The sequence below is a fragment of the Phyllobates terribilis genome, unplaced genomic scaffold (assembly GCF_046119375.1).
Source record: "Phyllobates terribilis strain yellow unplaced genomic scaffold, ASM4611937v1 Scaffold_92__1_contigs__length_6168646, whole genome shotgun sequence".
NCBI lineage: Eukaryota > Metazoa > Chordata > Amphibia > Anura > Dendrobatidae > Phyllobates > Phyllobates terribilis.
This window is the reverse complement of record NW_027362852.1, coordinates 1,444,733-1,516,821: the sequence shown is the minus strand read 5'-3', so window position 1 is coordinate 1,516,821 and position 72,089 is coordinate 1,444,733.

Here is a 72,089-nt window from a genome sequence, read left to right as displayed (position 1 = left end):
ATCTGAAGCACCTGGCCGAGATGTTCGAAGCCCTGGCAGGCTATGGCCTGAAGGTGAAACCATCGAAGTGTCACCTGCTGAAACCAAAGGTCCAGTACCTAGGGCACGTGGTAAGCGCGGAAGGAGTGGCCCCCGACCCTGACAAGGTCACGGCAATCAAGAGCTGGCCAAGCCCCTCGAACATCAAAGAGGTGAGACAGTTTCTCGGGTTGGTAGGCTACTACCGAAGATTCATCCCCGGGTTCACCAAGATGGCAGCTCCTATGCAGGACCTCCTGATCGGACAGTCTAAGTCCAGGAGCCAAAAGCCGCCCTTCAAGTGGGATAAACCGGAAGAGGAGTCCTTCCGCCAGCTAAAGATGGCCCTCACAGGGGATGAGATCCTGGCCTACCCTGATTATGGCCAGCCTTTCATTCTCCACACAGATGCCAGTAATGTGGGACTGGGAGCCGTATTGTCCCAAAACCAACAGGGCAGATAACAGGTGATCGCATACGCCAGCCGGAAGCTGAGGCCCACCGAAAGGAACCCGGAGAATTACAGCTCCTTCAAGCTAGAATTCTTGGCGGTGGTGTGGGCCGTGACGGAACGCTTCAAGCATTACCTGGCCTCCGCAAAGTTCACCGTGTACACGGACAACAACCCGTTGACACACCTGGACAATGCAAGACTGGGTGCCCTGGAACAGCGGTGGATGGCCCGTCTCTCCAACTATGACTTCGTGATCAAGTACCGGGCAGGCAAAACCAACGCCAACGCGGACGCCCTATCAAGGATGCCTCACTTACCTGAAGGTGACGAAGACCCAGAAGAGCTGGAGGAGGTAGAACTCCCCGCGTTTCACCGGTATGGAGCCGCCCAACACTCTCACCGCGTGAAGGAGGAGGATCTAACAACTGTGATGATGAATCCCCTACCTCACCACAGCTGGGCCGAGACCCAAGATAGTGACCCTGCAGTCCGCCTGGTGAAAGATCTGCTGACCCGGGAAGACGCCCGCTTATATCCAGATGCCCCAGAGGAAGCCAAGCAGCTATGGAAGGAGAAGAGCAAGCTGTTCCTCTACGAAGGCAAGTTGTGCAGAAGGATTGTCAACCACCGGACGCACGAGCTGACCTGGCAAGTCGTGGTCCCAAGGAGGGATGCAGCTATGGTCCTGGGGGCTTACCATGACAGAGCGGGACACTTCGGTTGGAAGAAACTGGAGTTCCTACTAAGAGGAAGATTCTTTTGGGTCGGCATGAGAGGAGCTGTAGAAAAATGGTGCAGAGACTGTGGCCCTTGTCACCTAAGGAGGAAGGACCGTGCCAGCCAGAAGACACCCTTGAGGCCCATCGTCACCACGCAGCCTCTTGAGCTGGTAGCTCTGGACCACGTCAAATTGGCTCCCAGCCAGTCAGGATACATCTATGCCCTGACAATCGTGGACCACTATTCCCGTTTTCTAGTGGTGGTCCCGGTAAAGGACTTGACAGCCCAAACAGCGGCCAGAGCCTTCCAGCAATATTTCTGCCGTCCACACGGGTATCCGGAACAGGTCCTGACAGACCAGGGTCCAGCGTTCGAGGCTGAAATCTTCCAGGAGTTCTGCAACCTCTATGGCTGTAAGAAGATTCGTACAACGCCTTACCACCCCCAAACCAACGGGATGTGTGAGAAGATGAACAATATAGTCATTGATCTCCTGAAGACGTTGCCCCTGGAGGAACGCAGCCTGTGGCCAGAAAAACTGCCGGACCTGATAGACCTATACAACAATATCCCGGTGAATGCTACAAACTGCACCCCGGCTTACCTGATGCGAGCTAGACCAGGAAAGCTGCCCGTAGACCTGGAGATGGGAGTCCTAATACCTGAGGACACCTCCCCGGATGCGGACTGGGATACGGAAAGGCAACTGCAGTACAAGAAGGTACAGGAGAGTGTGGAGAAGAGCCTGGCCCAGGTGAGAGAGAAGCAAGAAAGACTCTTCAATCAACACGCCCCTGCTAGTCCCCTAGAACCTGGTGAGCAAGTCCTAAAGCGAAAAAGAAGGCTACATAAGTTGGACGACCAGTGGGAAAGGGAACCCTACACCGTACTGCAGTCTGACCACGACAACCCAAAGGTGTGCGTAATCACCAATGACGGAGGAGAAACCACTAGTGTCGTCTCCAGAGACCATCTCAAAAGGTGCCCTGAGCAACTCCGTAGTGCAGAAGAGGATCAGAGTGACCTTGAACCCGCAGAGGACAAAGAAGAAATGATCAGCACCGTTCTCGGAGAGTTCCCTCAGTCCTGGACTCGCATAAATGATGCCATAGTGGTACCTGTCCTGCATTTCCTGCAACCGGCACAGCAACAACCAACACCAGAGCCGGAAGGTGAAGAGGAGCAAGCAGTTCCAGAGGCAGAAGAGCCTGTACCAGCAGCCCAGGAGAGTCAACCCTCTGCTGACAGTGAGCCTGCCATGCCTGCGGTAAGCCAAAGGACCCGCAGACAGCTGCCTGCCCTACCTGTACACCCAGCTGGTAGCTGCACCCCTAACGCTAGTGGGGAAAGCCAAGTCAGTCCACCACCAGACAGTGGGCTACGTAGGTCAACCAGGAGCACAAAGGGACAGATACCCGCTCGCTGGAGAATATAGAGTGTACTAAAATTGTAAATAACCCTGTTGCCAAATGTTGAATTGTTTGCAAAGTTACATGCATGTTTGGTAATACTCTGTTTCAGTTTCTTGCAGCTACCGTAAGGACTCACAGGTTATGGACTTTTTATAACCGGGACCTTGTATGGACTGCGTTCAGAGCCTAACCCAGGAATGAACTAAGACTGTGAAGGACTTGGGGTAGGACAGACCCCCACCTGGTTAAGGCTCCCCGTTGTGCTGGTGATATGGACACCCGGTCACAGGCCACACTGTGACCTTAAGAACTCAATTTGTGCGTCGTCTGTCTATTAATGTTTTATTGTTATGCATATTGTCTTTGTTTACTGTTTAGTCCCGGAGTACTAAATTTCACTAGGGGGGAATGTGTCACCCTGGCCTGGATGCCACAAGTGTAATTAAAGCTGTGTCTGAGAGCAGGGGGGAGGTTCTCTAGTCAGGGGAACATTAGCATGCAATGCCTCCTGTCTCAGGCCAGTAGGGGGAGCAGGCTGCCCCTATAAAAGCTGGTGCTGAGGTCAGGGTTAGAGAGAACCCAGATGACCTGTCTCAGGACTGAGACGTGTCTCAGCAGAGCAGGGACAGACAGTTGCACTGCACCTAAGAGGAAGTGTGGCAGGAGGAGAGCCACAAGCCAGAGACAAGAGGCGAAGCAAGCCTGTCTTGGTAGATAACAGACTTAATCTACCAGACTTTGGTGTCTGAGGCTGGAAGGATTCCACATCCCCCAGCAGAGAACCAGTCCGCAAGGGACTGTATATTCCTTGGCGTAAGAAGCCTAGAGGCCCTGCCACAACAGAAGGGACCAGTAAAGCCATACAAGGCTGGGAGCAGAAAGGAACCCACGTCGCAGGCCATACAGGCGAGAAAACACGGAAAGCTCGGAAACGTGGGCTGTTACCCTATCAGGAGGAGATAGCCAGAAGGAGTGCAGAAAGCACGGTAGGCCTACACCCTCACCCTGACCAGGGCCAATTTCCCTGTTGCTCTCAGACATCCAGGTCCCCTCCTAGCCGGGACTGTTTGTGGGTCAGTTTACCTGTTTAGTAAAGACCCTGGACTGCAACCTGTTGTCTGTGTGCTCCTTGCTCCTCCAGCACAATCAGCACTGGGACTCCCACTACCATCACTCCCAACATCCATTATACTGCCCTGGGGCCGCACTCTTCCCGTGGAGAGTCACACTACCCTAGCTGCACACCTCATCAGCCCCAGCGGTCTGCATGCAGCGGCGGTTCCTAATAACCGCAATCCACGGGTGGCGTAGTCGGACATTATCAGCAGAACATAGCAGACTACCATTGGCCTGACCACCCTGAGCCACAGAACCGGGTCGCCACTACTACCCCCATCGTCTCCCTATTGCACGGATCCGAGTGCCCCACGGCCCAGGGGGCGAGTCACATGTAATACACTGACTCACCAGTGACGTCTCTAGGTGAAGTCCTTCATCTTCGCTTTTCTTCTTCATCTGGCACAGACGGCCATCACTTCTTCCAGCCAGGAATCATCTCTGCAGAAAATAACACACAGTTATCAATAACTGATCTCTTCTAGGGAATATTCCCACTCCACCCCCCGACTTCTACACTACACCAGTTGAAGAAAAAAAGCGATATAGTGCCGCCCTGCACAGTAACAGGAGCCCGCTTTTGTCCTATCCCATGGAAAACAATTTCCTAAAAAGTAAATTATATTACAGAAGTAATAATGTCTCTAATTGGACTCTAAAATAATAATGTTCCTCACTGGCCACCATAAACTAATAAAGTATGTTCCTCTATCTGGCACCAAACAGTAATTAAGTCCCTTGTTCAGCCTGGCACCCCCATATATCCATCCTGGCCCCCCCTTCCCTGCATATATCCATCCTGACACCCCCCATATATCCCTTCTGGCCCCCATATGTCCAGTGTGACCCCTCCATATATTTATCCTAGCCCACGTGTATCGAGCCTGCCCCCTCCCATATACCCATCCTAGTCCCCCATGTGGCCCTCCTGTTCCCCCCATATATCCATCCTGGCCTCCATGTGTCCAGCCTGCCCCCCCACATATCCATCCTGGCCTCCATGTTTCCAGCCTGCCCCCCATATATCTGTCCTGGCCTCCATGTGTCCAGCCTGCCCCCTCCCATATATCTGTCCTAAAGCCCCATGTGTCAAGCCTGCCCCCCCATATATCCATCCTGGCCTCCATGTGTCCAGCATGCCCCCCCTACATATCCATCCTGGCCTCCATGTGTCCAGCCTGCCCCCCCCAATATATCCATCCTGGCCTCCATGTTTCCAGCCTGCCCCCCATATATCCATGCTGGCCTCCATGTGTCCAGCCTGCCCCCTCATATATCCATCCTGCCCTTCCCCCCTGCATATATCCATCCTGACACCCCCCCATATATCCATACTGGCCCCCATATGTCCAGCGTGGCCCCTCCATATATTTATCCTAGCCCACGTGTATCGAGCCTGCCCTCCCACATACCTATCCTAGCCCCCCATGTGTCCAGCCTGCCCCCCACATATCCATCCTGGCCATCATGTGTCCAGCCTGCCCCGCCCCCCATATATCCGGCCCCCCATATATCCATCCCCCTCACATATCCATCCTGGCCTCCATGTGTCCAGCCTGCCCCACCATATAGCCATCCTGCCCACCCTTTCCCATGTGTCCAGCCAGGCTCCCCCTTATGTGTCCAGCCAGGCTCCCCCCCTTGTGTGTCCAGCCAGGGTTCCCCCTTGTGTGTCCAGCCAGGCTCACACCCTTGTGTGTCCAGCCAGTGTTCCCCCTTGTGTGTCCAGCCAGGGTTCCCCCTTGTGTGTCCAGCCAGGGTTCCCACTTGTGTGTCCAGTCAGGGCTTCCCTTGTGTGTCCAGCCAGGGCTCCCCCTTGTGGGTCCAGCCAGGGTTCCCCCTTGTGTGTCCATCCAGCTCCCCCCTTGTGTGTCCAGCTAGGGCTCCCCCTTGTAGGTCCAGCCAGGGTTCCCCCTTGTGTGTCCATCCAGCTCCCCCCTTGTGGGGGCCCATCCCATTCTGCATCCACTCATATACACACAGACACACACACAGACACCTCTTGCCTTCCTGCTCTCCCGTGCGGTGTCCTCCTTCTCCGGCGGCTGAGTTGCGCGCCTCCTTCACTGCAGGCGCATGACGATGACGTCATACGCCGGCCGGGGAAGGGAGACGCGCAGCTTCAGCTGCTTCACTGGGACGTGTGTCGCGGCGGTTCAGGTAATGAACGCCGCGTGAGCGCGTCCCTGCATACACTGTGCCTGCGCTTTTAAAGGGCCCGTGCCCCTTAAAACCGCAGGTTTTTTTATTTTTTCATTCTCTTCTCCCCCTCTCCTCTGCAGAAGGGTACCCCGCCAGCCCAGTCCCTCCCTGTTGATGACTTATCCTAAAATCGGTCATTAATATATAAGTCCTGGACAGTCCCGTTAAGCTTGTTTTACCTAGTTATAAAAGCCCTTTAAGTCCTCATTATAAGGTAAGGTATGAATGGATCTAATTAAATTCTCCAAAGAGAACTATTTATACATTTTAGTCACTGTGAGCTTTCTACAAGATATTGCGGGCAGTATATAGCGAATATACGGACACAGAGCCATTCGCCGGCTCAGATTGCCAATAAGCACCTTGTAAATATGAGACCTTGACATCATAGGTTACTTGGCTTAATATGAAATTGTCCCTCATGTGTACCGCATTGTGGGCAGGGACTATATGTACATCACTGCAGAATATGTTGGCAATAAAAAGTCAACAGAAATGAATATCATGCAGATCCTCACCAGGACTCCAGCAGTGTCACCATCCTGCCACCATACAGCTATAGAAGGACAATAAACCTGCAGGGTTCTCCCCTCAGTTATTTTTTCCTTTAATTTTATTATCTGTTTCTTACTCACAGTGAAAGAACAGTCATCAGATATTTTATTGTTCACTTTTTATTTTACAGTCTCAGCTCTGAAGAATAGAACGTTGTAACATACCTGGCGGCGTCCTTGCATGGTGGTCCATCTCCCACTGTGCAAGAGCGCGCACTTGATCTCCTGTCCAGAATGTCTCTCTGGCTTCCCTCCATGCTGTCTGTTTGTGTCTGTTTCTGCTGCTTAAGGGCGGCGCCCGATCACTTCCTGCTTTTTGTACCTGCTGTGGGTCACACCTCTTGTGCGTCCTCAGCCTATTGCTGTCTGTCACCTGGTATATAGCTCAGCTGCGGCCATCTATCCCTGCCTGAGCATAGTGTTTCTTTCAGTGTGTGCTTGCACTCTGAAGGTGCCAGGTCCCGTTCTGTGTTCTCTTGTCTGCCTATCCTGGAGGCTGTATTTCCAGGCCTGTCTGAACACGCTCCTAGCCTGTTCCTCCTGCCTTCTAGGGGCCGATTACCTAGACCTGTTCCTGTATCTTGTCTGTCCTGTCTGAACACGCTCCTTGCCTGTTCGTCCTGCCTCTCTGGGGGCCGTATTCCCAGACCCGCTCCTGTATCCCGCTGCAGTGTCGGTCTCCTCCGTACACTCAGTTCCAGTCTGAACTCTCTCCTATCCTTTACCTGTTTTGCCTCTATGTCCGTTCCCTTCCTTTTTCTTCAGAGTCTGAACTCGTACCTAACTCCTGCTTGTTGTCTCTGTACTCCCGTTTGTGAGTTTGTGGTCCACTCGCTACTTCACTGCAAGTACCCTGTGGGTGTCTGGCTCTGCCTTTCCCTTCCTGTCTGTTCCGTGTGAACAGAGCCCTGTCCCCCCTACTCAGCCTAGCCTGCTCTGACTCCTTTGCTCACCGCTCCGGCGGTTCTAGCCTGCTCTGACTCCTTTGCTCACCGCTCCGGCGGTTCTAGTCTGCTCTGACTCCTTTGCTTACCGCTCCGGCGGTTCTAGCCTGCTCTGACTCCTTGCTCACTGCTCCGGCAGTCCTGTCCTGCCCTGCTTCTGCCCGCTGCTCCGGCAGTCCTGTCCTGCCCTGCTTCTGCCCGCTGCTCTGGCAGTCCTGTCCTGCCCTGCTTCTGCCCGCTGCTCCGGCAGTCCTGTCCTGCCCTGCTTCTGCCCGCTGCTCCGGCAGTCCTGTCCTGCCCTGCTTCTGCCCGCTGCTCCGGCAGTCCTGTCCTGCCCTGCTTCTGCCCGCTGCTCCGGCAGTCCTGTTCTGCCCTGCTTCTGCCCGCTGCTCCGGCAGTCCTGTCCTGCCCTGCTTCTGCCCGCTGCTCCGGCAGTCCTGTCCTGCCCTGCTTGTGCTCGCTGCTCCTGCAGCCCCGTCCTGCTCTGTTCTTGCCCACCGCTTCGGGCGTTCCCTCTCTGCTGTGGTTGTCTACCGCATCTGCGGTTCTGTGACCCAGTCTGTACTGGGTCTTAACCTTTCTGTGCTCCAGCCCGTCCTTTCGGCCAGTACCTCCCTGCCTGCATACTCGCCTGTATCCACCCATCTGCATACCTGCCGTGTTTGCTTATATCCACCAGTCTGTGCCAGCCTAACCTGCCTGTTCCTGAGTCCCAGTGTGTACTGGGTCCTATCCCGCCTGTGTTCCTACCTGCTAGTGCCTCCCTGTCTGCACTCTAGCTGCGCTTGCCTTTACCCGCCTGCCTGCATACCAGTCGTGCCTGCCTATACCCTCCAGTCTGTGCGCCAGCCTAACCAGCCTGATCCAGTAATCCCTGTGTGGGTCAACCCCCGTGTCCGGAGTTTGACCTGGAGTAGCACCTGGTCCCTCTGCCCGGTTTCTCCCTGGTGCACTGGCGTCGTATGCCGTCGTGCCATCTTGGTCGGATCGGCCAGATACTTAGTCACGCCCCTCCAGGCACTCTCCGGTTCATGGTCCAGTGGAATCACTACAATCACACGCACACGCCGCTCAGCCCGGGCGTGTGCATAACAGCATGCTCAGGCCATGGTTCCCGTTGAGCCCCACGGCCTTCGCTCTCTGAGAAGTTTTCCAGCGAATACATGCATTAAAATAAATAAATAATTTTTTTTTTTCCTTAGCTGAGTTCCAGGCGAATTACGCACCGTCCAGATGGATCTATCAGCTCTCGTTCCTGCGGATCCGCCACGTTACTATGGGGATCCAAGACAGTGTCGTGCATTTGTGGAGCAATGCATGCTACACTTTAAGGCCTACCCTCTCTATTTTCCTTCCGATTGGGCTAAAGTGGCCTTTATGATTGACTACCTAGCGGGTGATGCCTTGAAATGGGTCACCCCCCTATGGGAAGCATGGGATCCTGTCGTCCTTGACCTGCAGGCCTTCCTGGTGGCCTTTCGTATGGTCTTCGAGGACCCTAACCCTGAAGCCCCTGCTGAAGCTTCACTTCCCAATATCCCGGAGCAGCCCCGACGGGTAATGTGTGTGGGTAGCGCAATAGTCCTCCAGCCCAATGAGACTACTGCCCACCCAGAATCCTCACAGGGTGACTACGCTTTCCGGAATACTTCTCCCAACCTCAAGAGGCAGTCCAGACGTGCTAGACATAGAGGCAAGCCGTCACGCCAGGGTCTGTCCTCCCTGAGACCTCCTGACCCCAACCTTGAAGTCCCTACTGATGCTTCATCTCCCTGTATCCCGGAGAAGCCCCAACGGGTAATGTGCGTGGGTAGTGCACCAGTTCTCCTGCCCGAAGAGACTTCTGCCCATCCAGACTCCACACAGGAGAACTTCCTGCACCCGGCATCAGATGCTTCACCCACTTTAACCGGTGTGCATGTCCAAGGATGCTCCAAAGCTGTGGTTACCTCAGAGTCTGTGCACCTCTACTACCTGGCGGAGGACCCCCTGTTGCCTCCTGAATCCTCCGGGATACCACTCGATGACAAATGGAGAGAGAATTCTCTACACCCGGTACTCGATACTTTGTCCGCTTCGTCCTGTGAGCCTGACAATGGGTACCCCAAAGTGGTAGTTACCCCCGAGTCTCTACACCCCTCCGACCAGGCGGAGGACCTCCAGTTGTCTCCTGAACCCTTCGGGGTGCTACCTGGTAGCGAAAGGACAGAGACTCTCCTATACTCTGTACCTGATACCTCGCTCGCTTCGTCCAGTGAGTCCAACCTAGTGTACTCTGAAGCAGTGGTTACTCCCAAGTCTCTACACTCCTCTGACCAGGCGGAGGACCTCCAGTTGTCTCCAGAACCCTTCGGGGTGCCACCTGGTGGTAAATGGACAGAGACTTTCCTATATCCTGGATCTGATACCTCGCTTGCTTCGTCCAGTGAGTCCGACCTAGTGTACTCTGAAGCAGAGGTTACCCGTGAGTCTCTACACCCCTCTGACCAGGCGGAGGACCGCCAGTTGTCTCCAGAACCCTTCGGGGTGCCACCTGGTGGAGAATGGACAGAGACTTTCCTATACTCGGTACCCGATACCTCGCCTGCTTCGTCCAGTGAGTCCGACCTAGTGTACTCTGAAGCAGATGTTTTCTCTGAGCCTCTGCACTCTTCTGACCCGGCGGAGGACCTCCAGTTGTTTCCTGAATCCTCCGGGGTACCACCAGAAAACAAAGAGACAGTGACTTTTCCTCATTATGTACCTGATAACCCGTCTATTTCTTCCTGTGAGCTTGACAAGATGTACCTCGAAGCAGAGATTACCCCCAAGTCTCTGTCCCCCTCCAACCCGGTGGAGGACTTCCAGTTGTCTCCTGTACCCTCTGGGGTGCCACCTGAAAATATGTGGAGAGAGACTTCCTTGTGTGCTGTTCCTGGTACTCCACCCGTTTCGTCTGTTGCTAAGGGTGGCTGGATGGGAGGTAGCATCCTAGCTACCCAGAGGAGACCAGTTTTTCCGGTGGACAGTGGAAGTGATCTCTTCGAAGTGAAGAATTGGCCCTCGAATTCCCTGCGGAAGATTCTGGCAGGCCTGAAGAAGAGGGGGCGTAAGGGGGGGGGTACTGTAACATACCTGGCGGCGTCCTTGCATAGTGGTCCATCTCCCACTGTGCAAGAGCGCGCACTTGATCTCCTGTCCAGAATGTCTCTCTGGCTTCCCTCCATGCTATCTGTTTGTGTCTGTTTCTGCTGCTTAAGGGCGGCGCCCGATCACTTCCTGCTTTTTGTACCTGCTGTGGGTCACACCTCTTGTGCGTCCTCAGCCTATTGCTGTCTGTCACCTGGTATATAGCTCAGCTGCGGCCATCTATCCCTGCCTGAGCATAGTGTTTCTTTCAGTGTGTGCTTGCACTCTGAAGGTGCCAGGTCCCGTTCTGTGTTCTCTTGTCTGCCTATCCTGGAGGCTGTATTTCCAGGCCTGTCTGAACACGCTCCTAGCCTGTTCCTCCTGCCTTCTAGGGGCCGATTACCTAGACCTGTTCCTGTATCTTGTCTGTCCTGTCTGAACACGCTCCTTGCCTGTTCGTCCTGCCTCTCTGGGGGCCGTATTCCCAGACCCGCTCCTGTATCCCGCTGCAGTGTCGGTCTCCTCCGTACACTCAGTTCCAGTCTGAACTCTCTCCTATCCTTTACCTGTTTTGCCTCTATGTCCGTTCCCTTCCTTTTTCTTCAGAGTCTGAACTCGTACCTAACTCCTGCTTGTTGTCTCTGTACTCCCGTTTGTGAGTTTGTGGTCCACTCGCTACTTCACTACAAGTACCCTGTGGGTGTCTGGCTCTGCCTTTCCCTTCCTGTCTGTTCCGTGTGAACAGAGCCCTGTCCCCCCTACTCAGCCTAGCCTGCTCTGACTCCTTTGCTCACCGCTCCGGCGGTTCTAGCCTGCTCTGACTCCTTTGCTCACCGCTCCGGCGGTTCTAGTCTGCTCTGACTCCTTTGCTTACCGCTCCGGCGGTTCTAGCCTGCTCTGACTCCTTGCTCACTGCTCCGGCAGTCCTGTCCTGCCCTGCTTCTGCCCGCTGCTCCGGCAGTCCTGTCCTGCCCTGCTTCTGCCCGCTGCTCCGGCAGTCCTGTCCTGCCCTGCTTCTGCCCGCTGCTCCGGCAGTCCTGTCCTGCCCTGCTTCTGCCCGCTGCTCCGGCAGTCCTGTCCTGCCCTGCTTCTGCCCGCTGCTCCGGCAGTCCTGTCCTGCCCTGCTTCTGCCCGCTGCTCCGGCAGTCCTGTTCTGCCCTGCTTCTGCCCGCTGCTCCGGCAGTCCTGTCCTGCCCTGCTTCTGCCCGCTGCTCCGGCAGTCCTGTCCTGCCCTGCTTGTGCTCGCTGCTCCTGCAGCCCCGTCCTGCTCTGTTCTTGCCCACCGCTTCGGGCGTTCCCTCTCTGCTGTGGTTGTCTACCGCATCTGCGGTTCTGTGACCCAGTCTGTACTGGGTCTTAACCTTTCTGTGCTCCAGCCCGTCCTTTCGGCCAGTACCTCCCTGCCTGCATACTCGCCTGTATCCACCCATCTGCATACCTGCCGTGTTTGCTTATATCCACCAGTCTGTGCCAGCCTAACCTGCCTGTTCCTGAGTCCCAGTGTGTACTGGGTCCTATCCCGCCTGTGTTCCTACCTGCTAGTGCCTCCCTGTCTGCACTCTAGCTGCGCTTGCCTTTACCCGCCTGCCTGCATACCAGTCGTGCCTGCCTATACCCTCCAGTCTGTGCGCCAGCCTAACCAGCCTGATCCAGTAATCCCTGTGTGGGTCAACCCCCGTGTCCGGAGTTTGACCTGGAGTAGCACCTGGTCCCTCTGCCCGGTTTCTCCCTGGTGCACTGGCGTCGTATGCCGTCGTGCCATCTTGGTCGGATCGGCCAGATACTTAGTCACGCCCCTCCAGGCACTCTCCGGTTCATGGTCCAGTGGAATCACTACAATCACACGCACACGCCGCTCAGCCCGGGCGTGTGCATAACAAACGTCTTATGAATAAATGACAGCTCACTTATTACAGTGGTGGCCAAAAGTATTGGCACCCCTGCAATTCTGACAGATAATACTCAGTTTCTTCCTGAAAATGATTGCAATCACAAATTCTTTGGTATTATTATCTTCATTTAATTTGCTTGCAAGGAAAAAATACAAAAGAGAATGAAGCAAAAATCAAAACCTTGATCATTTCACACAAAACTCCAAAAATGGGCCAGACAAAAGTATTGGCACCCTCAGCCTAATACTTGGTTGCACAACCTTTAGCCAAAATAACTGCGAACAACCGCTTCCGGTAACCATCAATGAGTTTCTTACAATGCTTTGCTGGAATCGTAGACCATTCTTCTTTGGCAAACTGCTCCAGGTCCCTGATATTTGAAGGGTGCCTTCTCCAAACTGCCATTTTGTGATCTCTCCACAGGTGTTCTATGGGATTCAGGTCTGGACTCATTGCTGGCCACCTTAGAAGTCTCCAGTGCTTTCTCTAAAACCATTTTATAGTGCTTTTGGAAGTGTGTTTTGGGTCATTGTCCTGCTGGAAGACCCATGACCTCTAAGGGCGACCCAGCTTTCTCACACTGGGCCCTACATTATGCTGCAAAATTTGTTGGTAGTCTTCAGACTTCATAATGCCATGCACACGGTCAAGCAGTCCAGTGCCAGAGGCAGCAAAGCAACCCCAAAACATCAGGGAACCTCCGCCATGTTTGACTGTAGGGACCATGTTCTTTTCTTTGAATGCCTCTTTTTTTTTCCTGTACACTCTATGTTGATGGTTTTTCCCAAAAAGCTCGACTTTTATCTCATCTGACCAGAGAACATTCTTCCAAAACATAGTAACATAGTTTGTAAACATAGTTAGTAAAAGCCGAATAAAGACTTGCGTCCATCAAGTTCGACCTGTTAGTTCTGTAATTGCTAAAGTTGATCCAGAGGAGGGCAAAAACCCCAAATGATTTGGCCAATCTTCACCTGAGGAAAAATTCCCTCCTGACTCTGAAACCAGCAGTCAGAATAAATCCCTGTATCAACTTACTATTTTATTTTATTTTTAAGTATATGCTGAAATCTGCCTGGTATCTAGAAATGCATCCAGTCCCCGCTTGAACTGGTTTAGTGAATCTGACATTACCGTCTCCTCACTCAGTGAATTCCATATTCTCACTGCTCTTACCGTAAAAAACCCCTTCCTATGCTGGTGCTGAAACCTTTTCTCTTCCAGTCTTAGTGAATGCCCTCTTGTTACCGTAATATCCCTCCTTTTGAACAAATCCCTGGCAAGGTCTCTATACTGTCCCCTAACATATTTGTACACATTTATTATGTCCCCCCTCAACCTTCTCTTTTCCAGGCTGAATAGTCCTAGTTTTGCCAACCTCTCTGGGTATTGCAGTCCCTCCATTCCCTTTATTAATTTTGTTGCCCTCCTTTGTACCTTTTCAAGCTCATTTATATCCTTTCTATATATTGGGGCCCATAACTGAGCACAGTATTCCAAGTGTGGTCTGACCAGTGCTTTGTACAGTGGAAGAACAATGTTCTCATCCTTTGCAGCTATACCTCTTCCGATACATCCCATTACCCTGTTTGCCCTTACAGCAGCGGCCTGACTTTGGGCACTCCAATTTAGTTTGCCATCAGTCAAGATGCCCAAGTCCTTCTCCATCTCTGAATTCCCCAATGATTTCCCATTCAGTGAGTACTGGTGACTTCCATTTTTCCTTCCCATATGTATGACCTTACATTTCTCCTCGTTAAACCTCATTTGCCATTTAATGCTCCACCTACCCAGCTTATCCAAATCCCTCTGTAGGTCTTCACTATCCTCTTTTGTATTAATTGTTTTACATAACTTTGTGTCATCTGCAAATATTGATATTTTACTATTTATCCCGTTGACTATGTCGTTAATAAAGATATTAAATAACATTGGGCCTAGTACAGACCCCTGTGGTACCCCACTAGTGACGCTTACCCAATCTGAGTATATTCCATTTATAACCACCCTCTGCCTTCTATCCCTTAGCCAGTTAGCTACCCACTTGCAGACATTTTCCCCCAGCCCCATCATTCTCATTTTGTATACCAACCTATTATGTGGCACGCTATCGAAAGCTTTTGAGAAGTCGAGATACACGACATCCACTGGTTCCCCCTGATCTACTCGAGAGCTAACCTCCTCGTAGAAGTCAATCAGGTTTGTTTGGCAGGAGCGATTCCTCATGAATCCATGTTGGTTCGGGATTAAAAGATTATTAGCATCAAGATGCTCCATAATTGCCTCTTTAATGAAGCTTTCAAAAATTTTGCCCACAACGGACGTCAGACTCACCGGCCGATAGTTTCCGGCGTCACTTTTCGCTCCCTTTTTGAATATTGGCACTACATTCGCCTGTCGCCAATCAAGTGGCACAGACCCAGTCTCAACAGAGTCCTTAAATATAAGATATAACGGTCTGTCTATCACATTACTTAGTTCCCTTAGTACCCGTGGGTGTATGCCATCAGGTCCTGGTGATTTGTTTATTTTAATGTTACTGAGGCGTTTCTGTACCCCAGCTTGGGTTAGATTTGTCATACTTAGTGGAGGATTAAGTTTGTCACTTCTCATTTCTCCTGTTAGTTCGATTTCCTTTGTGAAAGTTGTCGAAAAAAAATTATTTAATAGATTAGCTTTATCCTCATCTTTCTCTATGATTTTGCCTTCCTCACTTTTTATCGGTCCAATATTATCCGATTTAATCCTTTTACTATTTATATACGTAAAGAACAGTTTGGGATTTGATCTACTTTCCCTAGCAATACGTCTCTCTGTTTCCTCCTTCGCTATTTTTATTTGTTTTTTGCAGGTTCTCGTTTTTTCCTTGTAACACATTAGTGCCTCCTTACTGTTTTCCTGTTTTAATCTCTTGAATGCCTCTTTTTTGCTATTTAACGCCCCTTTTACGTTCTTGTTCAACCATATTGGTTTCCTCTTATTTCTGGCCCTTTTATTCCCATACGGTATATACCTCTCGCACTGAGTATTCAGAATTCTTTTGAAGGTTTCCCATTTACTATTCGTATTCCATTGATTAAGTACTTTGTCCCAGTCAATAAGTTGAAGGTTTTCTTTCAGCTGATCAAACTTCGCCCTCCTAAAGTTTAATGTTTTTGTTGTTCCCTTATTGATAACCCTACTGAAGGGCATTTTGAAGTCGATAATATTATGGTCGCTATTACCTAGGTGCCCCCCTATCTGTACCTCAGTTATTCTATCAGGCCTATTAGTCAATATTAAGTCTAACACGGCCTTCCCTCTCGTTGGTTCCTGCACTAGTTGGGAGAGATAATTATCCTTAATATTTGTCAAGAACCTTTTTCCTTTCTGAGATCTACAGGTTTCTGTTTCCCAGTCAATATCCGGGTAGTTGAAATCCCCCATTACAATCACTTCATTATGTTTTGCTACTTTGTCTATTTGTCCTAATAGCAGTTTCTCATTCTCCTCTGTTATATTGGGTGGCTTATAGCAGACCCCCAGTAATATTTTATTATTATTTTTAGTTCCTTCTATCTCTACCCACATGGACTCGACCCCCTCTTCTCCCTCTCCTATATCTTCCCTTAGTCTGGGTTTTAGACATGACTTTACATATAAGCAGACTCCTCCGCCTTTCCCCTGTTTCCGGTCCCTTCTAAATAAACTATAATCTAATAAATTTACCGCCCAGTCGTAGCTATCGTCTAGCCAAGTCTCTGTTATACCTACGATGTCATACCTCTCCTCCCATATAAGCGCCCGCAGCTCATCCGCCTTATTGGTCAGGCTTCTTGCGTTGGTCAGCATGCAAGATAAAACTTTGTGGTTATTTAGCATCCTATTCTTCTCTAACGATCTAACTGTACTATCCCCACCCCCCTCTCCACCTTCATTATATTCACTTCTCCCCTTCCCCCTTGCTTGCCTCACATCCCACCTATTTCCTTGGTTCCCCCCCCCCCGTCTCTAGTTTAAAAACTCCTCCAACCTATTAGCCATCTTCTTCCCCAGCACCGCTGCACCCTCCCCATTGAGGTGCAGCCCGTCCCTACGGTAGAGCCTGTAGCCGACCGCGAAGTCGGCCCAGTTCTCCATGAACCCAAACCCTTCTGCCTTGCACCAACTCTTTAGCCACTTATTCACCTCCCTAACCTCCTGTTGGCGCTCCTGTGTGGCTCGCGGGATTGGTAGTATTTCTGAGAAAACTACCTTGGAGGTCCTTGCCCTAAGCTTCCTACCTAGGTCCCTGAAATAATTTTTAAGGACCCTCCATCTACCACTCACTTTGTCATTGGTGCCGATGTGGACCATGACCAATGGGTCTTCGCCAGCCCCACCCAGTAACCTGTCAACCCGATCCGCGATGTGCCGGACTCGAGCGCCAGGGAGGCAGCACACCGTTCGGCGATCCCGGTCTTTGTGACAGATTGCCCTGTCTGTCCCCCTAATAATAGAGTCACCCACTACCAGAACCTGTCTTGCCTGCCCTACACTTCCCCCCTCCCCCTCATTACTGGAGCATACACTCCCCCGGCGGTCAGAGGATCTGTCGTGCTCCAATAATGCCGGTTCTGAACGAGCCTTCCTATACTTCTTCCCTCTATCCCTCCTTACTGTTATCCAGCTCCCTGCCTGTTCAGCCTGCACTTCCCCTCTATGCTCCACCCCCAGTATTGACCCATTGAGTGTCTGCTCGGTGAGCAGCAAACTCCGTTCTATGTTGTCGATGCTCCTCAGTACCGCTATCTGAGCACTTAGATCCAGAATTTGGGCTTCCAAGTGCACGATATGCTCACATCTCTCGCAGCAGTATGGATCCTCGAGCGGGTGCTCACGGAATGCATACATTGCGCAAGATGTACACTGCACGGCTCCGTCCAACATGGACGTCATTCTAAATATGGGGATACAGTCAGTATATATATACAAGTACAAAACACAATTATTTATATATAGGTGTATGGACGGGGATCAATTAGGGATGTGCAAGTGTATCAATTAGATATCGGCGGGGGATCAGTTAAGTATGGACGGGGGATCAATTAAGTATCAAGTATGGACGGGGGAATCAGCTAAGTAGGTCAGGTGGATTAATTAAGTAAAAAGTAAAGTAAAGAAAGAATGAAATACAGTCAGCAATTCAGTCCTAAGTCCTCCCTTCCAAACTCCCTGAATCCAAAGTCACTGAAAAACAAGTCACACACTTACTTTCGTTCGCACTTACGCTCCGGACACACGCAGCTCGTTCACACTCGCAAACTAAGAGATTTAAAGTGTTTTTTTTTTTTTCCTTTTCCAGCAATGTACCCTTCACCTCAATGCACTTCCAAAGGACTTTATGCCCAACCAGCTGCCCCTTATAAACCCTTAATTATGACCCCTTCCCCTTAATTAACCCCTTGTGAGTAAATCTACACCTCAGGATTTTAGTGCAATGTAGTTAACCCTTAAATACACAGGTAGTAAACTAAGAAACTAAAACTGTAGTGAGAAAATAGATTTTTAATAGCCCAATAAATCTAAACAGGTAGAAAAGCACTCAGCAGATCACAATGCAGCACTCACCGCAATTCACACAGGTATTTTCTGCAGGATTCCCAATACCTCTTCACTGAAAAACAAGTCACACACTTACTTTCGTTCGCACTTACGCTCCGGACACACGCAGCTCGTTCACACTCGCAAACTAAGAGATTTAAAGTGTTTTTTTTTTTTTCCTTTTCCAGCAATGTACCCTTCACCTCAATGCACTTCCAAAGGACTTTATGCCCAACCAGCTGCCCCTTATAAACCCTTAATTATGACCCCTTCCCCTTAATTAACCCCTTGTGAGTAAATCTACACCTCAGGATTTTAGTGCAATGTAGTTAACCCTTAAATACACAGGTAGTAAACTAAGAAACTAAAACTGTAGTGAGAAAATAGATTTTAAAAAGCCCAATAAATCTAAACAGGTAGAAAAGCACTCAGCAGATCACAATGCAGCACTCACCGCAATTCACACAGGTATTTTCTGCAGGATTCCCAATACCTCTTCACGCAATTCACACAGGTATTTTCTGCAGGATTCCCAATACCTCTTCACGCAATTCACACAGGTATTTTCTGCAGGATTCCCAATACCTCTTCACCTTCACCTCAATGCACTTCCAGTTTTAGGCTTTATCAGGTAAGTTTTGGCAAACTCCAGCCTGGCTTTTTTATGTCTCGGGGTAAGAAGTGGGGTCTTCCTGGGTATCCTACCATACAGTCCCTTTTCATTCAGACGCCGACGGATAGTACGGGTTGACACTGTTGTAGCCTCGGACTGCAGGGCAGCTTGAACTTGTTTGGATGTTAGTCGAGGTTCTTTATCCACCATCCGCACAATCTTGCATTGAAATCTCTCGTCAATTTTTCTTTTCCGTCCACATGTAGGGAGGTTAGCCACAGTGCCATGGGCTTTAAACTTCTTGATGACACTGCGCACGGAAGACACAGGAACATTCAGGTCTTTGGAGACGGACTTGTAGCCTTCAGATTGCTCATGCTTCCTCACAATTTGGTTTCACAAGTCCGCAAACAGTTCTTTGGTCTTCTTTCTTTTCTCCATGCTCAATGTGGTACACACAAGGACACAGGACAGAAGTTGAGTCAACTTTAATCCATGTTAACTGGCTGCAAGTGTGATTTAGTTATTGCCAACACCTGTTAGGTGCCACAGGTGCTCTTTCAGCTGCTCATAAAACCCGGCCCTGTAATCCGGACCCATTAAATTCCTCTCAGCACTATGTGTGCTGGAGCCTGCTTCTCCGGATCCTACATCACCGAAGCATGGCACTTCGAGGACACATACCTCCCGTCCACGATCTGTCCGGCAGCAACCTTACATACACCCCCCCTCTGTCCAAAGCCGTAGGGCTTGGCACCTTCTGTCACCATACAATAAACCCTTGACAAGGCAGCGGCATTCCCATGTTGTTTCCCAGGCCTATGCTCTACCCGGAAACTAAAATCTTGTAGAGCCAGGAACCACCTAGTCACTCTGGCATTGTTTCCCTTCTTTTCTCGCATCCACCTCAATGGGGCATGGTCTGACACTAACCTGAACCTTCTACCTAATAGGTAATACCTCAGAGTGTTTAACGCCCACTTAATGGCCAAACATTCTTTTTCTACAATGGAGTAGTCCTTCTCACAAGCGGAGAGCTTCAGACTGAGGTATTTTACAGGGTGTTCTTCTCCGTTAATCTCCTGGGACAAGACTGCTCCCAGCCCGACATCCGATGCATCCATCTGGACCACAAACTCCTTGGAGAAGCTGGGTGCCACCAAGACTGGTTGTTTACAGAGGACCAGTTTCAATTCCTGGCAGGTCGCTTCTGCTTCCGGGGACCACTTGGCCATAGCTGACTTCATCCCTTTCGGAAGATCCATCAGTGGGGCTGCTATCAGGGCAAAGTTAGGGACAAATCTTCGATAGTAGCCCACAATGCCTAGAAACGCCATGACCTGCTTCTTCGAGAGGGGCTGTGGCCAGTTCAAGATCGCCTCGACCTTATTTATTTGTGGTTTTATTTCCCCTCTACCAACCACGTACCCTAGGTACTTGGCTTCCTCCATCCCCATGGCACATTTCTTCGGGTTGATAGTAAAGCCCGCCTTCCTTAGGGCATCAAGTATGGCTTGAACTTTGTCCAGATGACTTTCCCAGTCCTGGCTAAATATGATGATGGCATCTAGGTAGGCCGCTGCATACTGTTTGTGGGGTGCTAAGATCCGGTCCATGGCTCTCTGGAAGGTGGCCGGAGCTCCCTTCAACCCAAACGGCATCCTGACGTATTGGCGTCGAGAAGGCTGTCTTCTCCTTAGCCTCTTTGGACAGGGGAATTTGCCAATATCCTTTGGTGAGGTCCAGAGTGGTGATGTACCGAGCGGGTCCTAGCCTTTCGATAAGCTCATCTACCCTAGGCATTGGGTAGGCGTCGAACTTTGAGACCTCGTTCAGCTTCCTATAGTCGTTGCAAAACCGCCATTCCCCATCTGGTTTCGGCACTAAGACTATAGGACTGGACCATCCACTTTTGGACTCTTCAATGACTCCCAGGTTTAGCATCCGCCTTACTTCTTTAGAGATCACCTCTCTGCGGGCTTCGGGGATCCGGTATGGTTTTAGATTGACGCGAACATGAGGCTCTGTGAGAACCTCATGCTCTATGACCTGAGTGAGTCCTGGCAACTCCGAAAACATGTCTTTATTTCGCTGTAACAACTCTTTGCACTGTTGCTTTTGGGCATGTGACAGTGACTCTGCCACCTTGACCTCTTTCACATCGGCCTCAGCCTCAGCCATTAAACAGGGAGCTTCCGCAGGCTCTCTATCTTGCCATGGCTTAATCAAGTTAACATGGTAAATTTGGTAGGGCTTCCTCTTCCCTGGTTGGTGGATCTTAAAGTTGACTTCCCCCACTTTCTCTACCACCTCATAGGGGCCCTGCCACTTGGCCATGAACTTGTCTCCACTGTGGGACTAGCACAAGCACTCGATCTCCTGGGTTGAACGATCTCACCCTGGCCGACCTATTATACACCCTGGACTGTGCCTCTTGTGCCTTAAGGAGGTGCTCCCTCACAATGGGCATCACATGGGCAATCCTCTCTTGCATCTGGGCAACGTGCTCCACCACTCTCCTATAGGGAGTGGTCTCAGCTTCCCAGGACTCTTTCTCCACCTCCAGGAGTCCTGAGGGTGTCGTCCATAGAGTGGTTCAAACGGGGAGAAACCTGTGGAAGCTTTGGGAACTTCCCTCATGGCGAACAACATATAGTCCCAGTCTCGGCCATCCTTTTCCACTGCTTTCCTCAACATTGCTTTCAAGGTTTTGTTAAACCTCTCTACCAGTCCGTCCGTCTGGGGAGAGTACACGGAGGTTCTCAGTTGTGCAATCTGCAGTGTCTTGCACAATTCCCTCATGACCTTCGACATAAATGGAGTTCCTTGCTCTGTTAGGATCTCGTTAGGCAACCCAGTTCTTGAAAACATGTGGTCTAACTCCCGGGCTATACACCTGGTGGAGGAGTTTCGTAGTGGTACGGCCTCCAGATACCATGTAGCTAATCTAATACCACCAGGATATACTGATGCACTTGGGCGGACTTGACCAGAGGCCCCACTAGATCCATTGCTATGCGTTCGAATGGAACCTCGATGACTGGTAGTGGCACTAGGGGACTGCGGAAGTGGGCCACTGGGGAGGTTATCTGGCATGTGGGGCAGGAACGACAATAACTCTATATTTCTCTATAGCAACCTGGCCAGTAGAATCTTTGGAGGATCCGTTCTTGAATCTTGTCTGCACCCAGGTGACCACCCAACACATGAGAATGAGCCATGTCTAACACCCTGCGTCTATAGGGCCCTGGCACCAGCAACTGTTCTATTACCTCACCCCTTGGCTTGGTTATTCTGTACAGCAAATCCCCATTCACAGCAAAATGAGGGAACCGAGTGTCAGCCCCCGGTTCCTGAGGCACCCCATTTAACACAGTAACATTTTCAAAGGCCCCTTTCAGAGTTAAATCCCTGAGTTGGGCAGTTCCAAAGTTTCCCTCGGACACCTAAAGCTCAGGGATATTGGACTCAGGGGATGCTACTTCAGCCTCATTGCCCACCAGCACACACATGGGAAACTCATCTACTATGTTCTGCGGGTAAGTTTCCTTAGGGGCGATCTGGCTGTCGTCCAAGCAACCAGGTGTCCCCGCTTTCCCCCACATTTCCCAGAATAATGCAAAGTAACGTCCAATTATTATGGGATGCAATAGGTCCTTAACGACCGCCACTTCATGAGATGTGGTGCCACAGTCTGTGTTTACATCCACCTGGGCCACAGGATAGTTCTTAGCGTCCCCATTGATACACCGGACACCCACCACCTTCCCAGAAACCAGCCGATGAGGGAGTGTGGCCCTTATCAGGGTCACCAAACTTCCTGAGACCAATAGTCCAGAGACTTGTGCCCCGTTAACTGACACTGAGCATGCCTGAGGGCCCTCGCCATGTTGACGAACCGCGCTGCAGGCGGGGTAGGCAAAATAAGAGCAACGCCGGCCCATGTTACAGTCCATTGGTTCAGAGGTTATGGGACACCGGGAGGCAATATGGCCAGGGGTATGACATCTCCAACACACTATATTATGGGGTGGGACCTTGGGCAGCAACTCAGACCCCTCCTGAACTCTAGGATGCCCCCCAGGTGTGGCGCTAGCTCCCTTCTTTTGGGTGTCCGCCACCTTTTGGGAACCCCAGTATTGAGAGGCTACGACCCCTTGTTTTCCCAACGGACTCTCAACCGCCTGGTATCTTTCCACCAACCCCACCAAGTCATCAGCATTATAGGGATCTCCCTGGGCAACCCAGGATTTTACCGACTTCGGGAGAGAGTGTATAAACCTGTCTATAACGACCTCTATCTCATATCATAGGACTATCTATCATCTATCTATTATCTATATGACGCGCCCCCTGGGCCATGGGGCACCCGGGACCGGACTTCAGGGCAATACTGGGAGTAGTTGTGGCGACCTGGTCCCGTGGCTCAGGGTGGCCAGACCAATATTGTGGCAGTCTCTGTATCAGTATAATGCAATGTCCGACTACGCCACCCGTGGATTGCGGTCAATAAGAACCGCCGCTGCTGAGCAGACCTCTGAGGCTGAGGTTGTGAGGGCAGCAGAGTGTAGTATAACTCCCCACGGGAGGAGTATAGCCTCAGGCTAGTGAGTGTGGATGATAGGAGTGATGGTACACGAGCGCAGCAGGAACGACTCAGAGGCTTTGCAGTGCAGTTCAGGGTCTTTACTGATGGTGATAAGGCAGACCCTCCCGGGAGTACTGGCTAGCATAAGAGGCCTGGTCAGTCTGTGAGCAAACTGGAGTTCCCCTGGCCAGGTGGAGTTGTAGGCCTCCCCGACTATCTGCACTCTTCCTGGCTACCTTGCTGTAAGCGAGTGGAAGTAGCCCACGTCCCTGAGTGTTCCGTGTGGTGCTCACCTGTATGGCTGGTGACTTGGGGCCTTCTGATAGCCCCCGCTCCTCGATTGCAGTGCTGGTCCCTTGCTCGTGACTGAGCCTCCGGGCTTCTATGGCGAGAGGACTTGAAATCCCCTGCCGGCGGGGTTCTGCTGCTGGGTATATATAAGTCCCCGCAACCTCGGACTCCTGTGTCCGGTTCTCAGAGTCTTCTGCCAGGACGAACTCCGCTTAGCTCAAGTCCCTGGTCTTCAGCTCCTGCTCCTACAGAGCTCCTCGCTGTTACTTTCCCTGTGTCTGGAACTAACTCCAGGCTCTGACTTCACTAACCCCGCCCCAGATCCAGTTTATATAGGGCAGGTTCCTCCCCTATCTGGTCTGGGACAGGAGGTGTTGCATGTTTAAGGGCTCCGAACCAGGAAACCTCCCACTTGCTCTCAGACATAATATTTCTATTACAGTGGTAACCAGACCCCTGGGGTGCCACATATCCATCTATCTATCTCATATCTATCTATCTATCAATCTCATATCTATCTATCTTCTCCACTTTTTATCTGGTCTCAGGTATGACTTTCATATTACCCACGACTGTTACTTGCCACAGGTGAGTTTTAACGAGCATCACATGCTTGAAGCAAAGTTGTTTTTCCACAATTTTGGAAAAGTGCCAACAATTTTGTCCGGCCCATTTTTGGAGTTTTGTGTGAAATTATGTCCAATTTGCCTTTTTTTCCCATTTTTTTGTGCTGTTTCAATACACACAAAGGAAATAAATATTATAACAAATGTATAACAAAACATGTGTAATTGTAATAATTTTCTGGGAGAAATACTTCACTTTCTGGAACAATCTCAAGGTTGCTAAACACTTCCGGCCATGACTGTGTGTATATATGGGCCCTCAATAAACCATCCCTCTCAACGAAAAGGCCACAGCAAGGGTCAGGAATCGGTGGCCTTCCCTCTCCGAATCTTAGGGAGAGACGGTTGTGCTTCCAGCATCCACCTAGGCTGCCACCCCAGTGGAACTAATAGCAGGGTAGCCAACTGTCCAGAAATTCTTGGACAGTCCATAAAAATAGGGCACTTTTTTCCCTGTCCGTAAAAAAAATGTGATGCGTCCATAATCTTTCTGAAGCTGGAGAGACTTGTTCAGATGGAGGGAGATGTAGGGGCATCATATTGTGTATAGGGAGATGTAGGGGCATCATATTGTGTATAGGTATCATATTGTGTATCTGCATGTGTGGGGACATCATACGGTGTATATGGAGCTGTGAGCACATCATACTGTATTTAGGGAACAATGAGGGAATCATACTGTATACAAGGAGCTGTGGAAACATAATGCTGTGTAAAGGGTCTGTGGGGTCATCATCTAATATACAGTACAGACCAAAAGTTTGGACACACCTTCTCATTTAAAGATTTTTCTGTATTTTCATGACTATGAAAATTGTACATTCACACTGAAGGCATCAAAACTATGAATTAACACATGTGAAATTATATACTTAACAAAAAAAGTGTGAAACAACTGAAAATATGTCTTATATTCTAGGTTCTTCAAAGTAGCCACCTTTTGCTTTGATGACTGCTTTGCACACTCTTGGCATTCTCTTGATGAGCTTCAAGAGGTAGTCACCGGAAATGGTTTTCACTTCACAGGTGTGCCCTGTCAGGTTTAATAAGTGGGAGTTCTTGCCTTATAAATGGGGTTCGGATCATCAGCTGTGTTGTGCAGAAGTCTGGTGGATACACAGCTGATAGTTCTACTAAATAGACTGTTAGAATTTGTATTATGGCAAGAAAAAAGCAGCTAAGTAAAGAAAAATGAGTGGCCATCATTACTTTAAGAAATGAAGGTCAGTCAATGCAAAAAATTGGTAAAACTTTGAAAGTGTCCCCAAGTGCAGATGCAAAAAGCATCAAGCGCTGCAAGAAACTGGCTCACATGAGGACTGCCCCAGGAAAGGAAGACCAAGAGTCACCTCTGCTTCTGAGGATAAGTTTATCCGAGTCACCAGCCTCAGAAATCGCAGGTTAACAGCAGCTCAGATTAGAGACCAGGTCAATGCCACACAGAGTTCTAGCAGCAGACACATCTCTTCAACAACTGTTAAGAGGAGACTTTGTGCAGCAGGCCTTCATGGTAAAATAGCTGCTAGGAAACCACTGCTAAGGACAGGCAACAAGCAGAAGAGACTTATTTGGGCTAAAGAACACAAGGAATGGACATTAGACCAGTGGAAATCTGTGCTTTGGTCTGATGAGTTTAAATTTGAGATCTTTGGTTCCAACCACCGTGTCTTTGTGCGATGCAGAAAAGGTGAACGGATGGACTCTACATGTCTGGTTCCCACCGAGAAGCATGGAGGAGGAGGTGTGATGGTGTGGGGGTGCTTTGCTGGTGACACTGTTGGGGATTTATTCAAAATTGAAGGCATACTGAACCAGCATGGCTACAACAGCATCTTGCAGCGGCATGCTATTCCATCCGGTTTGCGTTTAGTTGGACCATCATTTATTTTTCAACAGGACAATGACCCCAAACACACCTCCAGGCTGTGTAAGGGCTATTTGACCAAGAAGGAGAATGATAGGGTGCTACGCCAGATGACCTGGCCTCCACAGTCACCAGACCTGAACCCAATCGAGATGATTTGGGGTGAGCTGGACCGCAGAGTGAAGGCAAAAGGGCCAACAAGTGCTAAGCATCTCTGGGAACTCCTTCAAGATTGTTGGAAGACCATTTCCATTGACTACCTCTTGAAGCTCATCAAGAGAATGCCAAGAGTGTGCAAAGCAGTCATCAAAGCAAAAGGTGGCTACTTTGAAGAACCTAGAATATAAGACATATTTTCAGTTGTTTCACACTTTTTTGTTAAGTATATAATTCCACATGTGTTAATTCATAGTTTTGATGCCTTCAGTGTGAATGTACAATTTTCATAGTCATGAAAATACAGAAAAATCTTGAAATGAGAAGGTGTGTCCAAACTTTTGGTCTGTACTGTATATAATCGTCTAATCCCGTCTGTCTGTCTGTCCTTCTGTCCAGGAAATCCTGCGTCGCTGATTGGTCCAGCCGCGGCCAATCAGCGACGCGGGATTTCAGAAAAAGATGGCGGCCGTTAGCAGCTCATCTGCCGCACGGAGGTCAGCGGCGATGCAGCCGGGAGATGACCGGCGCTAGCCGCTCATCTCCCGGCTGCTCGCAGCAGAAGTACCGCGACCGGCGGCACTGCTGACCTCCATGCGGCTACCGTCGGGAGATCAATGGCTAGGGCCGCTGATCTCCCGACGGCAAGTGAGAAGCTAGGACCGGGGAGTGGCGCCGCCAGTCGGGATACTTCGGCTGTGAGCAGCCGGCCATCTCCCGGTTCCTCGCAGCGGAAGTACCCGCACAGGTAGCGTCGCTGCCCGGTCCTCAGTAATACGATTCGCTGATTGGTCGGAATCAGCGATATTGGCGCCGCGACCAATCAGCGATACTGGCGCCAAATTTAAACACCGCTCTGCTGATTGGTCGTGGCCGGCGGCCGCGACCAATCAGCGATTTTGGCGCCACATTTAAACACCACTCTGTTGATTGCGCCTGGTCGGCCGCATACAGATTCTAGAATACCCGATGCGTTAGAATCGGGACACCATCTAGTACTGTATATAAAGAGCTGTGGAAGCCATCACACTATATATAGAGACCTGTGAAAAGCTAATGTGTTGATCCAGAGGAAGTCAAAAAACCCCATGAGGCAGATGCTGCTTGCCCAAAATTAGGGGAAAAATTCCTTCCCGACTCCACATATGGCAATCAGACTAGTTGCTTGGATCAACGTCCCATAACAAAATCTAGTATGAATAACCTGTAATATTATTCAAGAAAGTCACACAGGACCTCCTTGAACTTTTTTTTAGAGAATTAAGTATTACAAGGTCATGTGGTAGAGAGTTCCATACCTCACACAATAAAACATTGCCATCTAACTTCCTTTAGACAAAGCGAATTAGGAGCTTGATGCTAGAGTAGTTGAATTAAAACTGAAAAAAATTATTAACACAGCAAAAAAGAGGAACAGTATTTATTCTCCAGCCCAGGTCTCAAAACGAATGCACTAATCAGGATGAAGCAAACCATATAATAAAGGCAGGGGCAGCACAGGTGCAAAATACTGATGAGACAACCAACTCATAACCTACCAATTCTTGGAGGGGGTCATTGCTTAGTATTAAAACTGCACACAAAAAATGGCTTGTATAGGTCACTGGTCACACACAAATTGTTAGGGGAATGGTTGCAAACAACTTTATTAAATAATGGAAAGCCAACGAACCCGGGGTCCGCGATGCAGCCTGGAGGACTGCGGACGAACACCTTCCGGGTAAGAAGGTAAAACAACCAACTGAAATAACAATCCCCCCCGTGTTACTGCACACCGGAACGGGAATAGGGATTCGCACTATCTCCGTTAACTGCACGAGAGATGTGCGACAAATAATGTAGCTGTAGCCCTGTTAACTGCACAGAGGCTACGCAGCAGGCGCTCGGATGCGTGTGTGATTCACGCCGGCTTATACGTGCTCCCAGCCGGCTTGCTACCGGACTGAGGAGTATCTCTCCACGTGGCTAACAGGCGGTGCCGGGAATACGGAGTCCGCAGTCTGCTCGGGGTGTATAGCGACCCCCTTGTTGGAGCCAGAGTGTCAGACGAAGCTACCTGCCTCCCTCCATCTAAGGCTGTCTATCCCCTGCTAAACCTGCCTGTCAGAAGCTATAACAGCAAAAGCACACGTGGAGCCGAAACGACCAAGCGTCCACACAATAACACCAACTCAGCTCAATGATCAGAGTGCGCCGCCATGTTTGTGGGCGTGCTATTTAAATATTAAGCCCTGCCCATCGTCACATTATTGGTGACGTCACCCGCGACCAATCAGGCGGTGCCAGGTCACCGGATCAGCTGACTCCCAAACCACCAATCACGGTCCGCCATGTCACGGGCATGCTCAGTGCAGTGTATCCTGGACTTAGGCTGTAACAGCCCTGTTTCCCTCCGCAACCTATCCTTCATGTTGCTAGGAACAAAGACCCGAGAGACAACTTGTACATCTCGTGCACCAGCTAGGCGTTGGGACTGACGATGATGCTGAGAAGCATCTGGACCGGAATGGGAGACCACAGAATCCACTGATGATTCTGAACCCATTTCGGATCCAGAAAACACCTGACGCCTAACACAGATAGTGCTCAATATAGGGCTTACAGCCTATTAGTGACCCTCATACTGTTAGATTAGGCAGGCTGCAAAGCACTATCTAAGTGCACCCCATGAGGACAAACCCCCTAGTTTACAAATCCAGCATTGATGGGCTTGTCTGAACCCTGAATAAAAATAACGTGCAAAATCTATATATGAGGTACTGGTAGATATTTTGGCGCTGGTCACGTACAGTGTCTGGTTTACAGCCTATTAGTGACGCCCATACTATTAGATTAGGCAGGCTATGCTCCCCTCATACACCTTACCACGGTGTGTAGTGTGACATGGAGCTAAACCCCCTGTCTGCTTAAGAATAAGGCTGCGAAAAACCTTCTCTTTATTGATAGTAGAGAAACCTCCATACAGTAGATGCGGAAAACATACGATGAACCCCAGTATTGTACCACATAGATAGGGCTCTTACCGGCTAAGCTTGGAGCAGGCTGTGTGCACAGAGCTCAAGATACAAAACTGTAGGGATGTGGACTGTCTTACCCTGTTCCTGCCCCTGAAGACAACAAACGCGTCATGTGAATACTGTCTTGCGGTTTTATATCTAAAAGTGATATGTGTCTTATGTAATGTATAATGGTGATGTAACAGCATGTGAAGTGTTAATGCATAATGTGAGTATAGCATAAGATAAGCTTAGGATACCATAAGACATAAGTATAACATAAACCCTAAAATACAAATTTTATTAAATCTCTTTAAAATCGGGACATGCGGCATAAAGATGATCCGCATCAGTATTGCACTTTATCAAGATAAGTTCCTTTTATTGTTTAGTCTTGTGATCATTTATGTCATTGATACCTCTATGGGTGATTAATTCCAGGGCTGGCTAGGGTTATCCAGGGATAGCCGCCGTGGAGCGGGGCGCCACAGTGTCAACATTAACTAGGGTGTCACCCTCCACTATAAGGCAGGTAATCAGCATCTAGGGTGTTGAACAGGGCTGATTGTAGCCTTTGTTTGGATGCCCGAATGTATCCTTTGGCTTGGAGGTCCAAAGATATTAGGAACGTTCTTGGGTGTTTTTATAAATTTGCACATTGTCACTTTATTCACTGTTGTCACTTTAATCATTTAGTACACACTGAGGATTGATTGTTTGATGTGATATCTGTACTAGTGTTGAGCCACCCCCGTAGTGTTCGGGTTCGGTTCGGTTCGTCGAACACCGGGATGTTCGAGGAACTGTTCGTCGAACTGTTCGTCGAACACCTTAGAACACCGTCGAACACCGTTAAAACCAATGGCAGGCAAACAAAAACACATAGAAACACATAGAAAACACCTGCAAAGGTGTCCAAAAGCTGACAAACTGCTCAGAAGACACTCTCTTTAAAAAAGCCGGCCGGCAAATTCAGCAGCGGCATACACCGGTACCCGACAATTTAGACAAGAAGGAATAGAGCATCACACATAGATTAGATAGATAGAAACATGTCAGTCACACATATAAGAAGCACAGTGACAGTGTTGGTTACTGCACTTGTCATTTAGTGTAAAGGATTTATTAAAAAAAATATTAGTGTTTTCATGCACCGTCTCTTTAAAAAAGCCGGCCGGCAATTCAGCATCTGTACCCGACAATTTAGAACAGAAAGAATAGAGCTTCACACATAGATTAGATAGATAGAAACATGTCAGTCACATATATAATAAGTACAGTGATAGTGTTGCTTACTGTACTTGTCATTTAGTGTAAAGGATTTATTTAAAAAAATAATAGTGTTTTCATGCACTGTCTCTTTAAAAAAGCCGGCCGGCAATTCAGCAGCGGTACCCGACAATTTAGAACAGAAAGATAGAGCATCACACATAGATTAGATAGATAGAAACATGTCAGTCACATATATATGAAGTACAGTGATAGTGTTGGTTACTGTACTTGTCATTTAGTATTAAAATAAAGGATTTATTATTAAAAAAATTGGCGTGGGGTTCCCCTTAATTTTAGGCTCTAGCGGAGGTTAAGCAGACAGCTGGGGCAGATGTTTGAAGCCTGGGAAGGGGGTAATACCCACGGAGCTTCCCAGGCTACTAATATCAGCCCCCAGCTGAATACATAGCCTTTACTAGCTATTAAAATGGGGGACCCCCCAAAAAAAATGACGTGGGGTCCCCCCTAATTTAATAGCTAGCAAAGGCTAGGCAGACAGCTGGGGGCTGATATTAATAGCCCAGGAAGGGAGCCATGAATATTGGCCCCCTCCCAGGCTAGAAACACCAGCCGTCAGCCGCCCCAGAAATGGCGCATTCAGAGGATGCGCCAATTCTGGCACTTAGCCTCGCTCTTCCACGCTGCCCTGGTGCGGTGGCAGGGGGTAATAGGGTTGGGGTTGATGTCAGCTTATAATGCCAGCTGACATCAAGCCCAGGTTAGTAATGGAGAGGCGTCTATAAGACACCCCCATTACTAACCCCATAGTCAAAGTTAAAAAAAACACAAACACCCAGAATAAAGTCCTTTAATTGAAATAAAGACACAATCCTTTATTGTTCTAAATTAAACCATACTTACCATCACGCCCATTCCAGCTGAAGCCAACGATCTTCTGCAATAAAAGAAAAATAATAAAGCAACCTCATCCTTACCTTTCCATGGTTCCCACGACAGCTTCAGCTCTGCTACATCGAGATGACAGGCTGGACCGCAGCAGAACGCTGCCATCCAGCCTGTCATCCCGCAGACACTGAGAAGCGCAGGCTTGCTTGCGCTGCTCAGCGTCTCTCTGTGACGACATCCAGATGAGCCGAGTTCATGTCCAATGAACTCGGCTCACCTCATGCACGTCACTGACAGCGTGGGAAAATTCTCACGCTGAAGCGCTGATTGCAGGAGAATTTTCCCACGCTGTCAGTGACGTGCAGGAGGTGAGCTGAGTTCATTGGACATGAGCTGGGGGCTGGAATCCGCAGCGCAGGGAGGCCCAAGCTTTCTGGGCCACCCCCGCTGCAAATTGCAGTCCGCAGCCACCCCGGAAAATGGCGCGTTCATAGAAGCGCCATCTTCTGGCGCTGTACCCAACTCATCCAGGGCCCTGATGCGGTGGCTCACTGGGTAATAAAGGGGTTAGGGCCAGCTTGGCATTATCAGCTGGCCCTAAGCCCGAAATTCATGGGGTCACACCAATATTAGACATGACCACCATGAATTTCTAGTAAAGTATTTAAAAAAAACACAACACCCAGAAAAAAGTCCTTTAATTGAAATAAACACACAATTCTTTATTGTTCTAAATTAAACCATACTTACCATCACGCCCATTCCAGCTGAAGCCAACGATCTCCTGAAATAAAAGAAAAATAATAAAGCAACATCATCCTTACCTTTCCATGGTTCCCATGACAGCTTCAGCTCTGCTACATCGAGATGACAGGCTGGACCGCAGCAGAACGCTGCCATCCAGCCTGTCATCCCGCAGACACTGAGAAGCGCAGGCTTGCTTGCGCTCCACAGTGTCTCTCTGTGAGGGCATCCAGATGAGCCGAGTTAATGTCCAATGAACTCGGCTCACCTCATGCACGTCACTGACAGCGTGGGAAAATTCTCCTGCACTCAGCGCTTCAGCGTGGGAGAATTCTCACACTGAAGCGCTGAGTGCAGGAGAATTCTCCCACGCTGTCAGTGACGTGCAGGAGGTGAGCTGAGTTCATTGGACATGAGCTCACCTTATGCACGTCACTGACAGCGTGGGAGAATTCTCCTGCACTCACCGCTTCAGCGTGAGAATTTTCCCACGCTGTCAGTGACGTGCATGAGGTGAGCCGAGTTCATTGGACATGAACTCGGCTCATCTGGATGTCGTCACAGAGAGACGCTGAGCAGCGCAAGCAAGCCTGCGCTTCTCAGTGTCTGCGGGATGAGAGGCTGGATGGCAGCATTCTGCTGCGGTCCAGCCTGTCATCTCGATGTAGCAGAGCTGAAGCTGTCGTGGGAACCATGGAAAGGTAAGGATGAGGTTGCTTTATTATTTTTCTTTTATTGCAGGAGATCGTTGGCTTCAGCTGGAATGGGCGTGACGGTAAGTATGGTTTAATTTAGAACAATAAAGGATTGTGTCTTTATTTCAATTAAAGGACTTTATTCTGGGTGTTTGTGTTTTTTTTAACTTTGACTATGGGGTTAGTAATGGGGGTGTCTTATAGACGCCTCTCCATTACTAACCTGGGCTTGATGTCAGCTGGCATTATAAGCTGACATCAACCCCAACCCTATTACCCCCTGCCACCGCACCAGGGCAGCGTGGAAGAGCGAGGCTAGGTGCCAGAATTGGCGCATCCTATGAATGCGCCATTTCTGGGGCGGCTGACGGCTGGTGTTTCTAGCCTGGGAGGGGGCCAATATTCATGGCTCCCTTCCTGGGCTATTAATATCAGCCCCCAGCTGTCTGCCTAGCCTTTGCTAGCTATTAAATTAGGGGGGACCCCACGTCATTTTTTTGGGGGGGTCCCCCATTTTAATAGCTAGTAAAGGCTATGTATTCAGCTGGGGGCTGATATTAGTAGCCTGGGAAGCTCCGTGGGTATTACCCCCTTCCCAGGCTTCAAACATCTGCCCCAGCCGTCTGCTTAACCTCCGCTAGAGCCTAAAATTAAGGGGAACCCCACGCCAATTTTTTTAATAATAAATCCTTTATTTTAATACTAAATGACAAGTACAGTAACCACACGGTCACTGTACTTCATATATATGTGACTGACATGTTTCTATCTATCTAATCTATGTGTGAAGCTCTATTCTGTCTGTTATAAATTGTCGGGTACCGCTGCTGAATTGCCGGCCGGCTTTTTTAAAGAGACGGTGCACGAAAACACTAATTTTTTTTTGATAAATCCTTTACGCTAAATGACAAGTACAGTAAGCAGCACTTTCACTGTACTTTGTATATATGTGGCTGACATGTTTATATCTATCTAATCTATGTGTGAAGCTCTATTCTTTCTATTCTAAATTGTCGGGTACAGGTGTATGCCGCTGCTGAATTGCCGGCTTTTCATGTTTCACTGTTGGCACTGTTCCCATCGATTTGGGCAATCACTGTAATGCCACAACCACCATGGCTGTGGCATTACAGTGAGTGGCAGACAATCCCTGCATGATTGGTGCTCTAAATAGCGCCAGACATGCAGGACACGCTTTTGGTGCACGAACAGTTATCGAACATAACCTCGAACAGCCGAATTTTTTGCAAATCGTTCGGGTTCGTCGAACAACTCGAACACCGCCCAAAACAGCTCGAATTTGAGATTGGCAAACAGTTCTAGTCGAACACCGCTCATCTCTAATCTGTACCAGTTTCTGGTAGACTGTCAGATCTTTGGTCTATGTAAGTACGAATAAGGGACTTTTAGGGTCTAGGGGCAGCTGCCGTTCAGCAAGGGTGCCATTGTCATCTATATGTAGGATGCCCATCTCCATTGACATGCAGGTTCAGGCTAGGGTATCTATAGGGTGAGTTTTATTGAAGTACAGTGGGTACGGAAAGCATTCAGACCCCTTTAAATTTTTCACTCTTTGTTTCATTGCAGCCATTTGGTAAATTCTAAAAAGTTCATTTTTTTCTCATTAAAGTCCACTCTGCACCCCATGTTGACTGAAAAAAACAGAAATGTAGAAATTTTTGCAAATTTATTAAAAAAGGAAAACTGAAATATCACATGGTCATAAGTATTCAGACCCTTTGCTCATATTTAAGTCACATGCTGTCCATTTCCTTGTGATCCTCCTTGAGATGGTTCTACTCTTTCATTGGAGTCCAGCTGTGTTTATTTAAACTGATAGGACTTGATTTGGAAAGGCACACACCTGTCTATATAAGACCTCACAGCTCACAGTGCATGTCAGACCAAATGACCAGTATTGAGTAGAAGCCCCCTTTTGAGCTAGTGCATCCATGAGTCTTCTTGGGAATGATGCAACAAGTTTTTCACACCTGGATTTGGGGTTCCTCTGCCATTCTTCCTTGCAGATCCTCTCCAGTTCTGTCAGGTTGGATGGTGAACGTTGGTGGACAGCCATTTTCAGGTCTCTCCAGAGATGTTCAATTGGGTTTAGGTCAGGGCTCTGGCTGGGCCAGTCTAGAATGGTCACAGAGTTGTTCTGAAGCCACTCCTTTGTTATTTTAACTGTGTGCATAGGGTCATTGTCTTGTTGGAAGGTGAACCTTCGGCCAAGTCTGAGGTCCAGAGCACTCTGGAAGAGGTTTTCATCCAGGATATCTGTGTACTTGGCCACATTCATGTTTCTTTCAATTCCAACCAGTCGTCCTGTCCCTGCAGCTGAAAAACACCCCCATGATGCTGCCACCACCATGTTTCACTGTTGGGATTGTATTGGGCAGGTGATGAGCAGTGCCTGGTTTTCTCCACACATACCCCTTAGAATTATCACCAAAAAGTTCTATCTTAGTCTCATCAGACCAAAGAATCTTATTTCTCATAGACTGGGAGTCCTTCATGTGTTTTTAAGCAAACTCTGTGCAGGCTTCCATATGTCTTGCACTGAGGAGAAGCTTCCTTTGGGCCACTCTGCCATAAAGGCTCGACTTGTGGAGGGCTGCAGTGATAGTTGACTTTATGCAACTTTCTCCCATCTCCCTACTGCATCTTTGGAGCTCAGCCACAGTGATCTTGGGGTTCATCTTTACCTCTCTCACCAAGGCTCTTCTCCCACGATTGCTCAGTTGAGCTGGACGGCCAGGTCTAGGAAGACTTCTGGTGGTCCCAAACTTTTTCCACTTAAGGATTATGGAGGCCACTGTGTTCTTAGGACCCTTGACTAATGCAGAAATTCTTTTGTAAACTTGGCCAGATCTGTGCCTTGCCACAATTCTGTCTCTAAGCTCCTTGGGCAGTGTCAGGATGCCAGGTTTAATTTTACTTTGCCAGTAGTTTTTCCCTTAGCCAAGATGGCTTCCATTGCCTCACTGGGGTCATGTGTTTCCTGCCTGTGGACCTACTTAAACTGCATGTGTTGCAATCATGCCTTGCCTGAGTATTGTGTGCTTTTAGCTTTCTACTCACCTGTGCTAGCCCTCTGAATAGAGTCTTGCTGACTTTGTGTTTACTCCTAGTCATCCGCTGAAAGGATTGCTGCCTGAATCCTCTGCTAAGGGGACTTCTGCTGAAAGGAACTGCTGGCTGTTGTTCACTCACGCTGGGATCTCTGAACTTTTGTCTTCCTGAAGAAAACTTCTCCTGGATCTCTACACCTCTGGTATAGTCACCATCTTGCTCTGTGTTTAAATACCCGGCTCCAGCTCTGCTTAAGACATCGCTGTTTCCTCCGCTGCACCTCCTGCATTCTTCAATATCCAGATCCATATTCCAGTTTGTCTTCTCTTCTGCACTACGTGAGTCCACAATCAACTGAGGAATACCTACGTCTGCTTACTATCCTTATTTCTGTTTGCATATTACTGTACCTAAGTAAACTTGGACTATCGTTAACGTTTACATACCCTAATAGTAATGAAGGCCGTGCCTTACAGATTAGGTTCTAAGAAGTGTTGTTTGGAATGAACTTACCTTCATAAACTGTTTGCTGTGATCTTTTGCACTTGAGTTTAAAATAGACTTTCACACTACTCTTGTCTCAGTCTCTGCTTTTGGCCCACGCCATTGGACTTCAGGGTATCTACTAACATCGTAACAGGCAGTTCCTTTGAGCTCATGATTCTCATTTGATCTGACATGCACTGTGAGCTGTGAGGTCTTATATAGACAGGTGTGTGCCTTTCCAAATCAAGTCCTATCAGTTTAATTAAACACAGCTGGACTCCAATGAAAGAGTAGAACCATCTCAAAGAGGATCACAAGGAAATGGACAGCATGTGACTTAAATATGAGCAAAGGGTCTGAATACTTATGACCATGTGATATTTCAGTTTTCCTTTTTTAATAAATTTGCAAAAATTTCTACATTTCTGTTTTTTTTCAGTCAAGATGGGGTGCACAGTGTACTTTAATGAGAAAAAAAAAGAACTTTTTAGAATTTACCAAATGGCTGCAATGAAACAAAGAGTGAAAGATGTAAAGGGGTCTGAATGCTTTCCGTACCCACTGTATATAGTACTCAATGTTCCAGGCAGTGGGAGGCATTACTGGGATCCAGAGCAGTCGCTCCAGTCACGTCCAGAGCCTAAGGTCTGGCATAGGAGCTGCCGGACACTTTGTGTGCTCTGAAGTACAAAGGAAGATGGACAGGGACCTGCATAGATGGAAGTTGAAGGCCAGTCCCGGGTGCACTGCAGAGGTGGACGAGAAATACAGGATGAGCTAGCAACAGGGCTGAAGAGGAGTTATGCTAAGAAGGAGGATAATGTGAATTGCTGTGCCTTATCCCATCTGTACCCACCTGATGAACTTGAACTGTCAAGTATATGTTTGACTGTTACAAAGAACTTCGTGTCCCCTAAATTGTGAGCGGCGGCTTCTGAGGACAGAAGCCTGAAGGCAGTGGAGGCCTGCGGCCTACAAGAGAGTGTGCTGCACCCCACACCCTAGAGCACACTGGGACTGGGACACCCATTGTCTGTAAAGTGCCAGAGCGAAATCAGACAGACGTTCAGTCACGACTACCGCTCTGTGCCACTTTACAAGATGAGTGATAAGGGAACTTCTCCATCAGAAGAGAAGAGGAAATAATGGTCGCTGCCCAAACTGTGACAAGAACAGGACCACAATGCAACAAGAACTGTCTCACAATGCTCTTGGAACTTTCCCATAATGCATTGCAAATTGAAACTAGAGCAAATACATTAAATCACTAGCAGACAGTGCCGTTATCAAACAATAAAAAAGAGACAGGATTCAAATGCAAGCAACATAATGTCAGAACTGATATACACATAAAGTGACTAGATTCCCTGGATAGCTAAATTCGCTGCTGAGGCAAGAACACGGGCTGCCCAGCACTATTTAAGTGCACCCCATGAAGATAGACACTCTAATTTACAAGGCCATAACATATAGGTGCATCTCACAAAATTAGAATATCATCAAAAAGTTAATTTATTTCAGTTCTTCAATGCAAAAAGTGAACCTCATATATTATATAGAGTCATTACAAACACAGTGATCTATTTCAAGTGTTTATTTCTGTTAATGTTGATGATTATGGCTTATAGCCAATGAAAACACAAAAGTCATTAACTCAGTAAATTAAAATAATTAACAAAAAACACCTGCAAAGACTTCCTAAGCATTTAAAAAGGTCCCTTAGTCTGTTTTAGTAGGCTCCACAATCATGACAATCATGGTGAAGACTGCTGACTTGACAGATGTCCAGAGTTCCAATTTTCATTTGAAATCAAGGTCCCAGAGTCTGGAAGAAGAGTGGAGAGGCCACAATCCAAGCTGCTTGAGGTCTAGTGTGAAGTTTCCACAATCAGTGATGGTTTGGGGAGCCGTGTCATCTGCTGGTGTAGGTCCACTGTGTTTTTTCAACACCAAAGTCAGCGCAGCCGTCTACCAGGAAATTTTAGAGCACTTCATGCTTCCCTCTGCCACAGTATCAAGCTACCAGGAGGGCAAAGGGGGCGGTGGCCCCGGGCCCCTCGCTCTTAGGGGGCCCATCCAGGGCTACGCCAGTGTAACTGTATCTAGCATGCCCCTGGTGCCAGCATCGGGCCCCACTGCCCGCCACCGCCGCAAGTTTACTGATGAGAGAGGGAGCGCGGATCTCTCTCCCATTAGTCCCTTCTGTGACTGACGTCTCTGACATCATCACTTGGCGCCCAGCCCGCTGTGCTGAAGATGTGTGCGTGCTGGGTGCTCTGAGCAGCGAGGGAACCAGGAGGAGAGATGAGTACTGTTTATTTATTTTTTGCCGGGTGGGGGGCGGCATTATATTACAGACTCTGCCTATGGGAAGGGGGAGGTGCATTATACTACAGACTCTGCCTATGGGGGAGCATTATCCTAAAGACTCTGCCCACAGAGAGGGGGGGCATTATACTAAAGACTCTGCCTATGGGGAGGGGGAGCATTATACTACAGACTGTCTATGGGGAGGGGGGGAGCATTATACTAAAGCCTCTGTCTATGGGGGGGCATTCTACTACAGACTCTGCCTATGGGGGGCATTATACTACAGACTCTGTTTATGAGCAGGGGAGAGCAGTAGACTACAGACTCTGCCTATGGGGGCACATTGTACTACAGACTCTGCCTATAAGAGGGGGAGCATTATACTACAGACTCTGCCTATGGGGGGTGCATTTTACTACATACTCTGCCTATAGGTGGGGCATTATACTACAGACGCTGCCTATGAGATGGGGGGGGCATTATATCACAGACTCTGCCTATGAGGAGGGGGGGCACATTATACTACAGACTCTGCCTATGAGATGGGGGGGCATTATACTAAAGATTCTGCCTATGAGGAGGGGGGGATTATACTACAGACTCTGACTATGAGGAGGGGGGAGCATTATACTACAGACTCTGCCTATGGGGGGGCATTATACTACAGACTCTGCCTATAAGGAGGGGGGGAGCATTATACTACAGACTCTGCCTATGGGGGGGACATTGTACTACAGACTCTGCCTATAAGAGGGGGAGCATTATACTACAGACTCTGCCTATGGGGGGTGCATTTTACTACAGACTCTGCCTTTAGGTGGGGCATTATACTACAGGCGCTGCCTATGAGATGGGGGGGCATTATACCACAGACTCTGCCTATGAGGAGGGGGGGCACATTACACTACAGACTCTGCCTATGAGATGGGGGGGGGCATTATACTACAGATTCTGCCTATGAGGAGGGGGGGGCATTATACTACAGACTCTGCCTATGAGGAGGGGGGAGCATTATACTACAGACTCTGCCTATGGGGGGGCATTATACTGCAGACTCTGCCTATGGGGGGGCATTATACCACAGACTCTGCCTATGAGGAGGGGGGGAGCATTATACTACAGACTCTGCCTATGGGGGGGAGCTTTATACTACAGACTCTGTCAATGGGGGGAGCATTTTACTACAGACTCTGCCTATAGGGGCGCATTATACTATACGAAGGACTATGGGGAGTGCATTATACTATATTGAGGACTATCTGGTGCATTATACTATATGTAGGCTATTTATACAGTGTGGGAGATAATGTGGGTTCTTTGAACAGCGTGGGGGCCATCATACAGTGTGGGAGATAATGTGGGGTCTTTGTATAGTGTGGAGGCCATCATACAGTGTTGGAGCCATCAGCTTGGGGGCTACTAAGGGGTCAGTATACTTTGTGGGGGTACTATACAGTGAGGGGGAATTATATCGTGAATAGGAGAACATCATACTGGTTAGAGCGGAGCTCTACATGGGGGGAGACTCAGGACATTATTAAATCTTAGGTGGGCACTTATTGTTATAGGGGAACTCAGGTTATCGTGACTGTCGAAGGGGCACTATTACTTTCTAGGGGGCACAATGTGGGCACTGTTTTCTAGGACACTTGCACACGGCATTACTTTATTTTAGAGGTTTGTTTTACCATCTAGAGGGCACACAGTAGGTGCAGTAATAGGGACACATTTTGCAGCAGAGGCTCAGTATTGGGGTATCAGCAGGATGAGAAGTTTGTGCAGGTTGGGGATAGATGTGGTCAGTGCCTGAAATGTAAGGAGTCAAATGTGTCTTTGTTGTGATCTCTGCATACCTGAGACTCTGAGCCCTGGCTGGAGAAGTTGTCGTGTCGGTCTGGGCCAGATGGAAAAGACGGGAAAAGTGAACAATTTAATCAGAAAGAACGTCAGCTGTAAGGTACTATATATAACTGAGCTGTGATCTCTTATATGTTTTGCAGGACTGGCATCTATCAATATATGTCACCATATGGCGGTAATATCAGTGCTGGTCTTTGTATAGAGATTATTTTTAGTAACAGCGCGGTCATCTGCTGAGGTTTTCCTACATCAACTATCTGGGTGCGCCGCTATAGTTGGAATCAGGGTTACCTGGTTAGAGGCCCACTCAGAAGTTTCGGCCCCCTGAACCAAAACCTTAGCTACGCCAAGCTTTTTGGAGATGGAAATTTCATTCTCCAGCAGGACTTGGCCCCTGTCCACACTGACAAAAGTACTAATACCTGGTTTAAAACAACAGTATCACTGTGCTTGATTGGCAGCAAGCTCACCTGACCTTAACCCCATAAAGAATCTATGGGGTATTGTCAAGAGGAAAATGAGAGACACCAGACCCAACAATGCAGACGAGCTGAAGGCTTCTATCAAAGCCACCTGGGCTTCCATAACCCCTCAGCAGTGCCACAGGCTGATCCCTCCATGCCACATTGCCACATTGATGCAGTAATTGATGTAAAAGGATCCCCGACCAAGTATTGAGGGCATTTATTGAACATACATTTCAGTAGGATAACATTTTGGATTTTGAAAACATTTTTCAAGCTGTTGTTATAAGGTATTCTAATTAATTGAAATAATGACTTTTGAGTTTTCATTGGCTGTAAGCCATAATCATCAATATTAACAGAAATAAACACGTGAAATAGATCACTCTGTGTGTAATGGCTCTATATAATATATGAGTTTCACGTTTTGTATTGAAGAACTGAAATAAATTAACTTTTCTGGTGATATTCTAATTTTGTGAGATGCACCTGTAGATGGGCTTGGCTGCACCCTGAATAAAAATAGCATGTAAAAAATATATATGATATATATGAGGTATTGGTCGATATTTTGGCCAAAATATACAAGCTCGCAACCTGCTCAAGGGTCCTCATACTTGCGAGTCCCTACACTAACATTAAAAGCAAAGTCACAAAAACAAGGAATTAAAGTTCCCACCAAAATTCAAGAATTAACACAGCAAATACAGCAACAATAATTACAAGGATGCAGCAAACCCATATAATGAAGAAGTCAGCAACACAGGTGCAAAATATTGATGAGACAACCACTCACAACCTACCAATTCATGGAGGGGGTGATTGCTTAGTATTAAAACTGCACACAAATAAGCCTTGTATAGGGCACTGGTCACACATAGGTAGTGCACAATGTCTGGCTTACAGCCTATTAGTGAAGCCCAAACTATTAGATTAGGCGGGCTGTCCAGCACTTTTTAAGTGCACCCCATGAAGACAGACACCCTACTTTACAAGGCCAACATTGATGGGTCTGGCTGCACCCTGAATAAAAATAACGTGCAAAAAATATATATGATATATATGAGGTATTAGTAAATATTTTGGCCAAAATACACAAGCTCGCAACCCGCGTCAAGGGTCCTCATACTTGCGAGTCCCTACACTAACATTAAAAGCAAAGACAAATTTAAATTCCCACCAAAATTCAAGAATTAACACAGGAAAAAAGGGCAACAGTGTTTACCTGCCTAGGTCTCAGTACTAATCATACCATATAATAACGATGACAGCAATACAGGTGCAAAATACTGATGCGACAACCACTCACATATTACCAATTAATGGAGGGGGGTGATTACATAGTATTAAAACTGCACACAAAATTATATGGGATTGCTACATCCTAATAGTGCATTAGTTCTGAGATCTGGGCAGGTAAATGCTATATTAATAATTGATTTTTTGAGGAAAGTTAAATTCTCTTTTGTTGTCTTTACTTTTAATCTAACTGAAATACACATAAGCTTTTTTCCTAAACATTAGGATCTGTGTAGAGCCATCAGCTCAAAAAGGCTTCCTTTGACAGACTTGGCATAAGCAGGTCAAAAGGAACCCTGATCTTTACCATTACACCCCTTTAGAGGAATGGAGACTTACCACATGCTCAGGGTTGCATCTACAGAGTAGCTGCTGGCCAGAGGAGCGAGCTTGAGGCTATAACTCTAACTAAAGCTTTTTTATTACTAAATGATGGGTTCTGTCTAAGGCCATTGGCTCAAAAAGGCTTCCTCGGACAGACTTGGCGCAAGCTACTCCATTCTGCAGATCCCAAGGGAACCCTGGCCTTTACCATTACACCCCTGTACAGGGATAGATACTTACCATAGGCCCAGGGTTGCATCTACAGAGTAGCTGCTGGCCGGAGGAGTGCGCTTGAGGCTTGAGTAGTTGAGTCAATCCTAACTAAAGAAAAACCTATCTAATGACACTTTCTTGTTAGGACCTGTCTGAGGCCTATGGCTCAAAAAAGCTTCTTTGGAAAAACTTGGCAAAAGCCAGTCTATCCTACAGGTTCCAAAGGAACTCTGACCTTCACTCTTACATCCCTGTACAGTGATAAAGACTTATTACAGGGCCTTGATTGCATCTACATAGTAGATGCTGACTGGAGGGGCAAACTTAAGGTTAGAATGGTTCAGCCAACCCTAACTATTGCTACTTTCTTAAATGTTAGGATATTTCTGAGGCCGTTGGCTCAAACAGGCTTCCTTGGACAGACTTGGCGCAAAACACACCATTTCTGATGTTTCCAAATGAACCCTGGGCTTCACCCTTGAACCTCTATACAGGGACCGTTTCATAGTTTTAAGGTTGAAAGACACAAGTCCATCAAGTTCAACCTAAAAGCTAATGTGTTGATCCAGAGGAAGGCAAAAACCCCATGAGGCAGATGCTAATTGCCCCATATTAGGGGAAAAATTCCTTCCCGACTCCACATATGGCAATCAGACTAGTTCCCTGGATCAACGTCCCATAACAAAATCTAGTACGGATAACCTGCAATTTTATATTATTCAAGAAAGGCACACACATGCCCTCCTTGAATTTTTTTTAGAAAATTAAGTATTTCAATTTCATGTGGTAGAGAGTTTCATAACCTCATTGCTCACACAATAAAAATTTGCCAACTAACTTCCTTTAGACAAAGTGAATTAGGATCTTTATGCTAGAGTAATTGAATTAACTCTAACTGAAATAGATTAATGCTTTTTTCCTAAATGTTGAAATTTGTTTAAATCCATCAGCTCAAAAAGGCTTTCTCGGACAGACTTGGCGCAAGCTACTCCATTCTGCAGATCCCAAGGGAACCCTGGCCTTTACCATTACACCCCTGTACAGGGATAGATACTTACCATAGGCCCAGGGCTGCATCTACAGAGTAGCTGCTGGCCGGAGGAGCGAGCTTGAGGCTATAGTGGTTGATTCAACTCTAACTAAAGCTTTTTTTTCCTAAATACTGGGATCTGTTTAAGGCTGTTGGCTCAAACAGACTTCCTCGGACAGACTTGGCGCAAGCTACTCCATTCTGCAGATCCCAAGGGAACCCTGGTTTTTACCATTACACCCCTGTACAGGGATAGATACTTACCATAGGCCCAGGGTTGCATCTACAGAGTAGCTGCTGGCCGGAGGAGTGCGCTTGAGGCTTGAGTAGTTGAGTCAATCCTAACTAAAGAAAAACCTATCTAATGACACTTTCTTGTTAGGACCTGTCTGAGGCCTATGGCTCAAAAAAGCTTCTTTGGAAAAACTTGGCAAAAGCCAGTCTATCCTACAGGTTCCAAAGGAACTCTGACCTTCACTCTTACATCCCTGTACAGTGATAAAGACTTATTACAGGGCCTTGATTGCATCTACATAGTAGATGCTGACTGGAGGGGCAAACTTAAGGTTAGAATGGTTCAGCCAACCCTAACTATTGCTACTTTCTTAAATGTTAGGATATTTCTGAGGCCGTTGGCTCAAACAGGCTTCCTTGGACAGACTTGGCGCAAAACACACCATTTCTGATGTTTCCAAATGAACCCTGGGCTTCACCCTTGAACCTCTATACAGGGACCGTTTCATAGTTTTAAGGTTGAAAGACACAAGTCCATCAAGTTCAACCTAAAAGCTAATGTGTTGATCCAGAGGAAGGCAAAAACCCCATGAGGCAGATGCTAATTGCCCCATATTAGGGGAAAAATTCCTTCCCGACTCCACATATGGCAATCAGACTAGTTCCCTGGATCAACGTCCCATAACAAAATCTAGTACGGATAACCTGCAATTTTATATTATTCAAGAAAGGCACACACATGCCCTTCTTGAATTTTTTTTAGAAAATTAAGTATTTCAATTTCATGTGGTAGAGAGTTTCATAACCTCATTGCTCACACAATAAAAATTTGCCAACTAACTTCCTTTAGACAAAGTGAATTAGGATCTTTATGCTAGAGTAATTGAATTAACTCTAACTGAAATAGATTAATGCTTTTTTCCTAAATGTTGAAATTTGTTTAAATCCATCAGCTCAAAAAGGCTTTCTCGGACAGACTTGGCGCAAGATACTCCATTCTGCAGATCCCAAGGGAACCCTGGCCTTTACCATTACACCCCTGTACAGGGATAGATACTTACCATAGGCCCAGGGCTGCATCTACAGAGTAGCTGCTGGCCGGAGGAGCGAGCTTGAGGCTATAGTGGTTGATTCAACTCTAACTAAAGCTTTTTTTTCCTAAATACTGGGATCTGTTTAAGGCTGTTGGCTCAAACAGACTTCCTCGGACAGACTTGGCGCAAGCTACTCCATTCTGCAGATCCCAAGGGAACCCTGGTTTTTACCATTACACACCTGTACAGGGATAGATACTTACCATAGGCCCAGGGTTGCATCTACAGAGTAGCTGCTGGCCGGAGGAGTGCGCTTGAGGCTTGAGTAGTTGAATCAATCCTAACTAAAGAAAAACCTATCTAATGCCACTTTCTTGTTAGGACCTGTCTGAGGCCTATGGCTCAAAAAAGCTTCTTTGGAAAGACTTGGCAAAAGCCAGTCTATCCTACAGGTTCCAAAGGAACTCTGGCCTTCACTCTTACAGCCATGTACAGTGATAAAGACTTATTACGGGGCCTTGATTGCATCTACATAGTAGATGCTGACTGGAGGGGCAAACTTAAAGTTAGAATGGTTCAGCCAACCCTAGCTATTGCTACTTTCTTAAATGTTAGGATATTTCTGAGGCCATTGGCTCAAACAGGCTTCCTTGGACAGACTTGGCGCAAGACACACCATTTCTGATGTTTGCAAATGAACCCTGGGCTTCACCCTTGAACCTCTATACAGGGACCGTTTCATAGTTTTAAGGTTGAAAGACACAAGTCTGTCAAGTTCAACCTAAAAGCTAATGTGTTGATCCAGAGGAAGGCAAAAACCCCATGAGGCAGATGCTAATTGCCCCATATTAGGGGAAAAATTCCTTCCCGACTCCACATATGGCAATCAGACTAGTTCCCTGGATCAACGTCCCATAACAAAATCTAGTACGGATAACCTGCAATTTTATATTATTTAAGAAAGGCACACACATGCCCTCCTTGAATTTTTTTTAGAAAATTAAGTATTTCAATTTCATGTGGTAGAGAGTTTCATAACCTCATTGCTCACACAATAAAAATTTGCCAACTAACTTCCTTTAGACAAAGTGAATTAGGATCTTTATGCTAGAGTAATTGAATTAACTCTAACTGAAATAGATTAATGCTTTTTTCCTAAATGTTGAAATTTGTTTAAATCCATCAGCTCAAAAAGGCTTTCTCGGACAGACTTGGCGCAAGCTACTCCATTCTGCAGATCCCAAGGGAACCCTGGCCTTTACCATTACACCCCTGTACAGGGATAGATACTTACCATAGGCCCAGGGCTGCATCTACAGAGTAGCTGCTGGCCGGAGGAGCGAGCTTGAGGCTATAGTGGTTGATTCAACTCTAACTAAAGCTTTTTTTTTCCTAAATACTGGGATCTGTTTAAGGCTGTTGGCTCAAACAGACTTCCTCGGACAGACTTGGCGCAAGCTACTCCATTCTGCAGATCCCAAGGGAACCCTGGTTTTTACCATTACACCCCTGTACAGGGATAGATACTTACCATAGGCCCAGGGTTGCATCTACAGAGTAGCTGCTGGCCGGAGGAGTGCGCTTGAGGCTTGAGTAGTTGAATCAATCCTAACTAAAGGAAAACCTATCTAATGCCACTTTCTTGTTAGGACCTGTCTGAGGCCTATGGCTCAAAAAAGCTTCTTTGGAAAGACTTGGCAAAAGCCAGTCTATCCTACAGGTTCCAAAGGAACTCTGGCCTTCACTCTTACAGCCCTGTACAGCGATAAAGACTTATTACAGGGCCTTGATTGCATCTACATAGTAGATGCTGACTGGAGGGGCAAACTTAAGGCTAGAATGGTTCAGCCAACCCTAACTATTGCTACTTTCTTCAATGTTAAGATATTTCTGAGGCCGTTGGCTCAAACAGGCTTCCTTGGACAGACTGGGCGCAAAACACACCATTTCTGATGTTTCCAAATGAACCCTGGGCTTCACCCTTGAACCTCTATACAGGGACCGTTTCATAGTTTTAAGGTTGAAAGACACAAGTCCATCAAGTTCAACCTAAAAGCTAATGTGTTGATCCAGAGGAAGGCAAAAACCCCATGAGGCAGATGCTAATTGCCCCATATTAGGGGAAAAATTCCTTCCCGACTCCACATATGGCAATCAGACTAGTTCCCTGGATCAACGTCCCATAACAAAATCTAGTACGGATAACCTGCAATTTTATATTATTCAAGAAAGGCACACACATGCCCTCCTTGAATTTTTTTTAGAAAATTAAGTATTTCAATTTCATGTGGTAGAGAGTTTCATAACCTCATTGCTCACACAATAAAAATTTGCCAACTAACTTCCTTTAGACAAAGTGAATTAGGATCTTTATGCTAGAGTAATTGAATTAACTCTAACTGAAATAGATTAATGCTTTTTTCCTAAATGTTGAAATTTGTTTAAATCCATCAGCTCAAAAAGGCTTTCTCGGACAGACTTGGCGCAAGCTACTCCATTCTGCAGATCCCAAGGGAACCCTGGCCTTTACCATTACACCCCTGTACAGGGATAGATACTTACCATAGGCCCAGGGCTGCATCTACAGAGTAGCTGCTGGCCGGAGGAGCGAGCTTGAGGCTATAGTGGTTGATTCAACTCTAACTAAAGCTTTTTTTTCCTAAATACTGGGATCTGTTTAAGGCTCTTGGCTCAAACAGACTTCCTCGGACAGACTTGGCGCAAGCTACTCCATTCTGCAGATCCCAAGGGAACCCTGTTTTTTACCATTACACCCCTGTACAGGGATAGATACTTACCATAGGCCCAGGGTTGCATCTACAGAGTAGCTGCTGGCCGGAGGAGTGCGCTTGGGGCTTGAGTAGTTGAATCAATCCTAGCTAAAGAAAAACCTATCTAATGCCACTTTCTTGTTAGGACCTGTCTGAGGCCTATGGCTCAAAAAAGCTTCTTTGGAAAGACTTGGCAAAAGCCAGTCTATCCTACAGGTTCCAAAGGAACTCTGGCCTTCACTCTTTCAGCTCTGTACAGCGATAAAGACTTATTGCAGGGCCTTGATTGCATCTACATAGTAGATACTGACTGGAGGGGCAAACTTAAGGCTAGAATGGTTCAGCCAACCCTAACTATTGCTACTTTCTTAAATGTTAGGATATTTCTGAGGCCGTTAGCTCAAACAGGCTTCCTTGGACAGACTGGGCGCAAAACACACCATTTCTGATGTTTCCAAATGAACCCTGGGCTTCACCCTTGAACCTCAATACAAGGACAGTTTCATAGTTTAAAGGTTGAAAGACACAAGTCCATCAAGTTCAACCTAAAAGCTAATGTGTTGATCCAGAGGAAGGCAAAAACCCCATGAGGCAGATGCTAATTGCCCCATATTAGAGGAAAAATTCCTTCCCGACTCCACATATGGCAATCAGACTAGTTCCCTGGATCAACGTCCCATAACAAAATCTAGTACGGATAACCTGCAATTTTATATTATTCAAGAAAGGCACACATATGCCCTCCTTGAATTTTTTTTAGAAAATTAAGTATTTCAAGTTCATGTGGTAGAGAGTTCCATAACCTCATTGCTCACACAATAAAAATTTGCCAACTAACTTCCTTTAGACAAAGTGAATTAGGATCTTTATGCTAGAGTAATTGAATTAACTCTAACTGAAATAGATTAATGCTTTTTTCCTAAATGTTGAAATTTGTTTAAATCCATCAGCTCAAAAAGGCTTTCTCGGACAGACTTGGCGCAAGCTACTCCATTCTGCAGATCCCAAGAGAACCCTGGCCTTTACCATTACACGCCTGTACATGGATAGATACTTACCATAGGCCCAGGGCTGCATCTACAGAGTAGCTGCTGGCCGGAGGAGCGAGCTTGAGGCTATAGTGGTTGATTCAACTCTAACTGAAGCTTTTTTTTTTCCTAAATACTGGGATCTGTTTAAGGCTGTTGGCTCAAACAGACTTCCTCGGACAGACTTGGCGCAAGCTACTCCATTCTGCAGATCCCAAGGGAACCCAGGTTTTTACCATTACACCCCTGTACAGGGATAGATACTTACCATAGGCCCAGGGTTGCATCTACAGAGTAGCTGCTGGCCGGAGGAGTGCGCTTGAGGCTTGAGTAGTTGAATCAATCCTAACTAAAGAAAAACCTATCTAATGCCACTTTCTTGTTAGGACCTGTCTGAGGCCTATGGCTCAAAAAAGCTTCTTTGGAAAGACTTGGCAAAAGCCAGTCTATCCTACAGGTTCCAAAGGAACTCTGGCCTTCACTCTTACAGCCCTGTACAGCGATAAAGACTTATTACATGGCCTTGATTGCATCTACATAGTAGATGCTGACTGGAGGGGCAAACTTAAGGCTAGAATGGTTCAGCCACCCTAACTATTGCTACTTTCTGAAATGTTAGGATATTTCTGAGGCCGTTGGCTCAAACAGGCTTCCTTGAACAGACTGGGCGCAAAACACACCATTTCTGATGGTTCCAAATGAACCCTGGGCTTCACCCTTGAACCTCAATACAGGGACAGTTTCATAGTTTTAAGGTTGAAAGACACAAGTCCATCAAGTTCAACCTAAAAGCTAATGTGTTGATCCAGAGGAAGGCAAAAACCCCACGAGGCAGATGCTAATTGCCCCATTTTAGGGGAAAAATTCCTTCCCGACTCCACATATGGCAGTCAGACTAGTTCCCTGGATCAACGTAACATAACAAAATCTATTACCACTAACCTGAAATGTTATATTATTCAAGGAACATTTTTCATCAAGCAGTTTTCACCGAAAATGTGTTGCACAACTGTTTGAATCTCAGTAAATTCCTGCGCAACTTACATTTGAATACTCTGACCTTTTTACACCCACTCTTTTAACTTCTTAAATAGTGAACAGAGCTTATCTGGACCGCTTGTGGCTTAGCTTTACCTGAAAACTTATTACAAATTAGGCTGGAAAAGTGGTGTAAAATAGGACTGAAATTGACTCCATCTTTTGACTGGAGTACATTTCTTGAGGTGTAGTACGTCAGCTTTAAGGGGATATTTCAATAAATGAATGACCCTGGCTGCAGGTATAAAGAATCAAACTGTGCTGTCCTGACCCATTCCTGGGATTGTGTATGGCACTGACATCACCTCAATACTGCCGCAGCCAACAAATGTAATCAGACGGACTGCCCAGCTGAGCGCACTGAGCTGCTGCAGCTCTGAGATGGTGGAACCTCTTTTTTTTAATTAAATGACCTGCAGCTAGGGACATTCATTTATTGAAAGGGAACAACCCCTTTAAGGATGAGTCAAGTTCATTAAGAGGTTTAGTCTTTTTAATGAATTTGGTGCACGTTCCTCCAATAGGCGCTTCATGAATGCTGGTATAGAAATCCACCAGCCTTGATGAATCGGCCACCATAGGTGTACATGGCATGAGCATATACAGAACAGTTGTGTAGTATACGTTACCAGGCCCTCATGATGCTCTTGGTCCTGGATGGCCTTCCACAGTCTGCTTTCTTGCTTCATCATCTTGAAGGGCTCCACTTTCTTTTCTTCTGGCTGGCATGGTGCGGCTCTATCATCCTGCTCCTTTAACACGAAGGGACGAATGACTGTAAAGCTGCCAGGAGCGTTTTTTTATCCCCTTAGATCATTGTGACACCACAAAGTGATGACATAGACAAGTGGGTGAGGCGCCTTTATTCAGTCATCGGGTGTGGTCAGAAGAAATTAGCATATTCCGTGATGTTACTACAATGAGAACAGACATGAACATTCTATTCGGAACCCGACCGCCATTATCAGCGGAACCTTCACTGCTGTCAGATTGGCACTAAAAACAAAAAGAGACCGCGGTGAACCTGGACAGTAACAATCTACAGGGACAGTGACTGCTAAGCGGACTTCATGTCAGATGTTATGCAGTTTTGTCAGAAAAAAAAACAATAAAATATATAAAAGACAGGCTCCAATAAACCTTAAACACTGGGCTGTAGTCACAGATTCTCCTTCCACCTGCAGCACATTGCTCCCCTGCCTAACCCTCCCCGTCCTGCAGCATGTTTCTCACCGCTTAATTCTCCCACTCCTGCAGCACATCACTCCCCTGTCTAAACCTCCCCCTCTTGCGGCACATTGCTCCCGTCTAATCCTCCCCTCCTTGCAGCACATTGTGCCCTTTCTAAATCTCCCCCTTCCTGCACCACATCACCCACTGCCAAATCCCCTCTTGCACCACATCGCCCACTGCCAAATCCTGCACTTCCTGCAGCATATCGCTCCCTGCCTAATCCTCTCCTATTGCATTACATCACTCCCCTGCATAAGCCACCTCTTCCTGCAGCACATCGCTTCCCTGCCTAAGCCTCCCCCTCCTGCATTACATCACTCCCCTGCCTAATCCTCCTCTTCCTGCAGCACAGCGCTCCCTGCCTAATCCTCCTCTTCCTGCAGCACATCGCTTCCCTGCCTAAGCCTCCCCCTCCTGCCTTACATCACTCCCCTGCCTAATCCTCCTCTTCCTGCAGCACAGCGCTCCCTGCCTAATCCTCCTCTTCCTGCAGCACATCGCTCCCCTGACCCCCTCTTACGTGACATCTTTTCTATCAGTTACATTTGTGAAGTAACTGCTGTCTCCTGTGAGCAGTGGAGAGCGAAGCTGAGAGCCAGGAGGCTCTGCCCCTCTGCCCCTTCTTGCCACATCATCATCCATCTACATCAGGGCTGTCAAACTCAAATATATAGAGGGCCAAAAGGAAGAGTTTAACTCAGAAAAATAAGTCAACACTTTATCAGATGTTTCTGTGAAAACTTGAGTACAACAAATAAGATTTTGTTATTTTCCCTCAGTTATAAAAAAAATAGTTATGAGAAAAGTGTGACAAAAAGGAGTCATAAAATGCACCAAAATGAAATATCACAATTTATGGCTCAAATTGAGGTGAAGCAAGGAAGAGGTTGAGCTTAGCTAATGAGATGCATCAAACATACAGGTGCTTCTCACAAAATTAGAATATCATCAAAAAGTTAATTTATTTCAGTTCTTCAATCCAAAAAGTGAAACTCATATATTATACAGAGTCATTACAGAGTGATCTATTTCAAGTGTTTATTTCTGTTAATGTTGATAATGATGGCTTACAGCCAATGAAAACACAAAGTCATTATCTCAGTAAATTAGAATAATTAACAAAAATCACCTGCAAAGGCTTCTTACGCATTTAAAAAGGTCCCTTTGTCTGTTTCAGTAGGCTCCACAATCATGGGGAAGACTGCTGACTTACAGATGTCCAGAAGGCAGTCATTGACACACTCCACAAGGCGTGTAAACCACAAAAGGTCATTGCTAAAGAAGCTGGCTGTTAACAGAGTGCTGTATCCAAGCATATTTATGGAAAGTTGAGTGGAAAGAAAAAGTGTGGTAGGAAGAGGTGCACAAGCAACCGGGATAACCGCAGCCTTGAAAAGATTGTTAAGGAAAGGCCATTCAAACATTTGGGGAAGATTCACAAGGAGTGGACTGCTGCTGGAGTCATTGCTTCAAGAGCCATCACACACAGACGTATCCAGGACATGGGCTACAAGTGTCACATTCCTTGTGTCGAGCCACTCATGACCAATAGACAATGCCAGAAGCGTCTTACCTGGGCCAAGGAGAAAAACACCTGGACTGTTGCTCAGTGGTCCAAGGTGTTGTTTTCCGATGAAAGTAAATTTTGCATTTAATTTGGAAATCAAGGTCCCAGAGTCTGGAGGAAGAGTGGAGAGGCCACAATCCAAGCTGCTTGAGGTCTCGTGTGAAGTTTCCACAATCGGTGATGGTTTGGGGAGCCATGTCATCTGCTGGTGTAGGTCCACTGTGTTTTATCAAGACCAAAGTCAGCGCAGCCGTCTACCAGGACATTGTAGAGCCCTTCATGCTTCTCTCTGCCCACAAGCTTTTTGGAGATGGAAATGTCATTTTCCAGCAGGACTTGGCCCCTGTCCACACGGCCAAAAGTACCAATACCTGGTTTACACAACAGTATCACTGTGCTTGATTGGCAGCAAACTCACCTGACCTTAACCCCATAGAGAATCTATTATAGAGAATCTATGGGGTATTGTCAAGAGAAAGATGAGAGACACCAGACCCAACAATGCAGACGAGCTGAAGGCTTCTATCAAAGCCACCTGGGCTTCCATAACCCCTCAGCAGTGTCACAGGCTGATCGCCTCCATGCCACATTGCCGCATTGATGCAGTAATTGATGCAAAAGGAGCCTGGCCAAGTATTGAGGGCATTTACTGAACATACATTTCAGTAGGACAACATTTCAGATTTTAAAAACATTTTTCAAGCTGGTGTTATAAAGTATTCTAATTTACTGAGATAATAGCATTAACAGAAATAAACACTTAAAATAGATCACTCTGTCTGTAATGACTCTATATAATATGAGTTTTACTTTTTGTATTGAAGAACTGAAATAAATTAACTTTTTGATGATATTCTAATTTTGTGAGAAGCACCTATAGTATGCTATATGCCCAATTTTAACAAATGTACTGCAATTTTTGCTGAATGTGTTCAGAAATGTACAGATGTGTAAGCAGACAAATGCAGAGACTTAGGCTATGTGCCCACGATGCACAAAAGCTCCGGATTTTTCCTGAGCGTTTCTGCATCTCCCTGGCAGAAAAAACGCATGCGGATTGTACATGCGGATTGTACATGCGGATTGTACATGCGGATTGTATATGCGGATTGTACATGCGGATTGTGCATGCGGATTATACATGCGGATTGTACATGCGGATTGTACATGCGGATTGTATATGCGGATTGTATATGCGGATTGTACATGCGGATTGTACATGCGGATTGTATATGCGGATTGTACATGCGGATTGTACATGCGGATTGTATATGCGGATTGTACATGCGGATTGTACATGCGGATTGTACATGCGTTTTTCCTGCCAGGGACATGCAGAAGTGAAGCGTTCTTCACATGCATTTCCACATGCGGGTTGACAAGCGCTTTACAAGTGATTTTAGCATCACTTGGAAAGTGCTTGTCAATTTGGTCACACTATAGAAATCCATGAAAACGGCATGGATTTATATAGTGTGACCCCAAAGACTGGTTAAAAATAAAAAAATCTACTGTATAATTGTCTTATCCCGTCTGTCTGTCTGTCTGTTTGTCCGTCTGTCCTGGAAATCCCGCGTCGCTCATTGGTCCGGCAGCGGCCAATCAGCGCCGCGGGATTTCTGAAAAAAGATGGCGGCCGTTAGCGGCTCATCTGCGGGACGGAGCTCAGCGGCGATGCAGCCGGGAGATGAGCGCCGCGAGGCGCTCATCTCCCGGCCGGTACCAGCAGAAGGACATCGACCGCCGGACCCATCTGCGGGACGGAGATGCAGCCGGGAGCCAAGATCGTGTAGCCAAGATCGGTGATTGGTCGCGGCCGATATTTAAATTTGGCGCCCAAATCGGTGATTGGTCGCGGGCAGCGTCCGCGACCAATCAGTACAGTAGTGTTTAACTTTTGCGGCAAGATCAGTGATTGGTCGCGGGCCAAGACCGCGACCAATCACCGATTTGTGCGGCACATTTAAATAGCGGCCGCGACCAATTGGATGTCAGCGCCGCTCAACGGTCCTCCCTTCACACCCTAGCCGCATGGATGTCAGCGCCGCTCCCCGGTCCTCCCTTCACACCCTAGCCGCATGGATGTCAGCGCCACTCCCCGGTCCTCCCTTCACACCCTAGCCGCTGATGTCCCCACAGTATCTGCATGGTGTTACAAAGGTCCGGACATTTGTGTTAAAAATCGCTGATTGGTCGCCGACGCTATTTAAATGTGGCGCCAAAATCGGTGATTGGTCGCGCCCAGGGTCGGCGACCAATCAGCGATTTTTAACACAATTGTCCGGACCTTTGTAACATCATGCGGATACTGTGGGGACATCAGCGGCTAGGGTGTGAAGGGAGGACCGGGGAGCGGCGCTGACATCCAATTGGTCGCAGCCGCTATTTAAATGTGCCGCACAAATCAGTGATTGGTCGCGGTCTTGGCCCGCGACCAATCACTGATCTTGCCGCAAAAGTTAAACACTACTGTGCTGATTGGTCGCGGACGCTGCCTGCGACCAATCACCGATTTGGGCGCCAAATTTAAATATCGGCCGCGACCAATCACCGATCTTGGCTCCACATTTAAACACCGCTGTACTGATTGGTCGCGGACGCTATTTAAATGTGGCGCCAAAATCGGTGATTGGTCGCGCCAAGCGTCGGCGACCAATCAGCACAGCGGTGTTTAAATGTGGAGCCAAGATCGGTGATTGGTCGCGGCCGATATTTAAATTTGGCGCCCAAATCGGTGATTGGTCGCGGGCAGCGCCAGCGACCAATCACCGATTTTTAACACAAATGTCCGGACCTTTGTAACACCATGCGGATACTGTGGGGACATCAGCGGCTAGGGTGTCAAGGGAGGACCGGGGAGCGGCGCTGCGGGTCCGGATACTTCTGCTGCAAGCAGTCGCTCATCTCCCGGCTTCTCGCAGCGGAAGTAGCCGCACAGGCAGCGGCGCTCCCCGGTCCTCACTAATACGATTCCGCTCCCCGGTCCTCACCAATACGATTCACTGATTGGTCTCGCTCTCCACACGCGACCAATCAGTGATCTTGGCGCTAAAGTTAAACACCGCTCTGCTGATTGGTCGCGGCCGCTGCCCGTGACCAATCACCGATTTGGGCGCCACATTTAAATAGCGGCCGCGACCAATCACCGATCTTGCCGCCACATTTAAACACTGCTGTGCTGATTGGTCGCGGACGCCAGACGCGACCAATCAGCGATTTTGGCGCCAAATTTAAACCCGCTCCGCTAGTTGGTCGCGGATGCCGGCCGCGACTAATCAGCATTACTGGCGCCAAATTTAAACACCGCTCTGCTGATTGATCGCGGTCGCTGGCCGAGATCAATCAGCAGTATTGGCGCCAAATTTAAACACCGCTCTGCTGATTAGTCGCGGTCGCCGTCCACGACCAATCAGCAATATTGGCGCAAAATTTAAACACCGCTCTGCTGATTGGTCGCGGTCGCCGTCCGCGACCAATCAGCAGTATTGGCGCCAAATTTAAACCCCGCTATGCTGATTGGTCGCGGTTGCCGGCCGCGACCAATCAGCAGTATTGGCGCCAAATTTAAACACCGCTCTGCTGATTGGTCGCGGGCGGCGATTGCGACCAATCAGCATTATTGGCGCCAAATTTAAACCCCGCTCTGCTGATTGGTCGAGACAGCCGGCCGCCACCAATCAGCAATTTTGGCGCCAAATTTAAACCCCGCTCTGCTGATTGGTCGCGGTTGCCGGCCGCGACTAATCAGTATTGTTGGCGCCAAATTGCCGGCCGCGACTAATCAGCATTATTGCCGCCAAATTTAAACACCGCTCTGCTGAATGGTCGTGGCCGTGACCAGTCACTACTATTGGCGCCAAATTTAAACACCGCTTTGCTGATTGGTCGCGACCGGCGGCTGCAACCAATCAGCATTATTGGCGCAAAATTTAAACCCCGCTCTGCTGATTGGTCACGTTCGCTGGCCGCGACCAATCAGCATTATTGGTGCAAAATTTAAACCCCGCCCTGCTGATTAGTCGCGACTGCCGGCCGTGACCAATCAGCGATATAGCCGCTAAATTTCAACACCGCTTTGCTGATTGGTCGCGGTTGTTGGCCGCGACCAATCAGCGATTTTGGCGCCAAATTTAAACACCGCTCTGCTGATTGCGCCCGGTCTGCCGCATACATATTCTAGAATACCCGATGCGTTAGAATCAGGCCACCATCTATAAATCTATACTTAACTTCCGATGGCCCCCGCAGTCTTGCTTCGCTCCGTCCTGGCTGCCGGCAGATCGCGGTACACTGAAGGACCTGCTGTCACATGACTATGACGTCAGCGCAGGTCCTTCAGTCCATCGCGAGCTGCCGGCATGGGAGGACGAGCGCAGCGGGGGCCGTCAGAAGGTAAATATAACATTTATTTTATATTTTATTCTTTTTTTTGACAGGTTCTATGGTACCCGGGTCCGGAGGAGAGTCTCCCATCCTCCACACGCGGGTACCATCCGCACATTGAACGCATGTATTCCGCATGTGCTTATCTAGTGAAGCGGAATCCATTTGTTCCAATGCAAGTCAATGGCGGCGAAAAAGCAGCGCTTACGCGAAATAATTGGTAGTGCTGCGTTTTTTTCCGCAATGATAATCCGCAGTGGAAATTTCCGCAGCATGTGCACAGCACATGCGGACTATCATTGGGGAACATGGCAGACCTTCTAACATGCGTTTTTAAGCGTTTCTGCAGCGTTTTTGCCATGCCGAAACGCTTAAAAAACGCATTGTGGGCACACAGCCTTAGGCCATGTGCCCACGCAGCGTTTTTGTAGCATTTTTGCGGCATTTTTACGGCCGCGAAAACGTTTGTAGAACAGTCTGCCATGCAAAGCCATGTGAATTCGGATGTGCTGTGCACATGATGCGCTAATTTGCGCGCCGAATTCGCATTACTTTGCAAAACGCAGCATGACCATTTCTGCTGCGATTACGCTGAAGCTTATTCGCGATGCGTGTGGTATCTGGGAGGAAGACGAGACTACAACTCCTCTTCATCCCGGCTACCACGCGGTGAAAAAAAGAAATAAAAAAGTTAAAAACAAACAAAACCTGTATATTCACCTCTCCGGCGGCCCCCGCTCTGCTCTCCGGTCTCCTCCGGTCTGCTGTCTGTACTGTCAGGACCTGCGGTGACGTCATTTAGTCAGGTGATGGTTGCATGACAGCTGACGTCGGCATCAGGTGATGGTCGCGTGACCATCAGCTGACTAAATGACGTCACCGCAGGTCCTGACCGTACACTGCAGGACGCTGAAGAGAGAAGACGCGGCCGGGAGCAGACCGGAGGAGACCGGAGAGCAGACCGGGGGCCGCCGGAGAGGTGAATATACCGTTGTTTTTTTTTATTTATTAACGTTTTCTTTTTTTTACTATAGATGCTGCATTTAAAGCATCTAAGTTGTTCACACATTATAGATCCATGTCGGTTGCATGGATTTATATTGTGTGATCAACTTGTCAAGCACTTTTCCAAGTGATGCTCAAAATTGCTTGGAAAAGTGCTTGAAAAAACGCATGTGAAAACGCTTCTCTCTGGCAGAAAAAACGCATGTAAATCTGCATCAAATCTGCTAGGTGTGCACACAGCCTTATAGCTGGTTTTGCTCTGAGCTGAGATGTCCAGGCTGAATAATGCTCTGGGAGCAGAACCCATCAGCAGAATCTGTCTGTTTCCTGCCTTGTAGCAGTGGATCCCGGCTATTTAGCTCACAGAGCATTGTCTACACAAGATACAATTGTATCCAATTTTCAGCTGGGAACAGGACTATGGACAAGTTTTGCAGCAACTGCATTTGTGATAGGAAATGTTGATCAATCTAGATTTTCTTCAGTGTTCTTATTCATTGCAGAAAATCTTAAAAAAGCCGAGGAATGTGGGCAACATGGTGGGTCAATGATTAACGCTGTGGGGCTGGGTTCATATAATAGCAAGGACAACATCTGCAAGGAGTTTGTATGTTCTCCCCGTGTTTGTATGGGTTTCCTCCGGGTTCTCCGGTTTCCTCCCACACTCCAAAGACATACTGATAGGGAATTCATATTGTGAGCCCCAATGGGGACAGTGATGATAATGTCTGTAAGGTGCTACGAAATCTAACGGCGCTATATAAGAGAGTAAAATAAATATATAACTAAATAAAATGAATGTATTAAAAGGCTAAGATTGCAAAGAGCTTGTAAAAACAAGAAACTTTGCAATTTCCTTCTTATTCAAAATCTTCTCTGTTCTCAAGAAGGAAAAGATTTTTAATTCTGCAGTGTACAGCTCATTGCTATGGTTACTGACCACCTGAGAAGTGGCCGGTCTCCTTGGCAAGAAGCGCTCACTTGCAGACTGGTGGACTTCAGCGCCCCTGTGCCTGTCCCATTCTGCAGAGGCAAAGCTGCCTCTGCCCGCAGAATGCAAGAGGGCACAATTCAGACAAGCGGCTCAGCCAAGCCACCGGCCAGAACTGTAAATCTTCAGCTTCTGATGAGAGGAACACAAGACCACCCCTTTAATAAAGGAGTAGAGCAGAACTCATACAGTGATTAGTGGGGGTCTGACACCTGAAATCCCCAGACATCAGCTACTTCTGCAAGATGATGTACACAGTGTTAAGAGCTGGAATAGCACAGCTCCGCACACTGTGCAATGGCTGGTTTCAGGTACTACAGCTCAGATCACAATCATTTCAATAGGAGCTGCAGTACCAAGATCGGCCACTACACAGTGTACAGCGCTGTGCTGTTTGGGCTCTCTACGCTGAGTATTTCCAGCTGCTGTCTTATTGGTGAGGGGGCCGTGTGTTGGAACCTCACTGATCTGATATTGATGACCAGGGTCGGACTGCGGTGTCTGGGGCCCACAGGGGAAATTAACTCTAGGGGCCCACCTACAGCAAGATGCAAATATCTGTTATCCGCTCTCCCTGTTATAGTGGAGCATTGACTGGCGGCTCCTGCACATCTACTGGGCGACACTCTAACTGGGATGGACATGTTTGCATTAAAGGGCTTCTTTGGTTAAAACTAGTGTTGAGCGAGTATGTTCTGTTAACCCTTTCGGCGAGTATGCTCGGGCCGAGCTCCGAGTATTTATAGCTGCTCGGTGATATGGTTGAATCGCTCCCGTGTGCATGATTTGCGACTGTTTGACGGTTTTAATACATGTGAGGAATGTGTAAGAAATAACCACCATAAATGAGGAGGGCACCATCTAATAAACGGGATCTACCTGCAGCATCTCATGAACTAACAAGTGGAAAATTATTTTTGGGAAAGAGGAGATGCTAACTAATAGTGATCACCAAAATGATAAAGAAAAAAATAAATAAATAGTGATCAATAGCAATATCAATCTATGAAAATATATCAATTTATTAAATACAAATGTTTCCTGACACATATACATGTAGTAACAAACTAACAAACATATAAAACACCATAAAATAGTGGAAAAACACCACTGTCTAAAGAGCCATCATTTTGGTGATCACTATTAGTTAGCAAATAATTTTCCGAATGTGTAAGAAATAGACATTCCTCACATGTATTAACCCCTTAAGCCGCGGAGCATTTTCCGTTTTTGCATTTTCGCTTTTTGCTCCACTTGTTCCCAGAGCCATAGCGTTTTTATTTTTTGGTCAATATGGCCATGTTAGGGCTTATTTTTTGCGGGACGAGTTGTACTTTTCAACGCCATTACTAGTTTTACCATGCCGTGTACGGGAAAACGGGAAAAAAATTCCAAGCGCCGTGAAATTCCAAAAAAAGTGCAATACCACTGAGGTTTTTTTTAATTTTTTTTTACCACGTTCACTGAATGCTAAAACTGACCTGCCATTATTATTCTCCAGGTCATTAAGAGTTCAAAGACACCAAACATGTATAGGTTCTTTTTTATTTAAGTGATGAAAAAAAATTCCAAAGTTTGGTAAAAAAAAAAAATGGTGCCATTTTCCGAGACCCGTAGCGTCTCCATTTTTCGGGATCTGGGACAGGGTGAGGGCTTATTTTTTGTGAACCGAGCTGAAGTTTTTATAGATGCTATTTTGGGGTAGATCCAATGTTTTGATCGCCCGTTATTGCATTTTATTGCAATTTTACGGCGACCAAAAAACGTAATTCTGTCGTTTAGAATTTTTTTCTCATTACGCCATTTACCGATCGCATTAATTCTTTTTTTATATTGATAGATAGGGCAATTCTAAATGCGGCAATACCAAATATGTGTATGTAGGGTTTTTTTTTTATGATTTTATTTTGAATGAGGCGAAAGGGGGGTGATTTAAACTTTTATATTTTTTTATTTTTTTTCATATTTTTTAAAACTTTTTTTTTCACTTTTTGCTTGCTTCTGTAGTTTCCATAGGAGACTAGAAGCAGCAACTGTCCGATCGCCTCTGCTACATACAGGGGACGATCAGATCCCCTGTATGCAGCAGAAATGGTCCTGTGCTATGAGCGCCGACCACTAGGTGGCGCTCACAGCGACAGGATCATTACAACCACTGGTGTCTGCTGCAGACCCAGGGTTGTCATGACCACCCATCGGCGACCCACGATCATGTGACGGGGTTGCCGATGGGAGGGGTAAGTGACGCGCTTCCAGGAAGCGCGCATTAAATGCCGCTGTCAGAGATTGACAGCGGCATTTAATATGTTAACAGCCGCTGGTGGATCACGATTCCACCCGCGCCTGTTGCGGGCACATGTCAGCTGTAATAATCAGCTGACATGTGCTTGGTTCAGTGCGGGCTCAGCGCCGGAGCCCTCACTGAACCGGAGGATAACGACATGCGCGTACTAATACGTGACATGTCGTTAAGGGGTTAAAGCTGTCAAACAGTTGCAAATCATGCACACGGGAGCGATTCAACCATATCACCGAGCAGCTGTAAATACTCGGAGCTCGGGCCGAGCATACTCGGACAGAACATACTCGCTCAACACTAGTTAAAACAAGTTATCACCGATCCATGGGCTCTACAGGATAGGTGATCACTTATTGAGCATTTGTGTCCGAACATTGGAAAACGCACCTATCGGAAGAATGGGGAAGTTTTATCCCTGACAGAACACTTATCCCTATTTTAAAATGCTGCGGCAGGTGGGACGTCTGACCGCAGCTCTATTCATTCTCTTAGAGACTTGCAAAAAAGAGCAGCGCTCACAGCCACTGAGAGAATGAATGGATCAGTGGTCGCATCTCACATGCCGCTCCAGTCTAATGGGGAGAAAAGCTCCACATTCTGCCGGTGTGTGCAAGCAGTCAGACCCCCACCAATCAATATTATCACTGATCCTGTGGAGAGGTGATTACTTGTTTTCACCGGAGAACCCCTGTAAGTGCATCTCTGCCGCTCTTGTCCAAGTATTTAATCGCTAAGGCCACGGCCCTACTATCAGTATTCGGTCAGTGTCCAGTCAGTATTTTTTCTCAGGAGTGGGAGCCAAAACAGGTGATGAACAATCAGAGAAAAGGTATAATAGAAACAAGTCACCAATTCTGCATTAATCAACCATTCCTGGTTTCGGCAGCCACTCCTGAGAAAAATACTGACCAAATACTGATGGTGGGGCTGTGGCCTAATGGAAAAAAATCTTTTCCTAGTTAAGATCAGCGAGAATAAAATGACCGCCATACACAACACAGTCCACTATATCAACACCAATAATACCACATACAAAAGGGACAAATATCGCCACACCTTGACTAGATCACATATTACCACTACATAGTGACCGAATAATACCACATACAAGGAACAAATATGGCCAAACTATGACCAGACCATATATTACCACCCCAAGGTGACCAAATACTACAATACTGATCATGAATACAAAACCACAATACTAACAACACTGTTATTACCACCAGCAACATTATACACAGGAGCTCTGTATATAGTGTCAGTGTACAGGTAACACAGTGATCACCAGTGACATTATAGACAGGAGCTCTGTATATAGTGTATAGGTAATACAGTGATCACTAGTGACATACACAGGAGCTCTGTATATACTATATACACACGTGGTCAAAATTGTTGGTACCCCTCGTTTAATGAAAGAAAAACCCACAATGGTCACAGAAAAAACTTGAATCTGACAAAAGTAATAATAAATTAAAAATCGATGAAAATGAACAAATGAAAGTCAGACATTGCTTTTCAACCCTGCTTCCACAGAATTTAAAAAAAAATTAAACTCTTGAAATAGGCCTGGACAGAAATGATGGTACCCCTGAAAATAATGTGACAAAAGGGACATGTTAAATCAAGTTGTGTCCACTAATTAGCATCACAGGTGTCGACAATCTTGTAATCAGTCAGTGGGCCTGTATATAGGGCTACAGATACTCACTGTGCTGTTTGGTGACATGGTGTGTACCACACTCAACATGGACCAAAGGAAGCAAAGGAAAGAGTTGTCTCAGGAGATTAGAAAGAAAATTATAGACAAGCATGTTAAAGGTAAAGGTTATAAGACCATCTCCAAGCAGCTTGATGTTCCTGTAACTACAGTTGCACATATTATTCAGAAATTTAAGATCCATGGGACTGTAGCCAACCTCCCTGGACGTGGCCGCAGGAGGAAAATTGATAACAAATCAAAGAGACGAATAATATGAATGGTAACAAAAGAGCCCAGGAAAACTTCTAAAGAGATTAAAGGTAAACTTCAAGCTCAAGGAACATCAGTGTCAGATCGCACCATCCGTCGTTGTTTGATCTAAAGTGGACTTCATGGGAGACGACCAAGGAGTACACCATTGTTGAAAAAAAATCATAAAAAAGCCAGACTGGAATTTGCCAAACTACATGTTCACAAGTCACAAAGCTTTTAGGAGAATGCCCTATGGACAGATGAGACAAAAATGGAAGTTTTTGGCAAGGCACATCAGATCTATGTTCACAGATGGAAAAATGAAGCATATCAAGATAAGAACACTGTCCCTACTGTGAAACACGGAGGAGTCTCTTTTATGTTTTGGGGCTGGTCTGCCGCATCTGGCACAGGGTGTCTTGAATCTGTGCAGGGTACAATGAAATCTCAAGACTATCAAGGGATTCTAGAGAGAAATGTGCTGCCCAGTGTCAGAAAGCGTGGTCTCAGTCGCAGGTCATGGGTCTTGCAACAGTATTATGACCCAAAACACACAGCTAAAAACACCCAACAATGGCTAAGAGGAAAACATTGGACTATTCTGAAGTGGCTTCTATGAGCCCTGACCTAAATCCTATTGAGCATCTTTGGAAAGAGCTGAAACATGCCGTCTGGAAAAGGCAACCTTCAACCATGAGACAACTGGAGCAGTTTGCTCATGAGGAGTGGCCAAAATACCTGTGGAGAGGTGCAGAAGTCTCATTGACAGTTACAGGAGTCGTTTGATTGCAGTGATTGCCTCAAAAGGTTGTTCAGCAAAATATAAAGTTAAGAAGAACCATCATTTCTGTCCAGGCCTGTTTTATCAGTTTATTTTTATTTTTTTTATTCTGTGGAAGCAGAAAAGCAATGTCTGACTTTCATTTGTTCATTTTCATAGATTTTTAATTTATTATTACTTTTGTCAGATTCAAGTTATTTCTGTGACCATTGTGGGTTTTTCTTTCATTAAACGAGGGGTACCAACAGTTTTGACCACGTGTGTAGTGTAAGTGTACATGTGTGTCACCCTGGCCTGGATGCCACAAGTGTAATTAAAGCTGTGTCTGAGAGCAGGGGGGAGGTTCTCTAGTCAGGGGAACATTAGCATGCAATGCCTCCTGTCTCAGGCCAGTAGGGGGAGCAGGCTGCCCCTATAAAAGCTGGTGCTGAGGGCAGGGTTAGAGAGAACCCAGATGACCTGTCTCAGGACTGAGACGTGTCTCAGCAGAGCAGGGACAGACAGTTGCACTGCACCTAAGAGGAAGTGTGGCAGGAGGAGAGCCACAAGCCAGAGACAAGAGGCGAAGAGAGCCTGTCTTGGCAGATAACAGACTTAATCTACCAGAGTTTGGTGTCTGAGGCTGGAAGGATTCCACATCCCCCAGCAGAGAACCAGTCCGCAAGGGACTGTATATTCCTTGGCCTAAGAAGCCTGGAGGCCCTGCCACAACAGAAGGGACCAGTAAAGCCATACAAGGCTGGGAGGAGAAAGGAACCCACGTCGCAGGCCATACAGGCGAGAAAACATGGAAAGCTCGGAAACGTGGGCTGTTACCCTATCAGGAGGAGATAGCCAGAAGGAGCGCAGAAAGCACGGTAGGCCTACACCCTCACCCTGACCAGGGCCAATTTCCCCGTTGCTCTCAGACATCCAGGTCCCCTCCTAGCCGGGACTGTTTGTGGGTCAGTTTACCTGTTTAGTAAAGACCCTAGACTGCAACCTGTTGTCTGTGTGCTCCTTGCTCCTCCAGCACTATCAGCACTGGGACTCCCACTACCATCACTCCCAACATCCATTATACTGCCCTGGGGCCGCACTCTTCCCGTGGAGAGTCACACTACCCTAGCTGCACACCTCGTCAGCCCCAGCGGTCTGCATGCAGCGGCGGTTCCTAATAACCGCAATCCATGGGTGGCGTAGTCGGACATTATCAGCAGAACATAGCAGACTACCATTGGCCTGACCACCCTGAGCCATGGAACCGGGTCGCCACTACTACCCCCATCATCTCCCTATTGCCCGGATCCGAGTGCCGCACGGCCCAGGGGGCGAGTCAGCTTTGGCGTAGTCGGCAGGATTTCGTGCCCGCAACCACCGGGTACTGCGTGCCTGAAAAAGACTTTTGTAACTTACCTGTGGCAAAGTTTCCCGCCGTCCGGAGTCTTTTCCCGCCATCCGGAGCCGATTCCCGCCATCGGACGCCATCTTGGACCGTTTCCCGCCGTCTTCTGCCGCCTTCCCGCCATCCGCAGCTGCTTCCCGCCATCGGACGCCATCTTCAGGACGCCGCGCGGGAAGAAGAGGGGCGTGGACGTCAAAACCGCGCGAGATCCGAAGCTCCGCCTCACGCACCGACGCTGCGCAAGGTCCTGGAAGGGAGAGAGAGCGACGCTGACGTCATCAGGACGCGACGCCAGGTCCTCGTCCATAGCAGCAGCAGCGGAGCCGCGGCCTACAGAAGAGGATCGTCGGAAGGTAGGCCACGCGTAACTAGCGGGGGAGGAAGATGACGGACACAGAGGCGTCCACTACCACCAACGCAACTGCAGCAGCGGTGATGCCCTTTTCCTTGCCCTACATCCCTGGAGCGGCCTGGCTGCCCAAATACTCAGGGGAGCCCCATGCCCTAACTGACTTCAAGGAAAGGCTATACAGTTTGTTCCACGTTTACCCCCTGACAGAGGAACAGAAGGTCAGCATATTAACAGGGCAGTTAACTGGCGCAGCCCAGCGGGAGGTAAAATCATGGCCCACTGAGGAGAAAAGGACTGTGAAGGGTATTCTGGCCCGGCTGCGGGGTACCTTTGACACACGTACCTCCGCTGAGATTAAAATGAGGTTCTATGGATGTAAGCAGCGGGCACAGGACAGCATCAGAGACTATGCCCTAAATCTGCAGGAAGCCTTGAGGGCTATTCAACAAACTGACCCTGGCAGTGTGCAGGAAACGGATAAGCTGCTAACAGAACAATTCATAGAAGGTCTGCTGTCTAGCGCCCACAGGGCCCAACTGCGCCTCATGTTCTTTCAGAACCTCGACCTTACCTTTGCCCAATTTAAGGACAGGGCCATAAGGGTGCTCCGTGAATCTGCAACCAGTGGCGCTATAAACCCCCGGCGCCCTGCTATCACTTACCACCAGGAGGCGGCGCCCTCCTCTATGGACTCCGTGGAGGCTGATGCACAGGCCCTGAACCAAGCCCCGTCGAAAGATCTGCACCAACAAGTCCAGGAGCTGACCAGGAGCGTCGCGGCGTTGACCAGGACCGTCCAGGCGTTGCAAGTGGACCCGTCAAAACCCATCGAGCTGGCTTCAAGTCCAGAGGATGTCCCATGGCGTCGAAAGAGGAGGATCCCGTCGTTCCGAGGGAGGCCCACAGACCGCTACACAGAGGATGGACAGCCCATTTGCTGTCGATGCAACCAGCCCGGACACATTTCCAGGTACTGTAATTTAAACGGGTCCAACCTGGGGCAGAGGGCCAACCCCCAGGCATAAGATCACCAGGCCCTTACAATTGGCGTAATAAGTACGTTGGGGGGCGCCCGGTTTTACCCGTGGTGCTGGACGGTATCCCCATGAGCGCCTTGCTGGATACTGGGTCACAAGTAACCACTATCCCTTATGTACTTTTTAAGCAGTATTGGACTGATGCTGATATCACACGGTATCCAGACGGTAACTTGAGCATCATCGCCAGTAATGGCTTACCCGTGCCGCAGATGGGGTTCAAGGAGATGACCATTAAGATTGGTAAAGTTGAACTACCGGCACAGGGAGTGATTATTGTGGACATTGACCGTCGTGAAAGTCACCCTAAAATAACTGTGGGTACTAATGTAATTGAAAATTGTCTTTCAGAGGTAATTGTAATCTTACAACAGGTGGCGGTGAATGCTAGTTCCAGCCAACAGAGAGTCCTCAACAAGGAGATAAAAGCCCTGATGAGACGGCAGCAGGTAGAACTGTCTGGTGGTGAGATCGGTAGCGTAAGACTGAGTGACCCATTCCCCATTTCCATGCCTCCCAAAAGTGAAATGATGATCTGGTGTCGGACTGCAATCGGGTTGAGAGGTAGAGACTACCAAGCCATGGTAGAACCCGTGTACTCAGACAGCAGGCCCACCATTTTGACAGCCCGGGGGGTGGTTGATGTCCGTCATGGGAGGGTGCCCGTCCGCATTCTCAACATTGGGGAGAGGGAGGTACACTTACCCAGGTACGCTACACTCGCCAAGCTGTTTGTGGTCGAACACAAAGCTATCAGGGCCGTGGAACCCTTGCCTCCATCTCCTCAGGCGGAGGGTAATGGCTCCCAGAAACAAAAGGAGGACTGGTGCCAGAAACTCCACGTGGGTGCTGACTCCACTCCCCTGCACCAAAAACAAGGAGTCTACCGGGTGGTACAGGAGTACGAGAGAGTCTTTAGTAAGCACCCGCTAGACTTCGGCAGAGTAAAGGGGATAGAACACCACATCCCCACAGGGAGCCACCCACCGATAAAAGAGAGGCACAGACCTGTACCCCCTGCACATTATCAGAACGCAAGGGGCATGCTAAGAGAGATGAAAGAAGCTGGGGTTATTAGAGACAGCTGTAGCCCCTGGGCAGCCCCCTTGGTTCTGGTCAAAAAGAAAGACGGCACCATGAGAATGTGCGTCGACTATAGACAAATCAACCGTATCACTCACAAAGACGCATATCCGCTGCCTAGAATAGAGGAGTCTTTAGCCGCACTAAAATCAGCTAACTTCTTTTCTACTTTGGACCTTACTAGCGGGTACTGGCAGGTTCCTGTGGCAGAGGCTGACAAGGAGAAGACCGCCTTCACCACCCCGATGGGACTGAGCGAATTCAACTGCATGCCTTTCGGGCTCTGCAACGCACCAGGGACCTTCCAGCGGCTGATGGAATGCTGTCTAGGGCACCGAAACTCCGAGACGGTCCTCCTTTACCTGGACGACGTGATCGTCTATTCGAAGACCTACGAGGACCATCTGAAGCACCTGGCCGAGGTGTTCGAAGCCCTGGCAGGCTATGGCCTGAAGGTGAAACCATCGAAGTGTCACCTGCTGAAACCAAAGGTCCAGTACCTAGGGCACGTGGTAAGCGCGGAAGGAGTGGCCCCCGACCCTGACAAGGTCGCGGCAATCAAGAGCTGGCCAAGCCCCTCGAACATCAAAGAGGTGAGACAGTTTCTCGGGTTGGTAGGCTACTACCGAAGATTCATCCCCGGGTTCACCAAGATGGCAGCTCCTATGCAGGACCTCCTGATCGGACAGTCTAAGTCCAGGAGGCAAAAGCCGCCCTTCAAGTGGGATAAACCGGAAGAGGAGTCCTTCCGCCAGCTAAAGATGGCCCTCACAGGGGATGAGATCCTGGCCTACCCTGATTATGGCCAGCCTTTCATTCTCCACACAGATGCCAGTAATGTGGGACTGGGAGCCGTATTGTCCCAAAACCAACAGGGCAGAGAACGGGTGATCGCATACGCCAGCCGGAAGCTGAGGCCCACCGAGAGGAACCCGGAGAATTACAGCTCCTTCAAGCTAGAATTCTTGGCGGTGGTGTGGGCCGTGACGGAACGCTTCAAGCATTACCTGGCCTCCGCAAAGTTCACCATGTACACGGACAACAACCCGTTGACACACCTGGACAATGCAAGACTGGGTGCCCTGGAACAGCGGTGGATGGCCCGTCTCTCCAACTATGACTTCGTGATCAAGTACCGGGCAGGCAAAACCAACTCCAACGCGGACGCCCTATCAAGGATGCCACACTTACCTGAAGGTGACGAAGACCCAGAAGAGCTGGAGGAGGTAGAACTCCCCGCGTTTCACCGGTATGGAGCCGCTCAACACTCTCACCGCGTGAAGGAGGAGGATCTAACAACTGTGATGATGAATCCCCTACCTCACCACAGCTGGGCCGAGACCCAAGATAGTGACCCTGCAGTCCGCCTGGTGAAAGATCTGCTGACCCGGGAAGACGCCCGCTTAGATCCAGATGCCCCAGAGGAAGCCAAGCAGCTATGGAAGGAGAAGAGCAAGCTGTTCCTCTACGAAGGCAAGTTGTGCAGAAGGATTGTCAACCACCGGACGCACGAGCTGACCTGGCAAGTCGTGGTCCCAAGGAGGGATGCAGCTATGGTCCTGGGGGCTTACCATGACAGAGCGGGACACTTCGGTTGGAAGAAACTGGAGTTCCTACTAAGAGGAAGATTCTTTTGGGTCGGCATGAGAGGAGCTGTAGAAAAATGGTGCAGAGACTGTGGCCCTTGTCACCTAAGGAGGAAGGACCGTGCCAGCCAGAAGACACCCTTGAGGCCCATCATCACCACGCAGCCTCTTGAGCTGGTAGCTCTGGACCATGTCAAATTGGCTCCCAGCCGGTCAGGATACATCTATGCCCTGACAATCGTGGACCACTATTCCCGTTTTCTAGTGGTGGTCCCGGTAAAGGACTTGACAGCCCAAACAGCGGCCAGAGCCTTCCAGCAATATTTCTGCCGTCCACACGGGTATCCGGAACAGGTCCTGACAGACCAGGGTCCAGCGTTCGAGGCTGAAATCTTCCAGGAGTTCTGCAACCTCTATGGCTGTAAGAAGATTCGTACAACGCCTTACCACCCCCAAACCAACGGGATGTGTGAGAACATGAACAATATAGTCATTGATCTCCTGAAGACGTTGCCCCTGGAGGAACGCAGCCTGTGGCCAGAAAAACTGCCGGACCTGATAGACCTATACAACAATATCCTGGTGAATGCTACAAACTGCACCCCGGCTTACCTGATGCGAGCTAGACCAGGAAAGCTGCCCGTAGACCTGGAGATGGGAGTCCTAATACCTGAGGACACCTCCCCGGATGCGGACTGGGATACGGAAAGGCAACTGCAGTACAAGAAGGTACAGGAGAGTGTGGAGAAGAGCCTGGCCCAGGTGAGAGAGAAGCAAGAAAGACTCTTCAATCAACACGCCCCTGCTAGTCCCCTAGAACCTGGTGAGCAAGTCCTAAAGCGAAAAAGAAGGCTACATAAGTTGGACGACCAGTGGGAAAGGGAACCCTACACCGTACTGCAGTCTGACCACGACAACCCAAAGGTGTGCGTAATCACCAAGGACGGAGGAGAAACCACTAGTGTCGTCTCCAGAGACCATCTCAAAAGGTGCCCCGAGCAACTCCGTAGTGCAGAAGAGGATCAGAGTGACCTTGAACCCGCAGAGGACAAGGAAGAAATGATCAGCACCGTTCTCGGAGAGTTTCCTCAGTCCTGGACTCGCATAAATGATGCCATAGTGGTACTTGTCCTGCATTTCCTGCAACCGGCACAGCAACAACCAACACCAGAGCCGGAAGGTGAAGAGGAGCAAGCAGTTCCAGAGGCAGAAGAGCCTGTACCAGCAGCCCAGGAGAGTCAACCCTCTGCTGACAGTGAGCCTGCCATGCCTGCGGTAAGCCAAAGGACCCGCAGACAGCTGCCTGCCCTACCTGTACACCCAGCTGGTAGCTGCACCCCTAACGCTAGTGGGGAAAGCCAAGTCAGTCCACCACCAGACAGTGGGCTACGTAGGTCAACCAGGAGCACAAAGGGACAGATACCCGCTCGCTGGAGAATATAGTGTACTAAAATTGTAAATAACCCTGTTGCCAAATGTTGAATTGTTTGCAAAGTTACATGCATGTTTGGTAATACTCTGTTTCAGTTTCTTGCAGCTACCGTAAGGACTCACAGGTTATGGACTTTTTATAACCGGGACCTTGTATGGACTGCGTTCAGAGCCTAACCCAGGAATGAACTAAGACTGTGAAGGACTTGGGGTAGGACAGACCCCCACCTGGTTAAGGTTCCCCGTTGTGCTGGTGATATGGACACCCGGTCACAGGCCACACTGTGACCTTAAGAACTCAATTTGTGCGTCGTCTGTCTATTAATGTTTTATTGTTTTGCATATTGTCTTTGTTTACTGTTTAGTCCCGGAGTACTAAATTTCACTAGGGGGGAATGTGTCACCCTGGCCTGGATGCCACAAGTGTAATTAAAGCTGTGTCTGAGAGCAGGGGGGAGGTTCTCTAGTCAGGGGAACATTAGCATGCAATGCCTCCTGTCTCAGGCCAGTAGGGGGAGCAGGCTGCCCCTATAAAAGCTGGTGCTGGGGGCAGGGTTAGAGAGAACCCAGATGACCTGTCTCAGGACTGAGACGTGTCTCAGCAGAGCAGGGACAGACAGTTGCACTGCACCTAAGAGGAAGTGTGGCAGGAGGAGAGCCACAAGCCAGAGACAAGAGGCGAAGCAAGCCTGTCTTGGCAGATAACAGACTTAATCTACCAGACTTTGGTGTCTGAGGCTGGAAGGATTCCACATCCCCCAGCAGAGAACCAGTCCGCAAGGGACTGTATATTCCTTGGCCTAAGAAGCCTGGAGGCCCTGCCACAACAGAAGGGACCAGTAAAGCCATACAAGGCTGGGAGGAGAAAGGAACCCACGTCGCAGGCCATACAGGCGAGAAAACACGGAAAGCTCGGAAACGTGGGCTGTTACCCTATCAGGAGGAGATAGCCAGAAGGAGCGCAGAAAGCACGGTAGGCCTACACCCTCACCCTGACCAGGGCCAATTTCCCCGTTGCTCTCAGACATCCAGGTCCCCTCCTAGCCGGGACTGTTTGTGGGTCAGTTTACCTGTTTAGTAAAGACCCTGGACTGCAATCTGTTGTCTGTGTGCTCCTTGCTCCTCCAGCACTATCAGCACTGGGACTCCCACTACCATCACTCC